At 39.5% G+C, this 67,175-nt stretch overlaps 2 protein-coding genes across 2 annotated transcripts; both read left to right on the forward strand.

Moving 5' to 3' along the window:
- The first annotated feature begins 31,840 nt into the window (after positions 1 to 31,840).
- On the forward strand, positions 31,841 to 58,694 carry LOC110870104 (GATA zinc finger domain-containing protein 15-like). The gene is made up of 4 exons (XM_022119302.1): positions 31,841 to 32,134; positions 51,795 to 51,884; positions 51,940 to 51,976; positions 58,357 to 58,694. Exons 1-4 carry the CDS (start codon positions 31,841 to 31,843, stop codon positions 58,692 to 58,694), a joined length of 759 nt encoding a protein of 252 aa, XP_021974994.1.
- A 63-nt stretch (positions 58,695 to 58,757) lies between these two features.
- LOC110870105 lies at positions 58,758 to 59,666 on the forward strand. Its single transcript, XM_022119303.1, has one exon. It carries the CDS (start codon positions 58,758 to 58,760, stop codon positions 59,664 to 59,666), a length of 909 nt encoding a protein of 302 aa, XP_021974995.1.
- The last annotated feature ends 7,509 nt before the right edge of the window (positions 59,667 to 67,175 follow it).

Consider the following 67,175-nt stretch of genomic DNA (forward strand, 5'->3'; position numbering starts at 1 on the left):
AGCTGAAACAGGTTCGTACTCTTGCCAAGTTACTTTCTGATGAACGCAAGAGTTGGAACGAAAAGTTTTCCAATGAGCGCAAGAAGTGGAATGAATCTTGGGCTAAGCAGAATGACAATCTGTTTCGTGCTCGTCAGGAGTTGACGAATGCCAAGGCAGCGAACGTTACCTTGGGCAAAGAGAAGGCTGCAGTTGAGGTGATTGCGGTTAAAGCGCAGCAGGCGGAGGCCCGGGCTGTAAAGGCGCTTGAAGAGGCCAAGGAAGCGGGGGCTCGTGCTGCAAAGGCCCTTGAGGAGGCCAAAGAGAGTGAAAGTCGCTCTTCTAAAGCTCTTGAGATGGCGAATGCTGAGCGCACCCGTTTGGATCAAGTTGTTGTCAGCCTTCAGGTATGATTCGTTATTTCTGTTTGTATTTTTCTTTCCGCCTTTTTAGAATGTTTACTGATTTTGAGTAAACTATTTTTTGCTCTTTGAAAGGCTGAAGTTCAGACCCGGGAGGTCACGGTTACAGACCTCACAGCCCGCGTGACTGCAGCGGAAGAGCGAGCTAATGCTGCTATTGAGGCTAGAGATGCTCTGACCTCTTCGTTTAACCAACTGGAGGCTGACCGTGAATGGATGCGGAGTCACGGTATCGCGCGTGTAAGTATCCCATGCCTTTATATTTGCTTGGACTAGTATCTGAGTCTTATCATCCTTTTATTGCAGATTGTTCAGGCTATCATGGATGCACCTGAGACCGCAACTGGTTTGGACTTGGTCAAGGAACGTGCCCGCAATGCCGGTTTTAAAGCTGGTTACAGCCGCTGTATCGGTCACATAAACGTCATGTCTGAAGGTGGTTTCACTGAAGAGCGATCCGGGTTTCGTGACGTGGACACCGAAGAGCGTCTTAACGCGGCTGTTGCCTCTTTTTATGATACGTCCCTATCTTGTGTGGAGAAGTTGGACGAATGTTTAGAGGCTGCGGACTACGTTGACCGGTTGCGGATGCTGTATGCTGATGCAGAAGAGGAAAATCCCGCTGGTGGCGGCCAAGATGACGCGGGTACCAGTGGTACAAAATAGGGTTTAGGTTGGCTAATGTGCCCCCCTTTTTTGCTTTCCTTTTTTAAATGTGGGAAACTCTATGTAAATCCATTAAGCATCGCGTGGGTGCTTGAACTTTTTGAATATAAAGTTTGTTGTTCAATTTGTACAAGTGTTTTTAATTCTTGCATGTTTGAACGTATATATGCGGAACTTTACCCATTTGTGAATGGGGTCAAGTATATTCCATACCTTTGTCGTATGAGTATACGTTAATTCCATTGTTTACCTTTTTAGGGTTTAGGAATTAAGTTTTGTAAAACGTGTACGTCCGGAACTCTACCCATTTGTGAATGGGGTCAAGTATACTCCATACATTTGTCGTATGAGTATGCGTCAATTTCATTATTTACCTTTTTAGGGTTTAGGAATTGTGTAAGTTTTGTAAAAACGTGTCTATCCGGCCGGATAGACACTTAATATTCTGCCTTTTGCTGGCCTATTACAATATTTGTGTGTGGTTGGCACTTTGTGTGGGTATCACGAATGAAGATTTTGCCAATCTGTTTTTGCGGATACCGCAAAGTGGAACACGCATTTGTAATAGTAGTAACAAACAATATTGCATTGAATCGTTCGTTTATTTAATTGCAAATGGCCTGCGGCTCGATAGGTTAAAAGAAAATGTAAAAACATGGCTTACATGTAACAGCGTCTAAGCTGTTGTGCATTCCATGTACGTGCGATAGGTTCGCCTTCTAACGTTTGCAACTTGTACGCGCCTTTTCCCAAGACCTCATTGATGAGGTAGGGTCCTTCCCACTTGGGGGCAAGTTTTCCTGGGCGTTCAGCGTTAGATGCTTCATTGTCACGGAGGACGTAGTCCCCCGGGTTGAAAGTACAAACGCGGACACGCGAGTTGTAGTACTTTTCCAGTTTGGATTTGTACTTAGCCTTGTAGGATCGTATGCTGACCCGAATGAGTCGTTCAGAGGTTATCTCTTGCGTTTCAGATGCGAAATAATAAGAAATACAAGTAGAAGTAGCTTGTTCTCCTTTCTAACTGCTTGTTTTATTGATATCAAACGTTTTACAGCTCGATCTTCACACCGGCAGAGCTTCGGCGTGGAATTCAACAATCACCACCGAGGATCGCTCTAAAGACCCATTTATATAGGCTGCTGGGTCCGCTCATGTGTCACATGAACATATGAGCGGTCCAGACATGTACACATAAGCGGCCCAAACTTGACAAATAAGCGGTCCAAGAACTCTATGACCCTATGAGCGATCCTAGACTATAAATCGCATACAGACTCATGTTTTCTCGTATTTTGTGCCCTATGCTATACAATACAACATAAGACCTGATCCTAGACACCTAGACGTAATCAACAGATGTAGTGCACTAACAAACTCCCCCTCAGATGTTGATGGAGTCGCCAACACACCTTGACTGTAACTGTGTCTTCACTTCTGCAGTCTAGATCAGTCTCTGAGCTTTCTCTTTCTCTCTATCTTCAGACTCCCCCTCTCGATTTACTGGTATTCTTTTGTTCTTCAGTAATATTTTCAGGATCGTTGTCTGATCTTCACAGGCTTTCAGAATCGAATAACTTGGCTCTAACAACACTATAATTCTCTTGATCAGATCTCTTGATTCCTTAAATTCATTAGCATCAACAATAAACGTGATCTTCAGGATCAAAATCTGTCTCTACTCATTCTTTCAGGATCGATCAACCTGGTTCTAACAAATCTTCAGGAATCGAAACTTGGCTACCTGTACAATCTCAATCCCGAAATAAATTTCTTTCACAAATATTTCAAACAATTTTGTACCATCACATAACTCTCATATGAATTAATCAAACATATAATTGTGTACCAACACAAACTCTCTCTCAACTATCTATGATGAACCACTTGAAGAAGGTTAGATTTAACGAAAACAGTTTGATTTACACAAATACTCCCCCTCAAATTCAGCTCATCATGTTTAGCACTTGGAATTTTGAAAATCAGTTTTCCAACGTCAGTTGTCGAAAATCTTTTTGACTTTTTCAAAAATTATGCTAAAACACACACAAAATCTTTTTGGATTTTCTGAGAGATATTATCTGACACCACTTGAAAATACAAACATATAGAAATGTAATATTTACAATCAATATTTTTGTGAGTTCGTGCAAGAGGATCATATCAGTTAATGAGACAAATCACCAACACCGTTAAGCTTGATTTCATTTTAAGCTTTAAACAATTTACCTAGATTGTCAGTATGTTTGTCCTCTTAAATTCTCAACACAAATTTCAATCGATTCGAGATATGATATTAATGTTTTAGAGACTTAAACTTAATTGTGTATCACTCCACTTGAATATACTCTTGTATCCAGATCCCAAATATTCAGTCTTACAGGTGAGTATACCACAGCTGATATCTGTAAAGGGGTTAAATGCGAAACCGTGAGAGCTCAGGTCAGAACTTCCGTTCAGCAGAGAGATGACGGCTCGACTTTTGGTGGGTCCCCTTTAGAGGATCTTTTGCATTTCAACAGCAGCGACTATCAGTTTTATTGTTTCATCAGCATGCTGAGGGCGAAGCTTATGTTTCAAAGCTTTAGCAAAAAGTATTATCCGGGGACTAGGTCAGAACTTCCATTCAGCAGAAGACCGGGGATAATACCCCAGATATCACTGAGTATAAAGACCTAGTATCTCAGAATATGGGACCTTTCAAACAAGATTTCGGGGGTTACCCATATATTCAAGAATAGTTACCCACGAATCAAGCAAGTTTGAATTTAGGTTTATATCTCGTTTCAATTTACTAAATGTGTGAAAATCTACTGACACATCCGCAGTAAGATTATTTAACACTTTTTAGACTTTTCAAATCTTTAGCATGTCGTGATAATCCACTGATGTACTATCATTTCCTCTTTTTCGCAACAAAACTCATTTTTGAAATTTATCATGTTTTTGGCTTTTTCAAATTTTCAAATGTTTTTGGATTTTCTGAAATTTCCCTATGACTCCCCCTAAAATGCAAACACATTTTAAAGAAAATTTGAAACCTTCTAGACTCTTGATCCACTAGAAACAAGAAAAGTAAAACAAACTGTACAGAAACTTGACAACCGACACTGAATCACATCAAATCACCATTCACTAGGCATAAACAATCTGAACTCCCCCTATCACAAACCATTTTCTCATTTAGATTTCAAAACACTTAAGTTTGTTTTAATCAAAATGACTTTTCCGGAAAATGAATTTGTGTTGATAACAACCACTTGTAGGTCTATCTTTTAAAAACGGGGATGTGGTTCATTATCTTGTCTATCTTTTGCCATGAATAGTAAATCAAGTACAATTTAATGTCCCTGATTTACCATTTTCATTTAAGAACCTTCTGTACCACTTGTAAATGTAACCTCTTCAAAGTATACAAACATCTCAAAATTTAACCACAAATACCACTTGTGGGATCAAGATTACCACTTGTAGATACCCAAAAAAAAAACTACCACTTGTAGGAATGTTACGTCTACATCACCATTTTACCAATCAAAATGCCGATTCCTGCTTCGCAATTACCAACCTGGAAGCTCCGGCGTAGTCCTTTCACCTGCAAAATCCAAAACACTATTTAAAATTTTTAAACAAACTTATCAAACACTAGAAAAATGCCGATTCCTGATCCACGATATAAACTTGGGATCTCCGGCGTAGTCCTTAGACTATCATGGAAAACAAACTTCCAACCAAGTCTTTTCAGACTTGATGGCCTTTAGTTCCTGAGCTGTAGGGTTGTATGTTGCCTTTTTAGTTGCATAAAAATCTTTTACCCCCTTAGCTCTCCCACTCAACATTTTCCCAAAAATCTTTTTAACATTCCTGTTGAATGTTTTCTCGACATCAAATTCATCCTTTTCTTTATAAAACTGATTTGAAATCTCAGTTTTTCCCACTTTCTTCTTTACTTCCTCAAACTTCAATGATGGAAACTCCTCATAATTCACTGAGATCTTCTTCTCAACCTGTGGCTCTTCTGGCTTTGTGGAACCAGATTCATCGCCGACATTCACTTCACCTTTCTTCGCCACCCATACCTAGTTTTCTTTTCCTTTCTTTTTGTAAAAATTCTTTTCCGAACACTCGCCAACCTCAAATTTTGAATTTTCAAAAATTTTAGATCCATTGGTTGGTGTGTCAACATCAACAACTTTCTCTTTCAACTTCTGAGAAACTCCCTGTTTTGATTGAACACTTTTTGAGCAATTCCATGCAATATGACCAGCTTCATTGCATCTATAACATGTTCTAGTCTCTCTTTGATAACATATATCAGCTCCATTCTTCTTTCTCTTAGCAAGAAACTCATTATTAGACTGTCTCCAGAACGGTTTCTGCTGTTCCTCCTCAGCACTTCCTCCTGACACAAATTCAGATTTTGTTTTAGAATTTTTCATATTTTTATCATTTTCTGGTGAAATAAAACCAAGACCTTTCTTTTTAAAGCTACGATTCTGATTAGGTTTCTTTGGAAAACCAGGACCAGAGTTGTAACCTTTTTTCTTGTTTAAACGTTGCTGAACTCTAGAAGTATATTTTTTAGATTTTTCAAAACTTTTCAAAACTTTTAATTCTGGAATATTTACCTCTATAAGTTTGAAAGTTTTGTTTATTAGCTCAGTTTTAATACTCATTATTGGGAACTCCTTATTGTAATATAATTTGTCCGAACCATTCAAAGTATACACAACTTCGAATGTTTCATCATTCAAATCTGCCTTTGACAATAAAAATTCTCTACTGTAAAACCGTTTTTCCGACGAATTTTGATTGTTGACAGACGACTTTGACTTTGCAGACCTAGATTTCAACTCAGACTCCTCATCAGTATCCAACACCTGATCGACCACCTTTTTGATTAGAACAGACTCATGATCAGTATCGAACGAGGTAAACGTGACATCGATGTTGTCTGGTAAAATGTCAGTTGTGTTGGTTTTTAACTCTATATTGACTGCTTTCTCAAGTTGCTCCTCATTTGGTTTCCTAGGAGAATACCCATCCCAAATTGGAGGCGGACACTTGTTATAACTAACAGTCGGTTTCTTACCACAGTCTTTCTTCTTCCTTGGCTTCTCGTCTTGAAAAGCTTCCAAACCTGCAACAGTTGGGTAAACACGATCAATGAGATAATCAGAAGTAGTATAGCTTAACAATAACCGCCTAATTCTCTCATTTTCAATCTTTTCAGTCTCCAACTCTTGCTTCCATTTGGCACTCTCTTCAATGTAGAAATTTATCGCTTTTTGCTTTGACATTAAAGTTGCATTCATCATTGTTAGCGCCTGTTCTCTTTCTGAGTTTGTTGTTTGGAGACCAGTTACTGTTTTGTTCAACACGTCGTACGATTCCTTCACATAATTGAGATTGAACAATAACTGCTCCTTCTTCTTTTCATACTCAGCTATGATGTCGTCTTTAGATGCACAATTCTTACAAGCTTCCAAGCACTTCTCACACGACTTGACCACTTCAACAATCTTCTCAACTTCGATTGTTTTAATAACTTCAACCACTTTTTCTTCTTCAATCACCTTTTCTTTTTCTTTCACAACCTCAGTAATCTTCTCAGCAACATTCTCAGCGTTTTGAATATCACTTTCAGATTCAGCTTGTTGTTCCCTAGCAGCTTGTTTCTCTTTCAGTTTCTCCATTTGTTCTGCAAAATAGAAATGAAAACTTTTAGGAGAAAGATGAGATTTAGCAACATTCATATGTTTTTCTTCCTCAACATCACTGCTACTATCAACTGGTGACTGATCAAACTGTACAGATTTTTTAGAATCATCATCAGAAACACCAGAATCAGACGGTGTTTTATCAAATACAACTGCTTTTTCTGAAACAATTTCATTCTGTATACTCTCATCAGAACTCGATAAACTCTCATCTAAACCCTGTAAAACTTCATCTGAACTTTCAGAAACATCCCTAGAATGTTCTGAAAGTTTATCAATACTGTCTGAACTTTCAGATGACACAGATTTTTCATCTTCACTAGACACATTCACACCAATCGATTTCATCCAAGTAGCAAACAAATCTGGCTCTCGGACGATTTTGGCAATGAAAGCTTTAAACTCTCCCTTCTTATCCACAAACATATCCCAACTGAAACCTTCTGGTAGTTTCTCATCATCTTGATCGATAATGCATGCTGTTGTGGCTTCAGATGATATGTAATCACTCCAGCTGAAATCTACCAAACATGCTCTCTTGGGATCTTCAATCTTTCTCCCATGAGCTGTCTGAGGTTCTTGGGATTGGCCGACTTGCTGATAGATAGCTTTACGGTAGTAGTCATCTTTCCCGAATGGATTCTGTGCTCCACTAGCTTCTCTTCCTTTGCACTCCCGCTTGAAATGGCCTTTCTCCCTGCATCGAAAACAAGTAACTTTAGATTTATCAAAACCTAAAGTAGAGACATGAGCATCTAGAAAGTCATTTCTCCCGGTAATGGTTTTGAATTTCTCAGCTCGTCGAAGAACACTAGCAAGACACCATTTGATATCCATGAGTTCCATCTCTTCTGCGTCTATCTGATCGTAATCCTCTTTAGTAAGCATAGGATTTCCAACCCGACCAGCAACAAGACCTTCATATGATAACAGAACTGAACCCAGAAGTGCCATGTGGTCTTTAGCAGTGTCTTCAGAGAAGCTTTGACTTTCTGGAAGGTTGAGAGCTATGTTGCATTGAATCACGTATCCGTTTCCAGTCTTTGTACTTTGAGACTGAAAGCTTGTGTTAGTCTCTTTCGGATTCACACTCGGAAACGATGAAAATCCGCTGCTGCTCTTGTTTGAACCCTGATCAACTTTTTCTGATGAATCTCCAGCACTGAAAGCGGTTTGAATCTTTGGGCTTCTTTCAGCTTCAGAAACTGGAATACTACCTTTATAGTACATTTTAACATCCTGTTGACCACTCGGGTTATTCATCCTTGCGATCTTTTGCTGCTCAAGATCCTGACTCTCAATTTTCTCAATAAACTGACCAATTGTTAGTTTGTCATAAACACCTGTGTTTTTCAGTATCATAAAATACGTTCCCCACTCTTTCTGAGGTAACGCATCAGCCAACTTATCAACCCATTCCTCACGACCTTTTTCAACTCCCAACATCGATAACGATCGCACCAAGTGACAGTATCTCTCAATTAGCTTTTTAGTATCCTCTCCCGGCAAACTACTAAACAAATCAAATTCTTTTTTAAGCAATGCCTTCTTGCTTTTGATCATACTTTCACTACCCTCGAATTTTACTTTAAGAGCATCCTAAATTGATTTAGCAGTTTTGTCGTGCTATAGCAAAATGAATATGTCTTCTTTAATTGCCTGCTGTAACAGACTGATCATCATTATCTCTGCTCTGTACATTGCACGTTCTTGTTCTGAGAATTCGGATATTTGTTTAATAACTTGCAATTCTGTTCGAGGCAATGTGTACTTTTCCAATATGCACTCCCATGATCTGAGATGATTTGCCTGAACCCAGTTTTCAAAACTATCCTTCCACCCGTAGTATTCTTCAATATTCATCAGTTTCGGGGGTTTCTGGGTGGTTCCCGTCTCGTTTTCAAGATTCATGGCTTGAGCAATCGCAGCTGGTGATGACGGTGTTGCAAACGCATTGTAGAACTCGGAATCCATACTGACTTAACACGTTTTTCAATGCAGATGACAGAAAAGCGATCCAAAAATATCCTTTGGAGCGGTCCAGTAACAATGTCCGTTCGAGCGAACCAGAGACTGTTCGTTTGAGCGGTCCAAGATTGTTTGAATGAGCGGTTCAAGATTGTTCGAATGAGCGGTTTAAGATTGTTCGTTTGAGCGGTTCAAGATACAAATTTGGAGCGAACCAGAACCAAAAATGTACGAATAAGCGGTCCAAAATGTGACCTAAGAACGGTTCACGATGACGTCACTACGAGCGGTCCACATTACGAACATGATTTGATCCATAAAAACTTCGAATTTTGACTTCAAACTTTCCAGGGTTTATCTCGATACTATTGCGTACAAGCTGTGAAAATTTGAGCGAATTCCGACCGTGAAATCTTCCCGAAACAGTAAAAGAAGGTGTAGAAGTGAGAAGAAATGATGATAAATAGCTACAATCTGCAGAAAACCTCCTCCCAAGCTCTGATACCAATTGTAGGATCGTATGCTGACCCGAATGAGTCGTTCAGAGGTTATCTCTTGCGTTTCAGATGCGGAATAATAAGAAATACAAGTAGAAGTAGCTTGTTCTCCTTTCTAACTGCTTGTTTTATTGATATCAAACGTTTTACAGCTCGATCTTCACACCGGCAGAGCTTCGGCGTGGAATTAAACAATCACCACCGAGGATCGCTCTAAAGACCCCTTTATATAGGCTGCTGGGTCCGCTCATGTGTCACATGAACATATGAGCGGTCCAGACATGTACACATAAGCGGCCTAAACTTGACAAATAAGCGGTCCAAGAACTCTATGACCCTATGAGCGATCCTAGACTATAAATCACATACAGACTCATGTTTTCTCGTATTTTGTGCCCTATGCTATACAATACGACATAAGACCTGATCCTAGACACCTAGACGTAATCAACAGATGTAGTGCACTAACAAGCCTCATTGATGGCAGCGTTTTCACGCCTCTCCTCCAAGAGGTCTAGTTCAATCCTGCGTTCCATACTGTTGTCTATTTTTTCAATAGCCAGCATTCTGGGAGAAGGGATGCCTACTTCCGCGGGGATCACCGCTTCTGAACCATAGACTAGGCTGAAGGGTGTTTCCCCATTGCTCGTTTTTGGGCTTGTGCGGTGAGCCCATAGGATACTTGAGAGTTCATCGACCCAGCCACGCCTGGCTGTTCCCAACGTTGCTTTGATGCCTTCGACTAGACTTTTGTTGATACTCTCAACTTAGCCGTTTCCTTGCGGATGTGCCACGGATGAGAATACATGTTCAATGTGTAGTTCTTCTAGCCATTTTTGAAATTCGTCAGCAGCAAAGTTGGTGCCATTATCGGTAACGATGCACATTGGTAGACCGAAACGGCAGATGATGTGTTCCCATATGAATTTTCTTGTTATCATAGCAGTGGTTGAGGCGAGCGGTTTTGCCTCTACCCATTTTGTGAAGTAATCAACCGCTACTATGATAAATTTGACTGCACCTGGTGCGTCAGGGAAAGGTCCCACAACGTCGATTGCCCATTTCTAGAAGGGCCATGCGGTGGTGACCGGGACCAGGTTGTTTTTGGGGCGCAAAGTTTTTGGAGCATGTCGTTGACAGTTGATACATTTGCGCAGCTCTTTGACGGCGTCCAGGTGCATGCCGGGCCAGTAATACCCAGCATTCATGATTTTGGCCACTACCATGCGTGGTCCTGCATGTATGCCGCACATACCCTCGTGTATCTCTCTGATGAGGTATGTGGCATCCTGGGGGTTGACGCATCGTAGTAGTGGCCCTATGTATGATTTGCGGTATAAGATACCGTCTCCCATTTGATAATGGCACGCTTTGTATTGCAGCTTGCGTGCTTCTGATTTGCTTTCGGGAGTCACACCTGATTGCAAATATGCAATAATTGGTGTCATCCACGACGTTGTCCCGTATTGGATGACGTTGACCTGGCGCAGGGGTACTGAAGGATTTTGTAGAATTTCGATACGTATTTCCTTTGCCAGGTGTTGGAAGCTGGTGGATGCAAGTTTGGAGAGTGCATCTGCGGATTTGTTTTCACTCCTGTTAATATGTCGGATATTAAACGAAGTGAACTTGGATGCTAGTTGCAGGGCTTGCTCGAGGTAGAGGATCATGATATCCCCCTTTGCGGCATAGTCGCCGCGTATCTGTCCTGCAACTAACAAAGAGTCGACGTGTGCTTCCAGATGTTGCACGCCGAGTTTGACTGCTAAACGTAGTCCCGCTAATAGAGCCTCATATTCTGCCTCTTTGTTTGTGCTTTTGAAATCGAGGCGGATTGCATATGTAAGCTCTTGACCGTCGGGGCTGACGAGTCGCAGACTTGCGCCCGCACCTTCCTCATTGGAGGCACCATCGGTAAATAGTGCCCATGTTTCTGAGGAAGATGGCGTTGGTGCAGGGTTTTGTGCTTCTTCGCATTCTTGGATGCGATTCACCGGTGCTTCGGCGGCGAAATCAGCTAAGATTTGGCCTTTAATCGCGGGGCGCGGTTTATAGGTTAGCGTGTGCGCGCCCAACTCTATCGCCCATTTTGCTAATCTCCCAGAGATGTCAGGTTTGGATAGGATCGGACCGATCCTGTAATTGGTTAGCACTGTGATGACATGATTTGCGAAGTAGCGTCGCAACCGCCTTGAAGCGTGCACCAATGCTAACACCAACTTCTCCATTATTGAGTATCTCGTCTCTGGGTCGTTGAGCATCTTGCTGATATAATAGATGGGTGTTTGAACCCCCTCCCGCTCCACTATCAATACCGCACCCACCGCGTTGTCCGCGGCCGATAGGTATAATATGAGTGGCTCATCCTTGTGTGGTGCGGTTAAAGTTGGGAGTTGTATCAAACACTCCTTCATTTCCCGAAAAGCGTTTTCAGCCTCTGCGGTCCACTGGAATTGTTCTTTCTTTAGACAGTTCCGCAGGGTCTTGATGAAAGGATAAGACTTAGCTGCATGGTTGGCTAAGAATCTGTTGAGTGCTGCTAGCCTGCCGGCCAGTCGTTGCATATCTTTCATCGTTGAAGGCGATGGCATGCGCTCGATCGCCTGAACTTTCTCCGTGTTTACCTTTTTTTTTGAACGGCCAACAAACTCAATCCCGAGCACTCTCGGGGCACCCACTGGACAAACGGAGTACTCCGAGAGTAACCCGAGTCCACCACCAATTCCGGGGAAAACCCGGTAACCCACCCGCCCGTAGGCACGACGATGAAATTACCGGTAAAACCCGTTTGGCTCAAGGATCCAACCCAGGTTTCCCTGGGTCTCCTATCATTGCCCACCAATGCCTCACTCTGCACCAAGTGGGAGTCGAACCTGCATCTCTCAAGAGAAATGCAAGCTCTCCACCACTTGATCTAGAGATTATTTCCCTGGGTCTCCTATCATTGCCCACCAATGCCTCACTCTGCACCAAGTGGGAGTCGAACCTGCATCTCTCAAGAGAAATGCAAGCTCTCCGAGTTTACCTTGAATCCATCTTTAGTCACGATGAATCCAAGGAATTTGCCTTCTTCCATTCCAAACGAGCATTTCCCTGGATTAAGCTTTATGTTGACGCTTCGCAGAGTCTGGAATGTTCTGTCAATGTCTGTGAGCATGGTATCCTCTTCCATGCTCATGACGACTAGGTCGTCCATGTAGATTTCGACACTTTTGCTTATTTGCCCGCGGAAAGTGTCATTCATCAGTTTTTGATAAGTTGCGCAACCCAAACGGCATTTTTGTATAACAGTAATTCCCGGTAGGAGTCCGGAATGCCGTTTTGTCTTCATCCTTGATTGCCATTTGTACCTGATGGTACCCTTTGTAGCAATCGAGGAAAAACTTCTATCTGAATGGTGCGAGATTATCGACCTTTTCGTCGATTTCTGGAAGTGCGTAACAATCCTTGGGGCAGGCTTTGTTGAGGTCCTTGTAATCGAAGCACATGCGCCAGCCCCCGGATGGTTTCTCTACCATGACTGGGTTGGATAACCAAGTCTGGTATTTAACTTCCCGCAGGATGCCTGCGGAGAGCAGTTCTTCGACCTGCTCTTGCATCGCCTGATTTTTAGCGGACCCAAGGTGGCGTTGGCCTTGGATCACCGGCTTGATACCTGTAAGGTATTCAAGTGATGTTGCGCGATATCACGTGGGACCCCTGTCATGTCTGCGGGTGTCCACGCGAAAATGTCTTGGTTCCTGAAGAGAAGTTGCTTCAGGTGCGCTTTGGTGGTTGGAGACAAGGCGTGACCCAATGTAACCTTTTGTTCTGGGTATCTCGCGTTGAGAACCCATTTTTCTGGTTGGTTGTTGGGGGTGGGTCTTGCGACCTTGGTCGGACGTAGCTCGTCCGACATCATGACGTCTCTTCGAGCGTAGATTATCGCGACCTCCGATTCGGTTGGGAAACCGACAGCAGAGTGGGGGACGGATGTAATCATATTGAAATCTCCCTGGGATTCTCTCCCTAGGAGTACGTCATATCTGGAGGTATGCGGTAAAACCATGAAGTTTACCTCTTCTGTTCTTGTGTGTCGTCCGCTAGTAAGACGCACAGGAAAGGTGATCTGGCCCAGGGGAAAGACAGTTTCCCCTGCGAACCCGGCCAATGTACTGCTTGCAACCGATCTTTGTCCTCCTGGTCAAACTGGTTGAAGCATTGTTCGTAGATTATGTCAGAAGTACTGCCCGGGTCGATGAATAGACGCTCGGTGCAGTAGTGTGCCAGTTGGCCTGTAATAACGACGGCGCGCCTATCGTGCGGTCCGCCTCGGACTTTTGGAAAGACGACTTGCTCGTCTTTCCAGTCATTGTCCGGCCTTCTCGCCACTTTGCGCGGCTCCGTTGATCATATGGGTGGAGGCCACGTACATGGTTTTCTTCCCGGAGGAGGTACCTTCGCCATGAGGGGTGATGCGCTTGGTGGGTTTTTGCCCACCTGGCAAAAGGTGTTGCAGTTTCCCCTCTTTTAAGGCTCGCTCAATCTCCAGCCGGAGACTGATGCAGTTGTTGGTGGTGTGGCCCGAGTCCTTGTGGTACTCACAATAGAGTGTGAGATCCTGATTTTTCTTGGACTTCATTGGTTGGGCTGGTCGCAAGAATTGCGGGTCCGCAAGAAGGACCTCGCTTGGCGACATAGTGATCTCGGTCCAGTTGCGGTCCCGAGAATCTTTCTTTGACGCCCGGTTGTCCCGTTGGCCTTTGTGGTTTCTTGGGTCAAACGGGTTGGTTCGCGGGAAGTATGGTTTGGAAATACTGTCGCGATTTCCCGCGTCCCTGTTGCGTTTGTTGTTACGCTTGGACCCTTGGTGGGAGGTTTCGGCTTGGGGCTGTGCCTTTGCCAGATGTGGTTCAAGAGACCGCTGTGTCTGGGCATATGTCTTGACCGCGGTCATGACATCTTCCCATTTTTTAGGCAAGCCCTCCTTGCCAGAGATGGTCATGACCATCTGCTTGTCCCTGACGGCCTTGATGAAGTGGTTCCGTGCCATTTGGTCTGCCACGTCACCTATCTCCAGGCACTCTTTGTTGTAACGGACGACGAATGCTTCGATAGATTCGTCGTCCCTACGCCAGATATTCATGACGTCCATCGAATCACGTTCGTGGCGTCGTTGCTGGCTAAAATGGGCGAGGAACTTGGCGTGCAAGTCCTCGAATGATTCCAGTGATCCTACTGGCAAAGAATCGAACCATGCCCTGGCCAGGCCCGTGAGGGTCTGGGGGAAAAAATTACACCAAGTGGGTTCATCCCACTGGCCATTGCACCCCGCACCCATGAAAATGTTCATGTGGTCGTCCGGGTCGGTCGAACCACTGTATTTCCCAACATTGAATGGGAACTTTGTTGTAGTGACATGGGCGCAGGCAATCCGCGGGGCGAATTTGGAGTTTTCGGCCGCAGCCTTTGGTCTGTAGGGTTTATTCTCAGGGCGCTTTGCAGCCCTGAGGTATGTATTGCGGGGGTGAGTGGGAGGAACATAGTTGCGTCCTCCCGGTCTGCTGCAGGTGTCATGCGAATCCCCGCGATATGTATGGTCGTCCGGGTCGGTACGACCATAACCTTCGGTGTATGGTTGTGGGCCCAACCGACTCTGAATTCCAGAGCCATGTCGGGATGCGGATCGTTGTCTGTCCTCAACGTAAGGACCTAGGCGGGTATGCACTGGTCCCCTGGTATGGGACCCGTACACGGAATCATCCTCGTTGATTGTGTGGACCGAACAGTAAGATGATCCGCGGTCTTCACGTCTGCTTCTCGAAGCTGGACGTGAATGTGCCCTGCCTTCGTATTGTAAAATACGATCGGCAGGGGTGTGCGGTGCTGGGGTGGGCCCAGCTTGTATCTGCGCTTCCGCACAAGCGCGGTTGTATGTTGCTGTCAGCAAGGCTGCCTGCTGGTCGTACCAGGCATGAACGTCCATGCCTGGTGGGATCACAGATGCGTACTGTGATAAGTCATGTCCAAACGTAAGGGAGGGACCCCTTTATGTGGACGTGCCGATGTGTCCGGGTTGCGATGTTGAGGGATTGACCCCTACCGGACTTAGATTTGTGGGGTTTTGGTTATCCCAAGTGTTGTTTTGGTGATCAGTCATGATCGTGAGAGAGGGAAAAGGATGGTTTAAAAAGTGCTAAGAGTAGCGGTGGGCGCCAATGATGAAACAATGGTTAACCGGGTAGGGTTAACTCACTGGTCTCGCCAAGAAGGGTTAATCCCTTCCTCTCGAGGATCGCTGGCTGGATCACCGGTGGGTTGATCTCCTGCACAAGGAAACAAACCGTGACTCGTAACAAGGAGGATGGGGTGGGGGGTGCTCCTTGTTACCACTCTCCGGCGTGAGAATCAGTAATTTGCTTGGGAAGCAAAGTAAGATAGTAGTAATAGTGAGAGAGTTGTGAAGAGATACCTCAAACCTTGTTTGGGGTTGATATTTATAGCCGAGGAGTGAAGGAGGAGGATGGACGGACTGACGACGTGCTGCCCCTTTGCAGGTGTGTCAGGCTTGTTGGTTGTGGATGTTACGCCACGTCAGTCCGTTGCTTACGTAGCCCTGACAGGTGACTGCCATTGGTGCCACTTGCACTGTGGTGTCAGTCCCACTTGTTGAGCGTATAGGATGCGGTGCGAGCCGCATCGCCGCCTGCGGTAACATCTGGTGTTATCGCGTCTCTTGCTTGTGATCAAGAAATACGCGAGATGCGGTGCTGGCCGCATCGTCGCCTGTGGTGACTGTTGCTGTTATCCAGCTTCCTTGTATTGATAGAAGTGTTCACTGGACGCGGTGCAAGGCCGCATCGCTGTGAATACTTCCGTTTTCATACACCAGATGTGATGCTATGTCGCATCACTATACCGTTCTCACGTTCCAGGTAAGTCCTCCTCCATCACTAGACAAATTGGATTCAACCCTTTTGTCGATGCGTTCCCGTATGGGCACAAGTAGGTTGTTGGCTAGTGGGGGTTTTGATAAGGGTAATGGTCACACGCGGTCGATGCTGACGCGAGATCTGGGACCATACCCCTTCAAATATATATACCGAAATGGTTCGGGCTACACTCCGTTGCGAGTTCCGATTCCGGCCACGTATCCGGCGCTACAGGTTATCGTCTTCATTAATTAATCGCGAAACAAAAAGGTTCTAGCGCGGTTCAGACGGCTCCGGTGACTAGGAAGGATTCCGGTGATGTGATATAAAAGATAGGGAGACGAGAGGGTGGTATCGAGATGTGTGGGATTGTCGAGATGGATGAATCAGGGTTTGTTTCAAGAAGATAAAGAAGGTAAAGCTCAGAGTCTTGTTTGTGTGTGTGTTTTGGATTGAAAGGAAGGTGAAAGGTTTAGACAAGAACCAGTATAAAGGAAGATGGGAGGGAACAGAAGTAGGTATCGATTGATCAAAATGAATGGGGATTAGGGTTGGATAACTTTTTATAATTAGGTTTGGTTAGTGTGTAATTAATAGGGTTGGTTGGAAAAAAAAAGAGTCAAAAAATTGGACTCATATGTGGGTTGCTCGAGTTGGGCAGCGAGCCTTTATCAGCCGCACATTTCCCCCACATGAGCCACTTTATGTTGGATTCTAGGCATTTAAAATAGGTGTATTATATAAAATATTAGGGTGCACGGGGCGTTCAGTGGGGAGGTCATCGGTGACCCTAGTCACCGATCGGGAACACCGCCGCCATCCAAGCGGGGCCCCGAATCGGTGAAGGGGAGCGGTGTAGAGTCACCGCGTTGGTTTGGGACGATCTTCGAAAATGGACCGTTTGACAACGGTCAAATTTATAAAAAAAAATCAATTTTTTAGCAATATAAATATAAACCAACCTAAATCAAATTTTTTACCACACCCACCACTCTCAAACTCACACCACCACTCTCAAACTCACAAATCTTTCAAATACAACACAAAATGGATTCCAAGTTTCCGTTTCTTTCTACCCTACCCGACTTTCCCGACGATGGAGATGCATCGTCAAGCGATGGTAGCTTAATTTTCTTCCAAAATCTCATCCAACAAGCGGAGCTACTAGACACGGCATCGTCTAGTAAAAAAAAAGTTGTCCGTCGAGATCGTGAGGGAGGCCATGAGACACTCATGGCCGATTATTTTGTTGAAAATCCAAAATTTAATGACAATACTTTTCGTCACAGATTTCGTATGTCCAAGTCTTTGTTCCTAAAAATTGTTAGTGACGTGGAAGCGTATGACGAGTGGTTTAAAGAAGGCTTAGACGGGAGAATGAAGAAAAGTTTCATGCCGTTGCAAAAGGTTACTTCGGCGATTAAACAACTTGCAACCGGTAACCCACCAGACGAAAACGACGAGTATTTAAATATGTCTGAAAGGACCTCTCGTGAGTGCCTTGAATATTTCTGCGAGACGGTCTGTAAAAGGTATGCCGGTGAATTCGTACGTAGACCAACGAGCCACGACGTTGCGCTATTGTATCAGGCTCATGAGGAGAGGCATCACCTACCTGGTATGTTGGGTAGTCTGGATTGTACACACTTCGTCTGGAGAATGTGCCCCACAGAATTGCGTGGACAATAGATGAGAGGCGATCATCAATACCCGACCGTTATGTTAGAAGCGGTGGCGTCTCAAGATTTGTGGATTTGGCATGCTTTTTGTGGCCCGGCGGGTTCACAAAACGACATCAACGTGCTGCAACAATCTCCATTATTTCTTGCTCAACGAAACAGAACGGCGCCAAATTGTCCATTTCAAGTGAACAACTACTTATACAAACGCGGGTATTATCTTACTGATGGGATCTACCCTACCTGGTCCGTGTTTGTGAAGTCTTTTCCATATCCTCACGACCCGAATGAAAAAAAGTTCAAGAGGCAACACGAGGCCGCAAGAAAAGATGTGGAACGGGCGTTTGGTGTGTTAAAGGCGAAGTGGGGAATACTAAATCGTCCAATGCGTTCGAAAATGGTGAGAAAGATAAGGTCCATCGTGTATACGTGCCTTATTTTACACAACATGATTATAAAAGACGACGGAAGGGCGATAGCACCGTTACATATTCAAGATCCTCCAATCGAACCCGTCTTCGATGATACAGCTTATACGGAGCTCATTGACGAAGACACGCATTGGAGACTAAAACACGATCTCGTTGAGCATCTCGAATGTAATTTGTTTTTATATTTTTCTAGTTTGAATGTAATTTTTATATTTCTAGTTTGAATGTATTTTTTATTTTTCTAGGTTGTTTTTTTTTAATTTAATGAAATGTCTTTTATTTAATTTTTATTTTTATTAATATTTTTTTAATTTATAAACATGCATAATTTTACAAAAAAAAATAATAAAAAATAAAAACCCAAGTCCCCTAAGAGGGGAGTGCCGCCATCAAAATTGGGTGTTAGGGAGTTTAAAAGGGGAGTTGACGTGGCACTAGCTGATTGGTGGTGCGTAAGAGAGGGGACTCCCCTCTTAGGGAGTGCCCCTTACACCCTTAGGATAAGGTTAGGAAATTTCCTAAGCATAAGATTATGGTTCACATATGTGGTAATAAAATAAAAGGATTCAAAGTTGAATCCAGCCATGCTTTGGCTGTGTAAGGTGATCGGCCATAAGGCCATTTTTTTTTATCTTCTTTTTTTTTCCCTAGGTAATTCTAGTCCTTTGGTTTAGCATAATGGGTGAAATAATGTATAGTTTTCATATAAGATATGATATTAGGTAGTAAACTTGTATTGAAATCAAATAAGACGTAGGCTATGTATTGTGATATGTAAATCAAGTATTGGTATGTTTAAAGTGTATAACAAAACTCGTAGTTACGATTGTTTGTACACGAATTATGCATGTGTATACGAGAATAACGGAAACAGAAGCGAACAACGAATACGATATGGATGTATGTTTCAAAAAAAAATAGGTATACGAAAAATTTTCTAAATAAAGTAAGTTTCAAAAAGCGAGGCCTTACAGGTTATGCTAATTATGCTGGCAAGCAAGTTAAATATGCTGATAGAGAAATTATAAATTTGCTGGTAGAGTAGATATAATTATGCTGACTTTTTAAATTCGCTGGAACAAATTCGCTGATTAATTCCTCTGATCACTTAAATTCGCTGGGTAATTCCTCTGTTCAATTAAACTCGCTGGGTAATTATGCTAGCTGATCAAATTCGCTGGTAAATAATTTCGCTAGCACGACGTCTAGTAACTTCGCCGATCACCGTAATAATGTCGCTGAGGACAATTAAAACGGTCACCAAAGTCGCCTTTGGATTTTAATTTCGCCGGTCACCGATGTTAAATTTGCTGGATCAGATAATTCCTCTGATTTGTCAGCGGAATTGTTAATTTTGCTAGAAAATTTTGGAAACTCAATATGATTGAATTTCTAAAGATTTTCCAGATTCTTTTAACAATTTCCTGCAAAATCAAACAACCAAAATCAGTAAAATTTTGATAAAAATATGAAGAACACAATGAAGAACACGAAGAACAAATCTTCAAATCTTCAAGTTTTTCTTCAAATATTCAAGTTTTTCTTCAAAATCTTCAACTTTCCTGCAACCAAAACACTAAAAACAACAAAATTAAATACGCAATAAGATCAAAATACCCAAAATTTCGAAAATTCCAAGAACAAAGCTCAAGAATTTCGAAATTTTCCAAAACCCTAGTTTTCAGGTTTCCAAATTTCGAAAATTTTTAACCACTTTCACCCGAATCTGCAGCCTGCAATTCTGAACCGAGCTTCTTCAAGAGCCTAAAGCTCTGATACCAATTGTAGGTCCCCTTGTTCGTATGGATCTTTCACAGAATTGTCAATCCAATCAAGAGTGCGGAATCCTCTTGATCAGAATATCACAGAAACAAGTAGAAAACAGAATTCACAATCAAACGGGTCTTCTATTGATTATCCAACTTGCAGTTTACAATCAATTCAAGACCCCACAACCTCACAGCCACTATCTGTGATCTTGCTACTAACCCTAAATTCGAAATTCTCTTCTCTCACTAGACTTTCTCTCTCTAGAATTCTCTAACCCCTAAAACCCTAATCAGAAAACATGTTTATATACCACATGTCTGTGAACTGGGCTTCCTACTTGGACTAGGCCATTCTCCAAGCCCATTACAACAAATAAACTCCCTAACCAATAAGCTAAGCCCAATACAAAATATCCAAAGACTAAATAATCAAACTATTAAGCTGTTGTCACCGAATATGCACCAACAACGGTCGACCAATGCTTCTTCCACCTCCGTCATTTCATCAATGGCATCTCTTAAGGCGTAAACATAGTTCACAAGAGAATCTTCAACCGTTGATGACCTCCTCCCTTGTCGGTTGTTCTTGGAGTGCGATGAAGATGTTCCGCTAGTTCTGCTCGCCATTATGAGAAAACAGACCGAAAAGAGTTCAATCTATATGGAACAGTACCTCGGACACGGCCCCGTGCTCATTGAGCACGACCCGTGTTCAGATGTATGCAGATTTTTGGAACAAGGAATCTTGGAGTTTTAAATTATTTTTCCAACTTTTTAAGCATTTTTAGCAGAAATAACTTAAAACAATGTTGCAAAACTTATTTTTAACAAGATTCCTTGAGTAAAAATCTATCAAACATCACCTTAAAGCTTGGAACCATGGTGATTTCAAGCTCTAATGGAGGTATTGAGTGAAAAATCGAAGAAGAAGGTAATGAAAAAAATGGAAAAGACAAGATGGTTGTTGAGAACCTTCCTTAGAATATACCTAGGATGATATGTGTGAAGATCCCAACAAATCTTTGTCTTTTGAGTGGTCCAAATGAGCAGGAATCTTGCTGCCTTTATAGAAAACGACAGCACGCTACACATGGCCCCGTGTCGGTTGGACACGACCCCGTGTGCAGGCAAGGTCCTGACACATTTTGTCCGTATTCTGACAAAAAGTCAGAAAGGAATCTTTTGGTGGACACGGGGGCGTGTTGACCTGGACACGGCCCCGTGTCTAGAGGCTGTTTATGAAGTTTCGTTTATTTCTATGGAACTTATCCAGATCGGGTGGTTCCTTACTGGATGGAACAACCCCAAAGTGCCTGAGATACCTTAATTGCTCTAGATTAAGACGAGAACACAAGAGGTTATCAGTGAGGGTGATTCCTATGCTAAATGTAGGTGGACAAGTCAACCCTTTCCCGGGCTCTTGTTAAAAAAGGTGTATGCTGAATCGTCAGGTCTATGTATGCACCGAACGAAGTCGATGGAGAGTCTTTCACGGCACGATCGACACAGGGATGATTATCGCCCAAGTCATCGCTAGAGTTAGAGGTAATATCGGGAACAACGGAGTTGTTTTTATTTGAATGCGATCCCAACAATTCTTCTTGGGTATCGTCTTGAGATGAATTATTGTTATCCATCTTAAGTTCTTTTAACCAATTAAGAATTAGATCTTCCATTTGAAATAGTTCATCAAGAAGCATTTCTTCTAGAAGGTCCGGTTGAGAGCATTCGAGGGAGAGATAGGGATTATTTTTACTTTCACCTCTGTTAAGGCTACAGGAAAACAATGAGTCTATATAATGGGGCTTATAATTTAGAAAATAACATTCTAAATCTTTATGAGAGCCACCACATATTTGACACCACGTACCATAAGAGTGTCGAAAGTAAAAAATATCAGTATCACTCATGTTTGTGTCAAAAATTACCAACCGTCAGGATCTTACGGTTCTGTTTTCAGGAACTGAAACTTGGGCACGGGGCGTGTTGAGTGGGCACGACCCCTTGTTCAGCTTACTGTCTAACTTAAAAACAGGATTGCCAGTTCCAAAGATTGGGCACGGGGCGTGTTCAGCGGGCATGGCCCGTGCTGAGTTCTGCAGAAGCTGAAAAATTAAGAAAATCCTAAAAAAAAAGAAAAAAATAGAAAAAATGATTAGGCCGTTGATTCCTAACTTTCTTAAAATCCTTGTGTCCCCGGCAACGGCGCCAAAAACTTGATGTGCCTGAAGTGTCGTATAGTTTTTAATGTATACTTTAAGCCCTTTAACACTTTTTAGCCAAGTTTTAAATTTATAAAACACGATATTTACTAACACTAAACACACATATGGGCAAGTGCACCCATCATAAGCGTAGTATAGTGTTGGTAAGATACCGAGGTCATCTAAGGACACAATAGCTTTTAATACCGGTTTATCCTCAATGTCTAATCAAATCAAAAGTTTAGAAAAAGATGTTAAACTAGAAATTAAAAACTAAAATGCTGAAAAATAAAATAAAAATAAACAGATAGACAAGATGAATCACTTGGATCCGACTCGTGTTTAGTGTAACCTTTGATTATTTCCGCACTTTTGCACTTTTTAAGAGATTATCTTAGTTATTGTAGTAGGCCCCTCTTTTGAAGGTGACGTTACCCTCAACCCAGTAGTTTGAATCAGCAAGGATACAATCCTAAAAGGGTTGGATTATTAAAAGATAATTAATTAAGTTATTAATGCATAATGTGGTAGGCCCCTCTTTTAAAGGTGACGTTACCCTCGGCTAAGTAGTCTAAGTCAGCAGGGATACAGTCCTATGTAGCCGGGTCAAAGTTTTAATAGTAGCTTACATATGAGGGGATCAAAAAGTTTGGACCCCCGCCATCCAATACTGGTGGGTATTGAAGGAGGTCCTACTAAATTTGACCTAGGTCCTTGCAGGATCTAAACACTGAATAAGGCAAGACTCTTACCAAACCATTACCTTAACCCCCGACCAGGTAGCCAACGTATCTCCATATAGACCGTGGAGACATGAATGGTGAAAATCTTTTATTTTATATAGACAGTAAAATAATGCCAAAACACCACGGACAAATGATAGGGAAGATTCACCTTCAACATAAGAAACTAGTTATTAAAGTCATTAATACATAACCAAATAAAAAGTGCGAAAAGATTAAAAATAAAAAGTAATACACTAGACACTTGTCTTCACCAAGTGATGTAAGAGACTTAGGCAAACATGGCTTTTGATTGTTAAGAACTCTTACGATCAATCTTGGATCCCGAGACGACTCACACACTCTATGATGGATGATGGATGATGGTGGTGGATGATGGTGTTGTGATGGTGGTGGAGTGTGGGTGAAGTGTGAGAGAGTCAGAGAGGTGGTGTCCCAAGGGATGATTTGCAAATGAGCCAAGCACCCCTATTTATAGCCTGAACAGAAGCTCGGGCATGGCCCCGTGTCCATCCTCCTTCTCTTTCTTCATTAATTGCAATTTGTCTGTATTAGTTGACCACGCCCACGTGTCCGCTAGGCACGACCCCGTGTGCAGAAGCGTATCTGTACTATCAAGATTTCCTCAGATGTAACATCCGCCAAAAACGGAAATCCAAAATCCGACCCGTTTAGAATTTTGGATCCTAACCTTTGAACCAACGAAAATTTTTCGCGAAATGAATAATCGTTGAAAGATTTTTTCCTAATTTAATGCGGTTATAAATATGGTTAGTTATTTATTTGTTTAAATAATTAAACTAATTAATTTTACCAAAAAAATTATTTAATTCTTTAATTAATTAATTTAAAGATTTATATATATTAACCAAGTTAGTTTATTTGATAATAGAAATAAGTTTTTAAGGTTATATGATCAACCAAGTTAACCTACCAAGTTAATTAAGTCCTTAAGCTTAAGGGACCATTTGTGTAATTATTAAGAATATAATATGATCATCAAACAAAACAAAATAATCACCCTAAATTAAATTACATGCACAGCTTTTTTTTTTAGTTTGCCACCAAGAAAGGAAAAAAAATAAAAAACAGCTAATCATAAGCTTTCATGGCTTCTCTTTGGTTTTGGTTTGATTTTTTTTGTTAATACATTCTAGTTACATTCATCTTCTCCTTTTAGTATGATATGCATAACAGTTCAGGTGTTAATGAAGACGATAACTTGTTGATTTCATTTAAAAACAATAATATTCCTAAGTCAAATGTAACATGTAGATGGATATGATCGGGTGGTTCTGCTGGTGGCACGATGATACTCCAGTGGTCCGTCAGTGATCCAAATTTGCCGTTCAAAAAAAAATGTAACATGTAGATCTGTTGGTTGGTAGCTGTGAAACAAGCCGAGGGGTCACGGGTTCGATCCCGGTGCCCCGCTTTGTCACTGCTTACGTACTATTTTATTTCTTCTTCTTCTTAAAACTGATAAATGAGATAACGACCAACTGTATAAACCTAATACATTTCTTAAATCATCACAAACACATTTAACCTTCATGGATTTTTTTGAGCGGATGTTATATAACTGTTTGCTTCCTTAGTTAATTTTATTTACTATAACTTAATAAACAACAACTTCATTTTTTTTTTGCAAATTCCTTTTTCTTAAATTAACCATTAAAAATTTATAATAACTTTAATAACTAGTAATTCGTTATATAATTCCTTTAATACAAGAAAATCATATTTAACTTATAAATAATAATGCGATCGTTACGTGTTATTTTAAATATCCAGGATAACCATTACGCTCGTTTTCTTGGATTCTCCATCTTTACTCGTGAAGTATTACAACAAATCGCAACGCAATCAAAGTGAGTATATATGATCCCATTTTCATTCTTTAAACACTTTTTGGGTGCAACTTGTATTCCTATTCAAATTCACAAACACGTTAAACTTTATTTATTCACACTCTATCCAAATTACACATGAAATGTTTGATACTTGTTATACATGTGATGCTAATGTAAACACTTCATGACTATATGCTCATTAACTTGTTCGCAAGCCTACCTTAACAATTATGGTACTATGCATATGCTATAGGTTGTAACGCCCCGCCCGCTATTCTTTTGGGTATTGTTAAGTTGAACATATTAACCTCCCGCTAAACTTTTGGGATAGGCAACATTAATTGCGTTGTATTCTTGGGTTTGAGTATATAGAGTAACATCGTTTCGGCATAACTGTTAACTTGTATCATTTTATTCATGTTGGATATGAGCACGTTAAACTATTTTATTCTATTATGCTATGTATCAAACCTGCATATTCGCCAACATTTTTGTTGATGTTATTTTAATACATGTTGCAGGTTGATAGACGAGATGATGAAGAAATCAAGTTAGGATGGACTAGATACCCATTTTAATAATAAACGATGTTTGTTGCAATTTGTCTTTATTTGAAACATTGTATTTGAATTTAGTCATTTATGAATTCTGATTTAATCTATATTGTCACAATTAGCGTTATGATGCCTTTGAGTGATTTGTTCGACTCATCCCGATGTTTCCGCCATCGGTTGGGGTGTGACATCAGATTCTGCGAATCTTAGAGTTGACCACGGCCCCGTGTCCGCTGGGCACGCCCCCGTGGTAGGTGATAGAAGCTTCTACAACTTTGTCTTTTCTGCAGACACTTGGGCACGCCCCCGTGCTCACTGAGCACGGGGCGTGTTCAGCCTTCTGTTCTCTTGTTTTTGCTTGAGAAGATGCTGTCGGGGGATCGGGCATGCCACGTTTGTTCATTTTCTTGTATTTATGTTAGATTTAGCTGCCTTTTTGCTTCTTTTGTTTACTTGAGCTTATTTAATCTTGAAAATACAAAACGAAGACAAAAACACACTTTTTCCAACATTAGTACTAAAAAGGGTTAGTTTTATGCCACATTTGATGTAATTTATATGTTTCATTTTGAGCACATCAGTAGCTTACTACGCATGACGCATAAAATAAAAAGAGAATGGATCCGACATGCCAACTACCGAGCGTATGCTGGAAAGTCGGTAGGCAAATGTGCATTTCGACCAACATAAGAGGCAAATCAGGTATAATTGTTGTAGAGTTTATACTATTATTTGTTTTATTTTATTTTCTTAGTTAAATGAACGTTGTGGGTATGTTCCCTATATAACCTTCACGAGACCTCTCGTCCCCCCGAGCTAGCGGGAGGTTTAAAAGGGCTTGTTGCATATGCTAAATGCAACCGTAATTCCTACGAAAGTGAGTTAGGTTTGTTGTTGTAAATTATTTTTCCACATAAATCCAAGTAAATTAATGTATGACTTGGTACTATTTTCATAAAAGTGGTAGAACTAGGTAGCTAATAAGTTTTAATGGTTGTGAGAAGTATGCTTCTACACAAGGGTTGAGATTTGTAGGTACATTATGTTCGTGAGACGACCGCTTTGTTGAAAAGATGAAGAGCACACGAGAACTAGCGAAAACCAGGTGCATACGTTTCTTTTAATCTTTGGTTTTTAGTTAGCAAATAAGTGGAATGTAATTTGTATATTATTTTCCGGGGTGAAATTTTGGGGAAGTTAGCCGTGTCACATCCCTTGTGCGTTTTAAAAACTCTAGTTCTTACACATTGAGGACAATGTTTGCCTCAAGTGTGGAGATGGGGGAGTAAAAGTTTTTCGATTTTTGACTCGTTCATTTAAACACTACACATTGAGGACAATGTTTACCTCAAGTGTGGGGAGGGAGACAAATTTCAAAAATTTTTCAAAATGTCTTTGTTTGAAGCGATCTTAAAAGCACAGGTAACTAGGTTAACGAGGGATGACACAACCCATTTGGTCTTTTGTCATGGTCAAGTTCGAATTAATAGCATGACGCATATTTAGCGGATGGTTAATTGGGAATAATCTGCCTAAGAAACTAACATATCATGCATGTCACATATCATACCCTTTATATGTGAGGTTTTGAGCCACTTTTACATCCTAGAACTATATTTTATGTTTCTTTGTTTGAGTGGACCATTAGTCACGTATTGTAGAACTTGCGACTTTTGATACGTTTGAGACCATAGACCGAATACAAGAACGAGAATGATTAAGGCATTAGGTGAACCTTTTCCTTTAAAACCATTTATCCATCCTTACCCAAATAAATCCCCTAGTCGCCCACTTTGAGCCTAAACCTTTCGTTTGACCAACCCATTTAGCCGCATCCGTTAAACCTTTTATTTTTAAACCCGTGTGATGAAAATTCGATTATAGGTCTATTTGTTTGTATAGCTGTGTTTGCAAAAAAAATAAAAGCAAAAATTCTGAAAATGTTACGAAAAAGAATGAAAAGTCATTGAGAAAAACACAAAAAGAAGTGTTAGTAGTTGTTGAATAAAAGGCGAAAGTTTTTGCCTCATAGTTGATGTTTATATTTAGTTTTGTTTAGTTTAGTAAGTTGAAATAAAAATCGAATTTTCATCACCTTAGCCACTTTAAATATCCTACTCCGTACCCTTAGCCTAGCCCCGTTACAACCCTTACAAAGACCTTTTGACTTGTGCTTAGTATTCGTGTTCGGTGGTGGAGAATGATTGAGTTACAAGCCTATGCGGGTACGTGTTCTAATCGGTTTTGAGCGATTACTTTTTAAAACTGCTAATACATCATGAAAATTAGCCAACTTGTAAACCGAGGGGAGTGAACATTGTGAGGGATATGCATGAGATGTGAGTTTCACGGGTGGGTTAATCTTGGATAACCACTTTTACATGATTAATCATTTATTGCTAAATATGTGAAAATTGTAAAAAGTTTGAACTTGTGCATGACAATTGACCTTAACCTTCGTTTCGGGAATGGGGAGTGTATTTCTCATTCGACCCACGTGAAAGTGAAAAACAAATTTGCTTGAGGGCGAGCAAAAGACAAGTGTGGGGATGTGATCGGTACATTTTAAGTACACTCTATTTCATTTTTATTATAATAAAACTGTATCGATTTTGTTACAAAAGATACCACTTTGATCAGTTTCTATATTTTGTTGGTTAAATAAAAAAAGAGCTATATCTATAATAAGTGATAATTAAAATATAAAACAATTAAAGAAAAAAAAGAGTTTTTTCCTAAATTGGTGTTAAGGGAAAAACTATTTACCATTTTGGTGTTCCCTACAAACTATTTACCAAAATAGTGTTTTCATTGCTTTTTATTAACCTTTTCATTGTTAGATGAGTTACATAATGATCGGTCAACTGGGTGATTTTTATTAACTTTTTCAACTAAACTCGTTATATTTCATGTTCTTTTTCGATCAACTGGGTGATTTTTATTGATCTCAAATGCCAAAAAATTAAACGAAAACATGTAAACAAATCAGACCACTTAGTGACCCCCCAGCACGGTTAGCTAAAGGTTTTAGTTGTGGCTTGCGAAACTTATTATTAAAGTTGTTGATAAAATGCCTAAAGCAATACCTAGAAGAATAAATAATGATCATCAAGCGGGTTGATTTTTTTTGACATATTTTCTTTTAATTTTTTGGCATTGATATCAATAGTGACTCGACTTTATTGACATTTTTATTTTCGTTTGTATTTGACATTTTTAATATTCGATTATCTTTGTTTTGATTCGTATTTCATTCTTCAAATTTATTTGAGATGATTTATATTTGATATCAGTTGATCGAAAAAAGTTGAAATATAGTGAGTTGCTAAGTAAATAAAAGAAAAATAAAAAGCACTAAGTTTATTAAAGAAATGAAATATAATGAGTTTAGTAGATAGAAAAATGAAATTGAAATATAATAAATTTGTAAGAAAAAAAATAACGATAAAAACAGTACATAAATAAATAAATATATGAATTGTTAGTGCACTATGTCTATTGACTTCGTCTTGTATCGAGTCATGTAATGAGATAGGATAGGATAACCAGTGCTCAGGGTGCTAGAAACTGATTTTCACCTAATTGGTAGTGATTCCGCTTGAAAGTGCCAGAGACCATTTCAATCGAAATCATATTGATCTGATTCCGCTTGAAAGTGCCTTTGGCCATTTCAAGCGAAATCACAACAATATATATAGGGGCACTTGGTTTTTCATTTGTAACTTTCGGATCTGAGTAGCGAAGCTCTGCCAAATTGCCTCCAGGTTGTAACTCAGTGTTAAATCAATAATAGAGACATTATAGTTACATCAAGCGTCCGTTTCATTGATTCCGCCTTTGATTCGGATAAACAACTCTTCTGATAGACTCATTCGGGTCATACAACGATCCTACAAGTGGTATCAGAGCTCAGGAAGAAGAGTTCAGCTTGATTGCATCTGTTTTCTGACTTCTACACCTTCTTTTTCAAATTGGACAAGATTTTATGGACAAAATGGATTAAATTTTTCACAGTACATGCGAAACAGTGTTTTAACAAAGTCTTGAGAGTTTCAGACCTAAATTCGGCTTAAAAGTGACTAAATTGGACCAAAAACCTAATTCCGCTTGAACGAACATCATGATTTCGCTTGAAAAGTTTGGGTGATTTCGCTTCAAATTGTAATTTCGCTTGAAATTAGCACCTGATTCCGCTTGAATCAGCTATTTCGCTTGAAAAATTCATCTGATTCCGCTTCAAAGTCTTATTCCGCTTGAAGATTTCGTTTGAATCAGTTATTTCGCTTGAAAGTCCTGATTTCGCTTAAAGTCCTGATTTCGCTTGAAGTGTCATTTAGTGATTCCGTTTGAAAGTTGCTATTCCGCTTGAACAAGTGATTTCGCTTCAAGAGTGATTCCGCTTGAAATCACTATTCCGCTTGAAAGTGAAATTTTTATGTTGAGATCATTTCACGTCAACCGAGTGTCAGTCTGTTTCAGATTATTTGATATTATTGATACTGATTGTGTTTGTTTGTTTGTCTCCAGGATCACATCATGGCTGAAGAATTTTTCAATACGTTCTACAATGCATTTACCTCGGATACAGTGGATGCTTCAGAGGTTACACCCAAAGCGATAACAAAAACCATCAAAGACAATATTAAACATGACAACTTTTATGGAACCTATTCAAAACCACCAAAGCTTGATAACATTGAGGACTATGTCTGGTGGAAAGAAAGGTTTATCAACTGGACGAAAGCTTATGCACATGAGAGTTGGTTTTGTTTAGAGTTTGGCTATGAAACACCTGTGAATGACAAACGAGAAGAAATTCATATCAAAGATTATGCAGAGGAAGACAAAAGGAAATTCTCATACGAGCAGAAAATGATTGCCTTGATCCAACAATCAGTTCGAGATGATATTTTTTCATTATTAATTCATGATGGGTCATCAAAATCTGTATGGGAAGCTTTGAGGGTAAAAGCTGAGGGGGGTAAACAGATAAAGAAAAACAAAATAGCGTTATTAAAAAAGGAATTTGATTTGTTTGATAGCTTAAAGGGAGAGTCAGTGAGACAAATGATTGAGAGGTTTTGCCATTTAAAAATTGAACTTGAGAGATATAAAATAGTGAAAATGAGAGAAGAAATTATTGACAAAGTGATTGAAGCGTTACCACGAGCTGATCAGTGGCAAACGTTTGTTTTTATCTTGAAAAATGATGCTTTGTATGATACAATTTCTCTTGATGTGTTGTTAGAAAAGATTGAGAGTCATGATCTGGAGCTACAAAAGCAAAACAAGATGAGTGGTTCATCACATCATCAGAATGTTGGTCTATACTACAAAGGCAATGTACCTTCGGAGAAAGTTGTCAGTTCACCAAAGACAACATTCAGTGGTGAGAAGATGAAGGAACCACAAACAACCTCATCAAGTTATCATTCTGGATATCATTCATCTTCAAAATCAAGTTCTGATGAAGCAGAGGTAATACTGTGCAACATTGCTCTCAAAATGCAGAATTCTCCTGCAACGAGCATCAATGCAGCAAAGCAGCAAATGAGTTTCCTTGCATCTGTTCTGGAATCGTATGAAGGTCTTGTAGCTGGTAAAATTGGAAACTCTGAGTTAACCAAGGAAGACTACGACCAGATTGATCCGGAAGAGATGGAACCCATTGACATCCGTTGGTGTTTGGCAAGCTGCATTCGCAGAGCTCAAGGATACATGGAGATCACTGGGAAACAATCGTTAGGCGGTGCATCAACAAAACTTGGATTTGACAAATCCAAAGTGACCTGCTTCAAATGTAAGCAGAAAGGTCATTTCAAGAGAGATTGCACTAATTCTGCAGTTGGTGGAAATGAACATCCGTTCAATGATGATTATTACCGAAAGGCAATCTACCACCGTAGCAGAGAAGAGCCAAAGATGATTGAAGATAAACACAGAGAAAAATCAAGAGCTTATGCAGTAATCCATGACGATGAAGGTTTTGAGTGGAGTCAGATTCTTCCAGATGAAGATCGTCCTGTAATAGCTCATGGCAGAAAAGCATCAAAAGCCCAGCATCATGTTCTTGTTGCTGAAATTTGTGAAGAAAACAAAGAAAAAGATTCTGAGATAAAAGAGAAAACTCGAGAAGAGATTTTGAAAGAGAAGACTGAAAGAGAAAGATTCATTGTGGGGTGCAGAATGGAGAAAAAGTAGGAAGAATATGAGAATGCTGTTGCGAACAAAAGATGGGATAAGAAACAGGAATGTTATGTCAACAAACAAGGTGAACCGGTCGTTCCCAGAAGTGACATAATTCATGATGATGTTCTTCTTGTAATTCCTCGATCCGGCGAATATTATTCTAATGTTGCAAAAGACAAAACATATGTAAAAAGGCTGGATAAAATCATCAGGGATGCTATGACAACATAACTGAGCAAGAGGAATGAAGAAAGAATGAAGAAGAACATTGAGAATCTGGTTGACGATTTGAAGAAAGCTGCTGAGGAGGTCAAGGTTGAAGAAAAAGTGAAAGATGGAGTAGAGAAAGTTGAAGAGAAGGTAGTTGAGAAAGAAAAGGCTATTACTGAAGAACAACAAGTTGAAGAAGCCAAGAAGGAGAAGGAAAGTTCGATAGAAGTGAAGGTTGAAAGTTCAACAGATGTTGCTGGTAATGTTGTTGATGAGAAGCAGCAGAAAGAAGCTGATCAGATAGAAACGGAAGCAAACACCAAGGTGCCAATCACTGAGGTAAGTTCTGATTCTAACATCTTGACTGAAACTGTTGAACAGTGCAAGAAATGCATGGAAACGTGCAGTGCTTGTACTGAAAAAGACGAAAAGATCAGAACAATAGATCTTGATTTCACCAAACTTGAAGAAGTTTTCAAAAACAAGTGCAAAGAAATGTTTGAAAATGAAAAGGTTTTAAAAGAAAATAATGAAACGCTTTCAGCAAAATGTAAAAAGATAGAAAAAGAAAACGAAGTTTTGAAAGAAAATGTTTCTAAAATGACAGAAGAATGTTCACAAAAAGAAAATATTTGCCAAGAAATGAAAAAGGAATATGATTCAATAAAATTGGCTTATCACATTACAAAAGAATCATATGAAAAAGTAAAAAGTGAAATGAAACTTGCTCAATCCAGATTGAAATATTGTTCTGAAACATCAAAGGAACTAAAACGAATGTATGAAATTAAACAAGGTGTTGTAAATTCATATATTGAAGATGTTGCTAAGTTGAAACGTCAGATTGCTGATTTAGAACAGGATAAAAACAAATTAAAAAGTTATCATGCGTCGTCATATGTGCTTGAACGTATTTTCAACATAAAACCGGATGGAAAAGATTCTGAGCAAAACAAGAAAGGTATTGGCTCAGAGTTTCATCAAGTTCCACCACCGGAAAAGTTTGTGTTTTATGATGATGAAAAGGTCGAAAAAGCTTTCAACATGGTAGATCAATTGCTAGATAACATTGACATAACCTATTCCAAATCTGATGATTCTAGTGATTCAGAGGTGGTAGGTAAGGTCGTTGAAAGTGTGTTGAAAGAAGAGTCGATTGAAACAGGTAAATCTGAATCACAGGATAAAAATGAAGGTAATTTTCATGATAGATAACTAAAAAACTCAAAATTTGAGAAAAAATTGAATGATGATTCAAAAGGATTGGTTTATACCATGATTGGATCAGAGAAATTGTTCTTAGATGTTGTATTCCCGATTCAGAATGTGATTTCAGAAAAGGTTGATAAAGTTTTCAAATGTGATGACAGTCTAATGATGATGTTCATGCTCAAGAAAAGCAACAACATCAGGTCAAAGATGTATCCAAGAGAACATGTTTCAAATGTGATCAAATAGGACATCTTGCATGAAAGTGTCCAAATCTGAAACCTGTTGATGTTGAGATGAAAAAGTCTGATGATGTTCAAAAACAGAAATCCGAGGATGTGAAACAAAGGTCAACCAGATTTGATTCAAAACAAACTTGGAGGTACAACACAAACAAGTTTGCTTCGAATCAAAATTGGAAATCAAACCCGAACAGGTTCGATTCGAGACAGACCTGGAACTCTCACACACCCAGATTAAGAACAACACAAAGTTGGAAAACATCAGTTGATATGACAAAACCCCAACAGTTTTGGAAACCAATTGTTGTTGTTCAAAATCAAAATGTTCAAAAAGACTCACATTTTTACAAAAGAGATACTCCAAAAGGACAGACATGGAGTGTTAAGAAACAGATGACTTATGTAAAAGAAGAAAATGTTGAAGTGAAAATTAATAAAGTCATTGTGAATGATGACAAAGAGTTTCCAGCAATGAATGAAAATTATTGTGTTGAAATGCCTAAGGTCAAACAGACCTGGGCTAAATTGTTCAAGTAATTGAATGCTTTGAATGTGCAGGTGCTCAATAAAACCAAAGATTGTGAGAATGGAAGTTGGAGCAGCCTGACACAACGAGGAAAGGAGGCTGCTGAATCCTGTGTTGGGTGAAACAGGGAGTTTATTTTCTTTCTGTATATAAATAAACAATATTTTCAAAACCCTAAAAATTTGAAAAAATTGAAAACAAAAATATGTTTTTAGTTTGATTAAAATTTGAAAAACCAAAAAATATGTTTGTTTTTAATTTTTTTTTGTCAAAAATAGAAAATTTCAAAAATTTGTGTTGATTGAATATGCCGAAACCCTCACGGAGGAACAAACATGATTAATTTCACAAGATTGAAAAATGGTTTTAAAATTGTAAAAGATCAATGTGTTGTAAATCATGGGGGTATTTACTGCCTTTTGTGCAATATGGTTCACAGTTAGCAGAAAATGGATGGCGAGACAAAGCTATCAGTATCGGTTTGTCATATTTTCTTTTAATGGTTTTGCATTTTAGGGGGAGAAAAATTGTCAAAAAATCCAAAAACATTAGAAAATTTGAAAATGCCAAAAACATGATAAAAATTCGAAAAATGAGTTTTTGTGTAAAAAGAGGAAATGATAGTACATCAGTAGACAATTACAGTATGCTAAAGAAATGTAATGATTAAATAGCATTAAACAGTCTCACTGATGATATGCCGATAGGTTTTTATACATTTAGTAAACTTTTCAGGACACAAACCTAAATTCAAACTTGCTTATTTCGTGGGGAACACTACTTGGATATATAGGTAACCCCTGATATCTCGTTTGAAGGACCCCTCTTTCTAAGATACTAGGTCTTTATACTCAGTGATATCTTGGGTATTATCCCGGGACTTCTGATTTTGCGGAAGCAATGGCCTAGTCCCCGTATAATACTTTCTGTTTGCTTGAAACATAGGATCGCCCTCAGCATAAAAATGATGAAACATTGAAAAGTGCTAATCATGTACTGTTGAAGAAAAGATTCACTAAAGGGAACACACCGAAAGTCGAACCGTCATCTCTATGCTGAACGGAAGTTCTGACCTGAGCTCTCACGGTTTCGCATCTAACCACTTTCAGATATCATCTAGGTATACTCACCTGTAAGACTGAATATTGGGATCTGGATACGGGAGTATATTCAAGAGGTGGGACACATGAATGAGTTTAAGTTCTTAAAACACCTAATTCGTATCCTGAATCAGTTGAAGTTTGTGTGAAAATTTAAGTGGATCAGTATATTGACAATCTAAGTGAATTGTTTAATTCTTAATGTGTAATTAAGCTCAACGGTACTTGTGACTTGTCAAAAACTGATATGATCCTCTACTTAAACAAAAATATTGTTTGTAAATATGTTTGTAAATATTTCTTTATTGCTTTATATTTTCAGAAAAATACAAAAAGATTTTTGATTCTGCTTTATTTTGAAATGCCGAGTTTCAAAATCTATGTAAGCTAATTGTGTTTCTGAAAATAAACAAGTTCATTAATTGGAAACTTGAATTTTTTTCAAAACAAAAATAAAAAACAGTTTGTGATATCTCCAAGGTCATTAGTTTGGACTTGGATGATTAACTGTGGGGGATTTGGATACTTAACACTGCCAAATCTGTAAAGATTGTTGATAGGGGAAGTGATTTAGAAAGTTTGAAAGAGCCAGATTATGATTTCTGGAAATTTAAAATGTTGTTACTTGTAAATGTATGAGTGTAGCAGATATTGTACCAGACTACGATCCTGATAGCATAGTCTAAGGGGGAGTCTGAAGACGAGCTCAAAGCAAGGGGGAGCTTGTAACCGGAAAGCGAGGTGTCAATCCCTAAAGCACGGAAGCTTGATGAAAGGGGGAGCCTGAAGAAGCTGATATAGCAAGAGTCAGAGTCAGATTCTGGTAAAATGATAAAGATAGAGCCAGGATGGGATTCTGATCCTGTGAAGAAAAGAAAAAGATTGATAGATGCTTACAGTGTTAGACAATTTGGGAAGAGCATGAAGACTGATCAAGACTGTAGATGTGTCATGATAAAGACTCGACACTAAAGACTTCGTCAACATCCAAGGGGGAGTCTGTTAGTGCACTATGTCTATTGACTTCGTCTTGTATCGAGTCATGTAATGAGATAGGATAGGATAACCAGTGCTCAGGGTGCTAGAAACTGATTTTCACCTAATTGGTAGTGATTCCGCTTGAAAGTGCCAGAGACCATTTCAAGCGAAATCATATTAATCTGATTCCGCTTGAAAGTGCATTTGGCCATTTCAAGCGAAATCATAACAATATATATAGGGGCACTTGGTTTTTCATTTGTAACTTTCGGATCTGAGTAGCGAAGCTCTGCCGAATTGTCTCCAGGTTGTAACTCAGTGTTAAATCAATAATAGAGACATTATAATTACATCGAGCGTCCGTTTCATTGATTCGGATAAACAACTCTTCTGATCGACTCATTCGGGTCATACAATGATCCTACATGAATAATTGAATAAAAAGTAAAAAAATTTGAACCCACTGAAACCTGAAACGTGATAGAGAATATGCTTTTGTTTAATTCATTAATTCTAAAAAGTTAATAAAAAGTAATGAAAACACTATTTTGGTAAATAATTTGTAGTAAACACCAAAATGGTAAATAGTTTTTCCCTTAACACTGCTTTAGGAAAAAACTCGAAAAAAACAAATAACGTTAGTTTAGTCAACACACAAATTAATTAAATAGTAATTAGTGTGAATCATTTTTTTATGCTAATGTAATTTGAGAAGTGTTATTATATGAATTAATGTCATTTAATGGTTGCAGTTAAGTAAAAGTAAATTGAAATGGCAAACCGCAAAAGTCTTGAAGAAAATCATGGCCTAAATAGAAATAAATATAAATTATAATGATGGGCTATGGATTACAACTTACCGGGCTCGTGCCACATTACTTAGACTAATGGACGTGCAATTAATAAGAAGAAACATTGGTTGACTGTCATGACATTCGAAAAAAGAAGAAAAAAAAAATAAGGGGCATTATTTTTTAGAGGAACGCATAAGAGGCAGTAGCCTTTTGGCTGCTTTGCACGAGCACAAGATTTTGTGATTGGTATTATTGCGAGACGTCATGAATATATGCGACTAATCTCCTAAGGGTTTCACCCCGGTGTAGACTTTGTAAGAATTCTAGGGTTTCAATATTTTGTTTATGATTTAATTTGTGACTAGTTGTATTTAACCATTTGAAACTTATATCAATTGTCTTGCATTTGTATTGAATTCATGAATTGTCGAATGAGTTATTAAATTTGACTTTGTGAAATGAATATGTGCAATTATGCCTTGCTATAGGTTAAGATTTACATGTTCTTGGTAACGAAGTGCAGTGCGGTCCGTTGTCTATGACGTTCATAGCTCTTGGCACCTAAGTCACGTAATACTAAATCCGTTAATAATCAAATGCAACTAAATTAAGTCTAACATGTAGAAACCCTTGGTCTTGCAGTTGTCGAACCGGGTGTGACCCTTGTTTCTAACTTATTATTTTTACTCATTCTAATTAGTTGTTTTTAATATTTTTTTCTAAACACTAAAACTTATAAAAATAAGCAAACTTCATAATCACATTGTACATTTTTGTATATAGTATAACTAATCGAACAGGTCGTGCGATACTGACCACATGTTCTTCGTGGATATGATACCCGACTTACCCTAGCTACCTAGGTTTAATTGGGTTTTTGACTGATCGGGACGACACAATCACGTCAAAACGCCGCTTAAATCTCAGTTATGTCTCATTGCATTATGACAATACTGACAGGGGTGCTGGTCTTTTCTCCCACTGTGCAAACTTGAAAAATCTCACCATAACACATTGTCTAGAGAAGCGGTTTTATCATGTGTCATATAACGCAAACAAGTTCTCCACAGTTTGTGCAAATCAAATCCTGAAATACACTTCATCAATAATCGAGAGAAACTTCTTCAAGCTAATTGGCGATATCTCATACTTCTTATCTATTTCACAATCAAATTAACTCATAAACAACCAAAACACTACCATAGGTGAACCCTCCAGAAAAAATCGTAGGATTATACATAAATGTGCATATAATGCATAGAAAAGAGCTCAGCAATTTGCATCCACTAACCATACTGTTATTACATCCGAGACGATTCAAGTGAGTCATATGAAGCAAGTGTCTGCCTATTCAATTGAGAGGAATCATTGCATTATATCCCCGTTAAAAACAAGCTTGAAAAGGTTTAGCACCAGCAAGGAGCATGTTAAAGGAAGGCTGGTGAAGGTTAGCTGACACTCGCCATTCTCTTGCACCTTCTGCAGAGATGCATCTCTGAGCAGTCACCGAGAGTGAAAAGACGCTCGTGAAGGTTAGCTGAAGCTCCATGGGCTATGATGTCACACCCCCAAAATCCCACCTGCGGAGTACTACCGCTTGGAGGCGTGACTGACCAGGATCCAGCCACCAATCATACTGAACAGGCATATAAGTAGTTATAAAAGTTTAACCATCACGATTGGTGTTCCAAAACAATTAAGTTTAAGTTGCAAGCGGAAGCATAAGTTTAAAGTTGTAACATAAGTTCAAAAGTTTCAAGTTTAACATAACACGTAGCAATCCGTGTCCCACAACGATCCTCCTCCATGCAAGCTCCCACTGAGTACCTATGGTCCTGCAAAGCATGTAGTAACGAGTCAACAACTAGTTGAGTGAGTTCACGGGTGGGCGTTCGTTTTAGTTATTTCGAAAACAGTTTACTTTATCTGGCATCCTGCCGTGGGGGTTACCCCATATTTTAAAAACGTGACATGTTCGTTCCCAGTTACTCCGGCACTCCGGCCGTGGGGGCTACCCCATGTAGTTATCAGGCATTTCGGCCGTGGGGGCTACCCCATGTACATCATCTGGCTCTCCAGCCGTGGGGGCTACCCCATGTGTATACTAGACTCGTTACCGTATCGATTGCTGACTGTAGTCATGTTTATGTGCCCTGAAAAACATCAATGTCTATCATCATTGACGTGCCCCAGATCCATTAGTTCACGCCCGTCCTCTGCGGCACGGTGTGAGGCTTGTCAGACCTAAATAGCGCTATCTAACTAATGACCCGCTCGCCATTGGCCCGGCGATTAGTCGATACAAAAAGGAGGGACTTCGTGATAGAGTTTTAGTCTAGTACGTTTATCCGTCCATCCGGACGAGGAATCACATTCCTGAACCACTGACGTCCTACCCAAGGTAGACGAGGAACCACGTTCCTTAACCCCGTTCCCAACCCAGGGAATCCCATGCTTTGTAAAGGGTGTGAACTCACCTTGGTTTGCTCGGCAGTTAATCACAGAAAGTCAATCAAGTCGCAAGTAGTCAATAACGTCCTAACACGGATATCACGTATAATCAGATTCGAACCAAGTAGTGCACAAATGTTCAACACGTTTGGCAAGCACGTTTAGCAGTAACAGTTAACAGTCAACAGTAGCACATACGGTTCACAAGTTCAGCCCAACTACTTAGGCCCAAACACGTAAAAGCAGTTAACACAGAAGCCCATCAGTCTGGCCCATTAACTAAGGCCCAAAGTGTGGTCTCGAGTCGCAACCGGACTCGCAAGCATGGTCTCGAGTCATGCTGTGTGTTGATCATGGATGGTTGCGAGTCGCAACCGGTGTCGCAACCATGGTTTCGGTTCATCATGCTGAGGTCTCGAGTCGCAACGGGACTCGTAACCTGTGGTTTCGGCTTGTCCTGCTATGGTTGCGAGTCGCAACCGCGTGGTCTCGAGTCATCACGCTGTGGTTGCGAGTCGCAACGGGTGATTGCGAGTCGGTAAGCTGTCGTTTTCAAGTTCACGTGTTGATGCAGGTGTATCAGTCCCATTAGTACAATATAATCAGGCCCAAATCAGGAAACTACCAATAGCATTCCACTAACAGTTTTCCTAATCAGGTTACTAGTCAAAGATGGATCAAAATCACAAGGGTTTTCACATTCTTAACTATCATTCAAAGTGTTCTTCACATATTCAAACATATATTCAACAAGTTCATAACATATTAACCACTTATTCACCCAAAATTATGAACAACTATCAAGATACAATTTTACTAGCATGCATCCTACTTGACAAACATATTCATTAGCCGATTTTCATAGTATAAACACCCAAACTTTTCGGATCTAATCCAAGTGCAACCAATATCATCATTCACCCTTTTTAACATACAATGAACCCATTTTCAACATCAAGTATTTATGCAAATTTCAACTCATAATAAGAACATTCATGAACCGATTTCTATGTATAACTCAACAACTTAACATATTGTCACATAATCTCATACAAACATAACATGAACACACTAACATTCAACAAAACATCAAGAATACTAACCGGTTATGGGTTTCGAGGGTGTGTGTGAAAAGCTTCCAACCGGGTGTGTGTGTGAGCCGATCCAAGTCCAAAGATCCAAGAATGATGGAGTGTGTTTGTGTTCTAGAGTTTAGGTGAGAGAGAGAAGTAGGAGAGTGTGTGTTGTATAATGTTCAACAAATGGCAAAACTAACTAATGTATGGTATATATATAGTCAAGTTCCAAGTGTGCACCCTTAGTGGGTTTCGAGTGGGGTTCACGGCCCAAAGGCCCAACCGGCCAAAGGTTCTCGGCCCAAAGGCCCAAACCGATTTCTATGCACTCGAGACCTCATGGTCTCGAGTCGGGTTCCTTGTTGTTTCGTGTCGGGTTCTTGGTTCTCGGGTTGGGTTCTCGGTTCACATAAAACACGTACACATATACATACAATGCACACATAATAAAGCACATATCACATAAAGGTTCACATTATCATTTTAACTAGTCACATAACGTACAAGCAAGTTACAACGAAAGGTTCTAAATTTCGAGTTGTCACATCATCCCCAAGTTGAAAGAAATTTCGTCCCGAAATTTGATGGCACTCACTGAGGAAGCTAGTTAAGTTGTAAGGTTTTCCCGGTTTTCCTGGGGTGTCACATCCACCCCCCGTTGATCTGGAATTTCGTCCCGAAATTCCGTAGCTTCAGCCTCAGTAGCGTTTGTACTGTTCTCAAACAGTTGGGGATACTTTTGTTTCATCCGATCTTCGCGCTCCCAGGTAAACTCTGGGCCGCGACGTGAGTTCCAACGAACTCGAACGAGAGGTATTCTAGTGCTCTTGAGGACCTTAACATCCCGGTCCGTGATTTCGACAGGTTCTTCGACGAATTTCAACTGTTCGTCGATCGTAAGTTCCTTCAGAGGAACTACGTGCGTCTCATCTGACAGACACTTCTTCAGATTCGACACATGGAAAACGTTGTGAACTGCCCCGAGTTCTGCTGGTAATTTCAGTCTGTAGGCCACCTTGCCTATTTTCTCGATGATTTCAAAAGGTCCAACGTATCGTGGGTTGAGTTTGCCTCGTTTACCAAAACGAACCACACCCTTCCAGGGTGAAACTTTGAGTAATACCCGCTCCCCAACCTGGAGCTCAAGTGGTTTCCTGCCCTTATCGGCGTAGGCCTTCTGACGGTCACGAGCGGCCGCCATGCGTTGTCGTATTTGAGCAATCCGCTCAGTAGTGTCTACCACATGTTCTGGACCAGTGATTTGACTATCCCCCACCTCTGCCCAACAGAGGGGTGACCGGCATTTACGTCCGTACAATGCCTCAAACGGAGCAGCTTTAATGCTGGTGTGGTAGCTGTTATTATACGAAAATTCTACGAGTGGCAGATGCCTTTCCCAGCTGTTGCCAAAGTCGATTACACAAGCGCGAAGCATGTCTTCTAAAGTCTGAATAGTTCGCTCGGACTGCCCGTCCGTCTGTGGGTGATACGCTGTGCTCATATCAAGACGTGAGCCAAAAGACTTGTGCATTGCCTGCCACAGTTCCGAAGTAAAGCGTGCATCTCGATCAGAGATAATAGAGGTGGGCACCCCGTGCCTCGAAACAACTTCCTTGAGGTATATTTCCGCTAGAGTGGAGAACTTATCCGTCTCCTTGATTGCCAAAAAGTGTGCGGATTTCGTGAGTCGATCCACGATCACCCAGATAGTATCGTTCCCGCGCTGTGATCTAGGTAAGCCAGTAACGAAATCCATGGAAATTTGCTCCCATTTCCATTGTGGTATCTCTGGTTGCTGAAGTAGGCCTGAAGGTTTCTGATATTCCGTCTTGACTCGCGCACAAGTCAAACACTTGCTGACGTAAGTTGCTATGTGGGCCTTCATGCTAGGCCACCAATACGTAGTTTTAATATCGTGGTACATCTTGTCCGAACCAGGGTGTACCGAGTAGCGAGATTTGTGCGCTTCATCCATCACAAGTTCTCGTAAGTCGCCGTAGAGTGGGACCCAAATGCGTCCTGTTACATAATAAGCACCGTCTTCCTTCTGTTCTAAGCGTTGCCTTGACCCGCGTAGAGCTTCAGCTCTAACGTTTTCTGGTTTCAGTGCTTCTATCTGAGCAGCTCGTATTTGCGAAGGTAGACTAGAATGGATCGTGAGTTGTAAAGCTCTTACACGCTTAGGCGTAGTGTCCTTTCGACTCAGGGCGTCCGCCACTATATTGGCCTTGCCCGGGTGATACCTGATAGAGCACTCGTAATCATTCAGCAGCTCGACCCATCGTCGCTGCCGCATATTCAGTTCCTTCTGCTTGAATATGTGCTCTAGACTCCTGTGGTCAGTGTAGATGGCGCACTTGGTTCCGTAAAGGTAATGCCGCCATAACTTAAGTGCGAAAACAACAGCTCCCAGCTCTAAATCATGCGTCGTGTAGTTCTTCTCGTGCACTTTTGAGTTGTCGTGAGGCGTAGGCTATGACTTTATCTCGTTGCATCAATACACAACCAAGACCTTGAATTGATGCATCACAGTAAACCACAAAATCTTCTGTGCCCTCTGGCAGTGAAAGGATAGGTGCACTACAAAGTCTATCCTTTAGATGCTGAAAAGCTAACTCTTGTGCATTTCCCCAATGATAAATAACGCCTTTCTGTGTTAGTAAGGTGAGAGGCTGCGCGATCTTAGAAAAATCCTTAATGAATCTCCTGTAGTAACCTGCCAATCCCAAAAATTGGCGAATTTCCTTTGGTGTACGAGGTGCAGGCCAGTTCTTAATTGATTCCACTTTGGATGGATCAACGTGAATCCCATCCTTGTTCACCACATGCCCTAGGAAATGGACTTCACGAAGCCAGAAGTCGCATTTCGAGAATTTTGCGTAAAGCTGTTCCTTCCGAAGGAGTTCCAAAATAAGTCGTAGATGTTGTTCGTGCTCTTCTTTGCTCTTAGAATAGATCAGGATGTCGTCGATGAAGACTATAACAAACTTGTCCAGATACGGTTTGCACACTCGATTCATCAAATCCATAAAAACTGCCGGTGCGTTCGTCAGCCCAAACGGCATGACCAGAAACTCATAGTGCCCATATCGAGTCCTAAAGGCCGTCTTAGAGACATCCTCTTCCCGAACTCTCAGCTGGTGATATCCCGATCTCAGATCGATCTTTGAATAGTAGCTCGACCCCTGCAACTGGTCGAACAAGTCGTCAATACGCGGTAGAGGATAACGATTCTTCACAGTCACCTTGTTGAGTTCGCGATAGTCGATACACATTCTGAAGGTACCATCCTTCTTCTTCACAAATAACACTGGAGCTCCCCAAGGCGATGAGCTAGGACGAATAAAACCCTTATCCAAGAGTTCTTGTAGTTGCGTGGAGAGTTCTTCCAACTCTGATGGCGCTAAACGATAAGGTGCACGGGCTACAGGCGCGGCTCCAGGAGCTAGATCAATCTGAAACTCGACTTGGCGATGGGGCGGAAGACCAGGTAATTCCTCAGGGAATACCTCAGGATAGTCGCGTACAACCGGAAAATCTTCTAGCTTCTTCTCCTTCTCTGTGGTATCAGTAACTAGAGCCAAAATCGCAGTGTGGCCCTTTCGTAAGCATTTCTGGGCCTTAAGAAGAGAGATGATGTTCTCGACAGCACTTCTCTTGTCGCCACGAATCATGAGAGGTTCACTACCTAAACCAGGAATACGAACGATCTTCTCGTTACAAAGAATCTCTGCTCGGTGCTGGGATAACCAATCCATCCCAATGACAACGTCGAAACTACCCAAGACAATAGGAATAAGATCGATAGAGAAAGTCTGGTTAGCGAGAATAAGCTGGCAACCCTTGACTACGTGTGAGGCTTCCAAACTCTTACCATTAGCTAGCTCTACTGTGTGCTTGTCGCTCAGGGGTGTAGGAATACGCTTAAGCATCTTACTAACTTCTAGTGACACATAGCTAGTATCGGCACCCGAATCAAATAAGATTGTAACATAAAAGTCGTCGAGAAGGAACTTACCCGTCACCACGTTGGGATCATTCCTTGCTTCACCTTGACCAATCACGAACACTCGTCCCCTAGCACCATTGTTGTTGTTCCCATTGTTACCATTCCCCTGATTGTTGTTGTTGTTGTTCTGGTTCAGTTGGGGACAATCTTTCTTGAAGTGGCCTTCAGCTCCACACTGAAAGCACCCTTTGTTGTTACCCTGCTGCTGTCGCTGGTTCTGCTGAGGTTGCTGACGATTCTGATTGACGGGGTATGCGCTTCTGCAATCCTTTGCAACATGACCAGGCTTGTTGCATCGATGACAGTTGCCCCTGGTGCATGGCCCACTGTGGTGTAGGCTACAACGATTGCACTTGGGGTGATTCCCCTTGTATCCACCATGACTTTGACCACTAGATGACTGCTGACCGGGGCTCTTGTGATCATCCGTCTTTCTCTGCTGAGACTGGGTTTGCACTGAAGTTGAACCCCTGCTTGAAGTTCCATCCCATTTCCGTTTATCCCCACTAGAAGCACCAGAAGTAGTTGCAGCGCCTATGCGCTTCGGTAACTTGTTCTGCTCCACCGCCTGATCAGTGAGACGGTGAGCCAACTGTACAACCTGCTGGATAGTAGTCAACCTCGCCGAAGTCACATGACTTTGGATCTCTGGCACCAAGCCCTTGAGATAGAGTTCAATTCGCTTATACGGAGGATCCACCATAGTAGGACACAACAAGGCAAGCTCATGCGATCTCTTAGTGTATGCCTCGATTTCTGATCCCGACATCTTAAGATTGTAGAACTCATCTTCCAGTTTGTGAATGTCGTCACGACTGCAGTATTCCTCCCTGATCATTTCCTTGAAGTTTTCCCATGGGGTGGCGTTGGCAGCAACCAACCCTAACATCTGCACTTGAGCATTCCACCACGTGAGGGCCAAACCCTCGAGAGTACCAGTAGCATACTTCACCCTGCGCGCTTCAGGGCATTCGCACATTTCGAACACAGACTCCAGTTTCTCAAACCAGTGTAGGAGACCTACTGCTCCTTCAGTGCCGCTAAAAGTTGTGGGTCGACAGTCCATAAAGGTCTTAAAAGTGCACACCGGTGCCTGACCTAAGGTAGGTGAAAGAAAAGACAGAGTTTAACACAAAGGTTGGTTCACGAGAGTAGGATCCAAATGATCCTAGAACAATTTCGGACTGCAGGATATACCTCCTGCGTGTGCAGCTGCGAGCGCTGCGGCAACTCGTTCGTTGATCAAAGCCGTCAACTGGGCTTGTGTCATGTTAACGCGTCCAGACATGTTTCTTCATAATAAGAGTAATACGTGTGAGAGAGGTTCGCGAAAGTACGATAGTAGGACAGAGTAAGCACGCACGTGATCAAACAACAGTAGTTATACTAATCAAGCATACCATGAGCAATGTACTACGTAACTAGCAAGTAGGCAATATACATACATCATATTACCTAGAACGTCGAGCCTTGCATGAGGAGCGAAGTGTCGTTGTGGACCGTTGAGCACTAAACCGGTTATAGTCTGGTTTTAACAAAAACGTTTCTCCTTTATTAAAACCAAGTTCACTATAACCAATGGCTCTGATACCAATCTGTCACACCCCCAAAATCCCACCTGCGGAGTACTACCGCTTGGAGGCGTGACTGACCAGGATCCAGCCACCAATCATACTGAACAGGCATATAAGTAGTTATAAAAGTTTAACCATCACGATTGGTGTTCCAAAACAATTAAGTTTAAGTTGCAAGCGGAAGCATAAGTTTAAAGTTGTAACATAAGTTCAAAAGTTTCAAGTTTAACATAACACGTAGCAATCCGTGTCCCACAACGATCCTCCTCCATGCAAGCTCCCACTGAGTACCTATGGTCCTGCAAAGCATGTAGTAACGAGTCAACAACTAGTTGAGTGAGTTCACGGGTGGGCGTTCGTTTTAGTTATTTCGAAAACAGTTTACTTTATCTGGCATCCTGCCGTGGGGGTTACCCCATATTTTAAAAACGTGACATGTTCGTTCCCAGTTACTCCGGCACTCCGGCCGTGGGGGCTACCCCATGTAGTTATCAGGCATTTCGGCCGTGGGGGCTACCCCATGTACATCATCTGGCTCTCCAGCCGTGGGGGCTACCCCATGTGTATACTAGACTCGTTACCGTATCGATTGCTGACTGTAGTCATGTTTATGTGCCCTGAAAAACATCAATGTCTATCATCATTGACGTGCCCCAGATCCATTAGTTCACGCCCGTCCTCTGCGGCACGGTGTGAGGCTTGTCAGACCTAAATAGCGCTATCTAACTAATGACCCGCTCGCCATTGGCCCGGCGATTAGTCGATACAAAAAGGAGGGACTTCGTGATAGAGTTTTAGTCTAGTACGTTTATCCGTCCATCCGGACGAGGAATCACATTCCTGAACCACTGACGTCCTACCCAAGGTAGACGAGGAACCACGTTCCTTAACCCCGTTCCCAACCCAGGGAATCCCATGCTTTGTAAAGGGTGTGAACTCACCTTGGTTTGCTCGGCAGTTAATCACAGAAAGTCAATCAAGTCGCAAGTAGTCAATAACGTCCTAACACGGATATCACGTATAATCAGATTCGAACCAAGTAGTGCACAAATGTTCAACACGTTTGGCAAGCACGTTTAGCAGTAACAGTTAACAGTCAACAGTAGCACATACGGTTCACAAGTTCAGCCCAACTACTTAGGCCCAAACACGTAAAAGCAGTTAACACAGAAGCCCATCAGTCTGGCCCATTAACTAAGGCCCAAAGTGTGGTCTCGAGTCGCAACCGGACTCGCAAGCATGGTCTCGAGTCATGCTGTGTGTTGATCATGGATGGTTGCGAGTCGCAACCGGTGTCGCAACCATGGTTTCGGTTCATCATGCTGAGGTCTCGAGTCGCAACGGGACTCGTAACCTGTGGTTTCGGCTTGTCCTGCTATGGTTGCGAGTCGCAACCGCGTGGTCTCGAGTCATCACGCTGTGGTTGCGAGTCGCAACGGGTGATTGCGAGTCGGTAAGCTGTCGTTTTCAAGTTCACGTGTTGATGCAGGTGTATCAGTCCCATTAGTACAATATAATCAGGCCCAAATCAGGAAACTACCAATAGCATTCCACTAACAGTTTTCCTAATCAGGTTACTAGTCAAAGATGGATCAAAATCACAAGGGTTTTCACATTCTTAACTATCATTCAAAGTGTTCTTCACATATTCAAACATATATTCAACAAGTTCATAACATATTAACCACTTATTCACCCAAAATTATGAACAACTATCAAGATACAATTTTACTAGCATGCATCCTACTTGACAAACATATTCATTAGCCGATTTTCATAGTATAAACACCCAAACTTTTCGGATCTAATCCAAGTGCAACCAATATCATCATTCACCCTTTTTAACATACAATGAACCCATTTTCAACATCAAGTATTTATGCAAATTTCAACTCATAATAAGAACATTCATGAACCGATTTCTATGTATAACTCAACAACTTAACATATTGTCACATAATCTCATACAAACATAACATGAACACACTAACATTCAACAAAACATCAAGAATACTAACCGGTTATGGGTTTCGAGGGTGTGTGTGAAAAGCTTCCAACCGGGTGTGTGTGTGAGCCGATCCAAGTCCAAAGATCCAAGAATGATGGAGTGTGTTTGTGTTCTAGAGTTTAGGTGAGAGAGAGAAGTAGGAGAGTGTGTGTTGTATAATGTTCAACAAATGGCAAAACTAACTAATGTATGGTATATATATAGTCAAGTTCCAAGTGTGCACCCTTAGTGGGTTTCGAGTGGGGTTCACGGCCCAAAGGCCCAACCGGCCAAAGGTTCTCGGCCCAAAGGCCCAAACCGATTTCTATGCACTCGAGACCTCATGGTCTCGAGTCGGGTTCCTTGTTGTTTCGTGTCGGGTTCTTGGTTCTCGGGTTGGGTTCTCGGTTCACATAAAACACGTACACATATACATACAATGCACACATAATAAAGCACATATCACATAAAGGTTCACATTATCATTTTAACTAGTCACATAACGTACAAGCAAGTTACAACGAAAGGTTCTAAATTTCGAGTTGTCACATATGAGGCAGTCGCGATCCAAATCGATCGTTGTTAAGCCAAAGCCGGTTGAGGATTACGAGTGTTCTAGACTCGTTCAAGGCATGCTTGTTTGTGCGATTTACAGAAATCAGGATGAAGCTCTGTATTTTGATGCCGTAGGGAAACATGAAAGAAGACCACCTCACGAAACGAGGTTTCATAATCATGGGAAACGAAGAAATTTGATCTTGGAAGATATCCAATATTTAGATACAATTTCAGGTCACGAAGATCACTCTGCAGTTGTTGATCATGACGACCGGTTGAGTCGTCGGGAAAACTTTTCCTCACGGGAGGGTGGGTAGTATGAGTCTGAGTATATTGTGGTTCGTGAAGGGGTAGGGATAATGTTTTATGGGTGGTGAGTTGTGGTTGATTTATAGGAGGAGGTTATGAAACGAATATATGTTTATGCGAATTTAAAGGACTTGCAACGAATGCTACCATCTATGCGGGCTTTCCATCCATAAAGGACTTGGAAGAAATGCTACCGAATAGAGATCTGAATATCTCCGTCGTAGTTTTTACCACATGACACATGATAAAAGCGCTTATTTAGACAATTTGGGACTATGTTCCGTATTGTATACTGGTGGGCTTGAATGGTTTTAATATATTTCATCTTGGACTATCTAGTCTAATACTTGAAAATGGATATGATCGTGTCAAGATCTTTATCTATCATGTCATCGACCAATTGCTCGAATTCCATTCCGTTTCTCGGGATCACATTCGACAGAAGACACCAACTTCCAAAAATCAGGGTTGAAACGCCCCGCTTTGTCCAAAGCGGGGTGTTTAGGGTTCACACATTCCACCTGTATAACATAACATCAAGTCTCATCACCCATTGTCGGAAGAAAAAACCCCAAACGCCCCGCTTTGGCCAAAGCGGCGGTTCAACAGACATCGTACACCATCACATCACTGTTTGTCTGGAAAACAGGCTAAAACGCCTCGCTTTGGCCAAAGCGGGGCGCTTCGAAAGGGTGTGGAAATAAGGTTTGGGTGTGTGAATAGCATGACCCTTTTTTTTTTGCTATACATAACATTAACACAAACAAAATGATATTTTTATATAAATACCGTTGATAACATAAAAATTAACAACTATCCTCAATGCGTATAAAAGCATTACCGCTATTACATATACTTTACCTAACACGGGTTGGGTGTTACAATTATGCTATATGTCAAAACTCAAGCTCTTTCTTGTTGATTTTTTAAAACAAAACCTGTGAGGTAACGGATAGACACCGAATTAAGATATTTGTGTTTCAACTATAGAAAAAAAGTTTTAAGTCTTATTTTTATATTTAGCAACCTCCGAATGACTAGGTTATGCTTTCATTTATGGGACAAGTTTATTATTATGGTTTACTCAGTAACTTCGAAGATGAATTTTTTTAAAGGGTTAGTACTGTATGATTTTTTTTTAAAGGGGTAGTATTATAACAACCTGTGTATTTTAAATAGAGATTTACGTTAAAAAATATTTTTATTTTTGAAATAATAATAATAACAATAGATAAATATAGTTATAATTTGGTACTTTGACTCTTTTGAAGTAACAAATATGAAGGAGATTTTTTTTATGGAAATAAAACATGTCAATTTTATTTGATGTTTCAAAAAAGAGATTCACGGTATGTATAAAAAATATATATTTTTTAAATAATAATAATAATAATAGATAGATATAGTTATGATTTGGTACTTTGAATCTTTTGGAGTGATAAATATGAAGGAGATTTTTTACGGAAATAAAACATGTCAATTTTATTTGATGTTTCAAAAAAAAAGATTTACGGTATGTATAAAAAATATACATTTTTGAAATAATAATAATAATAATAATAATAATAATAATAATAATAATAGATAAATATAGTTATGATTTGGTACCTTAAATCTTTTGGGGTGACAAATATGAAGGAGATTTTTTTACGGAAATAAAATATGCCAATTTTATTTGATGTTTTAGAAAAGAGATTTACATAAGACCATGCGTAGTGGTAAGGGTGAATAATGCCCCTACCCTTGGGCGTTTTCCGTCATGTGGCAGTATAGTCAGCAAGGGGCATTATTGGGCGTTTTTCTAAAATGGATGTAGTGGGGATGTGGGCATTATGTTAAAAGGGTGTGGAGAATTAAATAAAAATAAAAAGCCCCACAAAAAAACCTATTGGCCAAGAAAAAGAAAGATTAAATGTGATTGGTGGTTGAAATTTGGAGAAGGCGTTTTTCAAACAACACAGATCGATTTTTTTCAAAAAAAAAAAAAACGTCCGAAAACGCCTATGCGTAATGGGATCGGGGCGTTTTTCGACGTTATCTTTGAAATAAAAAAAAACGTCCCACTACGGGGTCTAAGTATATTACTTTTGTAGGTAAGTTAACTTTATTTATTATTTATTAAAATTTAATTGATATTCACTTTCTTTTTAAAGGAGGAAAAGAAAATAATAGGAAAGTGAATTTCAACAAGGAAAGGAAAGAGAACCACTTAAATATTTTAAGAACAAATTTTATTGGACCTCATAGTCAAACTACATCTATACTATATTATAATGCATAAGGGAGGAGCATTTTAAGATACCCAAAAAAATAAGAACTTTTCCCCTCTTTATTTATAGAAAGACTCCTAAAATGAGGGTAGTTTGGTCTTTTAAACATTATTTATTTTTTAGCCCCTAAAATTATTACACTTAAATCCCTAAGATTTTAACAAAATTATAGATAATTAGTTACAATTCACCCCTCCATAACAAACTTATAATTTTTTTACGTATCTTGACATATCTTATACACTATACTGTTTAAAAAAATCCAAAGATAGCATGACGACCTACACATTTTTGTCGACGTTTCGGTAGTTGTCTTATTCAATATCGACGCACGGATTAAAAGGTACAAGTCGATTATGCGTTAATGTACAAGTAATTAATATTTGTGATCTAATGTGCCCAATCTACAAAAATGGGCTCCATCCATGCAAACAAAAAAGAAAAGAAATTAAAAGTACCGTAACATAAAATGAAGATATTATGTGTCACATTTTATTTTATTATATCTTATAAAAACTTAAAACTAACCACAACAAACTTCCTAAATAAAGGGGTGGCAAATCTAAAATTAAACCCTAATTTACTTCTATAGTTACTACCATAAATATAGCAGGACACTCCTATATCTATTGCTAAACAAAGTTAAAAAAATGAATCTAGTTTTGAATTCAATTGTTGCGAAATGTCAGTTTTGTTATATCGCAGCAGTGAATATTTTTTCTTTTATTTACCTTTATGTGAATGTTAACTTATTTGATTTTTCAGATTCAGTTGCATGATGAACATGCCAATTTAAACAACACATTTGTCGAACAAGCTTCTAAGGTATTGATTTTGCTGGTTTTAAGTATTATTTTTGCGTATATCTTTTATATTAACATGTTCGTTATGTTATTATGTGTGTGTTTTATTGCAGGATGATGGTGATAAAAGTATTGATATTATTTTTTATGGTGCAACGTTTAGTCCATACAAGTCTAATCTTCAATGTGAATTTAGTGAAGATGTAATTTTAAGGTTTATTTAATCTTTTTTTAACTTTTGTATTCAATTTTTGTCAGTTATTCATTTATAGGGATCAGAAGTTTGAGACTCAAAGTAAGAGATCCAAGAGACTCTCTTAATGGAAACGAAGTGAGGTTATTAATTTAGACGATTCTGAGAACAATGACAAAGAAGAGGAATTAGAAGATACTGTCGATTCAAGCACAAACCAGAAAAGCCGATTAAAAATACGTCGAGTGTCAATTCAGAAACGGACAGATTTCCTGCAGTCTAATATGAAATCTATCAAGTGTTTATATATATATATATATATATATATATTTTTTTTTTTTCGTTTTTTCAGTTGTTATGTTTGACCTAGACGTATGAATAAAGTTTATTTTATATTTGAACTTTCTCTTTGGTGTTAATATAATGCAGTTATTAACCATATTAATAAAGTTCAAAATAAAGTTAATATCCTAAATTTATAACTCAACTGAACTTATATAAGTTAATATCCTAAAGTTGCAATAAATAGATATTGTAGTTAGATATAGTAAAGCTGAAACTATAAAATATTGCAGTTATTCTTAGATATTAATCTAATAATTTGCATTTTTTAATTAAAAAGTAATAAAGTAATAAACTTTAAAGCTAAACTAAAAAACTGAACTTACTATGATATAAAGTTAATAAAAAAATAATTATTTTATAGACATTTTTATAATAAGTAATATAAATAAAATACTCCAGAAATTTACAATCTTTATTAGATAAATTCTAAACTGAGTTGCAAATTTTAGGAATTATAAGTTCAACTATATTGTTATAGATAATATTAGTCAGTTCTAAAATAATTATTTACCAACTTGACTAGATACATAGTAGTAGATTGTGTTGCATATTTTTAGAGATTATTAGTTAAAAGTAGACTCATATAGATAAGATTAGTTAGGAACAAAAAATTTGAACTTAGTATGATATAAAGTTAATAAAGATATAAACATTTATCATCCTATTTTTTATAAAAACAGTTATTGAAATCTTATAAAAATATAAATTTTTTTATATTTGTAGAAAAACCGAAATTTAACAATTTAAGTTAAAGCTCTAAAACGTACTTACGAGTCAAATACTATTTTTATTTTTATAAAAACGAAAATTTTAAACTTAAAGTTTATTGGATGGGTACTATGTGGATATTTAGAAAAAGTTATGAATTTTAAAGAATAAAATTATACTTTATAATTTAACCAATAAAATAAACAAACTTTACATTTATAACAACTTATCTTTTATTTTTTGTCTTTTGATTATTAATTTTTATACAAAAAAATATTTTTTATCTTTTGATTATTAATTTTTATAAAAGAACAAAACTTTTACATATATGTAAACTTATGACATATATCCACCACAATAATGTTATCATAAATATTATACGAATAAGAAAACTACCAGAAACGAGTGTTGCAATGCAAAGTGTCGCCCCCGCCGCATCGCGCGGGCACCCTGCTAGTTTAATTAAAGTAGATAAAGGTGTTGTAAGAAAATAGATTAGGCTATAGGGTGTGGTTGGAGCCTTATAGGGCTTTATCAAGTCAATTTAGGATCCACCTCACCTATGGAGACCCCATTAATTTACATGTTATGGATGGAGCCCCTATTAAAGAAATTAAAAAAAAAAACATTTGATTGGTTTAAAACAAGCCCCACCTGAATGCTTCAACTTTGGCGTTACCACCATGGAGCCCAAGCCATGACGCCCCCCCTTTTCACTTGGAGGGTGTGGTGATGGAGCCCATATGGGCGCTATACATGGTGAGGTGGCGGGGGTGGCGCCCCCACACCCTCAGCCTTAGGGTGTTGAGAGAAAAACCCTTGGCAGGTAAGACTAAACGGTATTGGGGCCGGCCTTTGCCCGACGAGGCCCGGCGCCGCACCCCCACACCGCCCCCCTTTGGAGCGTCCTGGCTTCTCCATCTCCACAGCGATGTTGGCGACGGGCCAACTTTCTCTCTCTCTCTTCTTTCTCTCTCCTCTCTTTCTAAAAAATCAAATCATTTATATTTTTTAATTTTAATTGTTTTTATAAATAGTATAGGGCCTCATTCTCACTCCCGATAACGTGGCAGGTGACGTGACGGCCCATACTTTTGGGGATGAACCCCACCATAGCTTCTAGACTAATGAAACTGACACTTCAACTTTTTTTTTTGAAAAGTCATATAATATTTATTCACTCCGCCATCCAAGTGAGAACATTGGCATAATTCATTTATTATTGCCGTTCGAAAAAAAATTCATTTATTATTATTATAATATATATATATATATATATATATATATATATATATATATATATATATAAGGGACCGCTAGAATGAGAACCACCTCGAGTTGTAAGAACCGCGAGAACCACACCGTACGGGGCGAGGTGGACCAATTTTTTTTTTCAAAAACGTAGATGCATGTATTATAAACACATTCTTTAAAAAAATGCCGTGCGTGTAGTTTTTTACACCACAAGTTTGTGGTTTACGAGTTCCGTACGGAACTCGTAAACCACAAACTTGTGGTGTAAAAAACTACACGCACGGCATTTTAAAAATTTTTTTTTTTTTACGAATGTGTTTATAATACATGCATCTACGTTTTTGAAAAAAAAAATTTGGTCCACCTCGCCCCGGATCAAGTAGTTCTCGCGGTTCTTACAACTCGAGGTGTTTCTCATTCTAGCGGCCCCTACATATATATATATATATATATATAGGGTAAGGATATATAGAAAACCACTTTTATTGAGAAAACCCGGGAAACTCAAAGCTCCCGACATTTTTTTTAAAAAAAATTACACATGTAATATACATGTTTTTAAGACTTTTGGGCAAAAAAAAAAAAAAAAACAAAAAAGCGCCGAAGGGATTTTTTTTTAAAAAAATAAACAAGTTTCAGCATTTTTTGCCTAACACGTGTTACACAGCAAAATTGCTGAAATTTGTTTATTTTTTTTTTAAATAAATCTTCGGCGCTTTTTTGATTTTTTTGCCCAAAACTCTTAAAAAACATGTATATTACGTGTGGTAATTTTTTCAAAAAAAAAAAAAAGTCGGGAGCTTAGAGTTTCCCGGGGTTTCTCAATAAAAGTGGTTTTCTATTTATCTTTAGCCTATATATATAGGACAAAGATCCGTTAGGAACCACCCTTTATTGCGAGAACCGCGAGAACCAGTGTGAACACAAACAGTAATACCTAAAAAATATAAAAAACACCCAATTTTTTTTTTAATTTTTTTAATATTTTTTTAATATTTTTTTTTTTGTAAAATCCGCTATATTTAGTTTACAATAAAAAATAAAAAAATTTTCAAAAAAAAAAAAAATCCGAGTCACAGTTATCTATGCACATGTGTATTTGTATCTTTTCTTTGACAAATTCCGTAATTCATTACAAATATTAGACAATTGCACTTTCATTTACACTACCACGTGTAATACACTACTTTTTACGTTAACAATATTAGAAATGCACATGTGTATCTATATGTATCAACATCAAATAAGGTGTTTCGGTACACTAATTTTCTCTTTCATCTATCATTCCATCCATAATACACAAACATGCACATGTGCATTTTTGTCATTTCTTTGACAAATTCCGTAATTCATTACAACTATTAGATAATTGCACTTTCATTTACACTACCATATGTAATACAGTACTTTTTACATTACCAATATTAGAAATGCACATGTGCATCTATATGTATCAATATGAAATAAGGTGTTTTGGTACACTACTTTGAATACACTTTCCCTTTCATCTATCATACCCTCCATAATACACTACCATTACCTCCTACCATCCATAATACAATACCATTACCTCCTACCATCCATAATACAATACCATTACCAATATTTTCACTTTATTACATGTATGTAAACACCATTTATACCATCCAATCAACATATTACATCATAAATTGACAACTATAACCAAACTATCAACCACTAGATATAACTAACCAAAAAACATGTATATGGGCCTACTTCTCCATTCAAAATCACAAACTTTTTGTATCAAAACACGTTATATCATGGTTATACCTAATGATGCACATGTGCATTTTGAATATTGGTAATGTAAAAAGTAGTGTATTATGAATGGTATTGTAAATTAAAGTGCAATTGTCTATTCCTGATAACGTATTACCGAATTTGTCGAAGTAATGATACATATGCACATGTGCATGGATAACTGTTAACCGAAAAAAAAAACGTTTTTTATGGTAACGAAATATAACGATTTTTTTAGGAAAAATATTAAAAAAAAAATAAAAAATTTTTTTAGTGTTTTTTTGATTTTTTTTAGATTTTATATTGTGTTCACATTGGTTCTCGCAATAAGGGTGATTCTCGCATGAACCTTACCCTATATATATATGAGTAAACTGCAATTTTACACACTGGGGTTATATACGATTGTCACTCTTACCCCCTCCCAGGAAAATTTTTCTGTCTTACCCCTCAACTATTGAAAAACGCTGCAATATTACCCCCTGAGCAGTAAAACTGTAACATTACCAAAATGGTTTTTTTTGTAATCTTACCCATAATTTATAGTAAACTTCAATATTACCCCTTGTGCTTTACCTAAGACGACACGTTTAAACACTCTTTTATTAAAGTGTCTTCTCCGGCGATATTCCAACCACTGGAGAAGCGTATTCCGACACTCTAGTGATATTCCGACCATCGAAAAAGCCTCAAAATCTTCTGGTGAATCCACATACTCACCAGCTCAAACAAAAACATGTCGAATCTGATACGTGGTTGAAAACCGGTGATCGTTTATGCTTAAGTTGATGTTTTTACGTAGCTTTTAATATTGAATAGCCTACTTTTAATGGGATTTGTGTTTTACAGGTCTAAAAGAGTTTAAGGAGCTAATCGGGATCTAAACGGAGCACCGGGAAGCGAAACGGATTAACCGGGGATGTGAAATCAAGAAAACCGGGTTAATCACTAAGATTGGATGTATTTTAGGGAATGTTGATGGAGTTAAAATGAATATATTGGAAGATAGCATGATAGAGGGCTGAATTACGAGAACGTGGGCGAAAACGGTGAGTAAAACGGAGCTATAACGGAGAAGTTATGAAGAAAACAGTTTTGCACGAAATGGACAAAACCAGGCAGCGTCGGGGACGCCCCAATAGGCCCGCGGCGACGCCATCCAGAACCTTCCGTTGCTGAAAAACCTCCGTAGGTAGTGGGTTAAGCCGTCAGACGAATTGGGAACAACCAGAGGCCGCCGGGGACGCCCTAAATGGCCGTCGGCGATGCCACCTGCATTCTCACTTCGCGGAAAACTTGATTTTTGAGTTGGGGGACGAGTTATAACATCAATTTTGACCAAAAAATGGGGGTTACACATTGTTGGGAGTTAGAAACACCTCTTGGAGCCAATATACATCACCAATTCATCCTCTAATCCATCCATTCGATTGACAATCATTCGATTCGATCATCATCATCACTTCCATAACCCTAATCATCATTCACCTTTCCATCCATTCATCACCATCAATCATTCCAAACCCTAATCACTATTTCCACCACTTCAAGGCTTCAAGATGATGATGTTCAAGCTCTCCTCATCCGGTGATCAAGTCCTTTCGATCATGCACGACTAATTTCTTGGAGGTTTCACCCCGGTGTAGGTTATTGTAAGTCTAGGGTTTGAACAATGTTTTAGTTTTATTTTGTGTTTAGATACTGTTTGAATTTGCATGATTATCTGTTTAATTTGCATAGTTCTTTTCTTGTACTTTGTCTTTTTCCTTGTTACGCGGGGTGTGTTACTTGTGCAGGTTACAGGTAGTGTATGCATACGTGGAACTCCGGGAGGACTTCACCCTTGGTTTACGAACCGGAAATCGAAAGAGTAGCAAGAAGAAACTTAGCAAGCCGGTTAGAAGCAACTCTTGCTTCTAATCAAACCACCCAAACACCACAATTCACACCATCCATTGAAACCGATTCAATGGCAAACCAAAATTCAGATCAAAACCTCAATCAAAACCAAAATCCGAACCAATTCCAATACCGAGGCAACTTCAATCCCGCTCAAAATATCCAACCTATACCTCAAGAGCAACCGGGTGGTAATAACAACTCTAGACCACCCACACCACCTTTTCGAAACCAAAACACCAACAATACCCAAAGAACACCCCAACAACAAAACCTTCACCGACATAACTCCTTACCCAACAACCTTGATGATCGGAATGTTAATTCCGACCGTAGAGGCAACCGAGATCGCGGCAATCCCGCGAATGAAGACCCGTTCTTTAATTTAGACAATTTGAGAAATGTTATCCCCGATGACAAACCATATAGCGTTCCCGGTTATCAATCACCAGAACACGTGAGTATTCACTCGTAATACTCGGATGACGGGGGTAATTATAATGAACGGGTAGATGATGACGAATGGGGTTATGTGAATCGGGACAACATCTACAATGATAGAGGTTTTGAAGATGATGAGTTTGGCTACCAAAATGCCAACTTTGTGGGTAACGATAACTATGGGTACGGGAATGTGCGAAATGACGGTTACGAAAACAACCGTCAACCACGAAACAATAATCAATGGAACCGGAATGATGGGTTTTACAACAACAATAACAACAACAATATTAACCCTAATCGGATTCCTCGTTTCGTGGGAGGAGGTAATCAAAGAGGTAATCAAGGTGGAAACCGAAAAGGTGATAGGGGAGGTGAGAGAAGAGATAATCGAAGGCCGGTGGATTAAGAAGTTAACGGTCCATACCATCGTCAACAACCCCCATGGGGAGTAAATGACCGTTTTAGGCCGATGGTCACCGACAATGACTCTCCAATAGTTTGTGAAAGAAGGATGTTCGATTGCAAGCCCCACTACATCAACATACTTCCCCACTTTAATGGGAAGTCTAATGATGAACCATACACTCATTTGGCGGAGTTTTCGTCTATATGTAGTACTATTGGAGGGCATCATTTTGCATTGGAAGAGGTCAAGCTTCGGTTATTTCAATTTTCGTTAAAGGATAAGGCGAAACAATGGTTCCTCACACTTCCGGCGAATAGTATTCGTACATGGGGCGAAATGCAACAAGTTTTTCTTGATGAGTATTATTCGATGGCGAAGACCGATGATGCTAGAGATGAAATTAGGTCTTTTCGCCAACTTTCGAGCGAACCATTGCACGAAGCATTCACCCAATACAAGGAACTAATTCAGAAGTGCCCACATCATCAAATTGAAAAGTGGGAGTTGGTTAAATGTTTTGTGCGAGGGTTGGATGATGAGACATGGAACCACCTTGAATCGACGAGTAATGGAACTTTGTTGAGTAATCACGAGGACAATGATTGGGAGTTCCTCGAGAGGATGAGCAAAAGGTCAAAGGTGAAAGAATCGGCCGACCGAGCCAAAAAGCACTCTACCTCAAGGTCTTGGCCCGATTGCGATGCGAGTTCTAAGGATCGGATTGAAACGTTGGAACGGGAGTTGGCCCGCATGAAGAAAAAAGAAGTGGGTGCGGTGCAATACACCGTATGTGAAGAATGCGGCGACATCGGTCACCGGACCGAGAATTGTCAAGCCACTGTGGCTGTGAATCAAGTGTATGGAGACCGGAGGAAATACGATATGAACTCCAACACTTACCACCCCGGATTGAGGAACCATCCTAACTTTAGGTATGGTAATGCCTCCAACCAAATGAACCCGAATTTCTAATCGGGAAATCAAGGTGGTTATTCGCACCAAACTCGCCAAGGAGGTAAGCAAGGGTATCAAAACCGTGAAAGCAATTATCAACGTGGTTACAACCAAAGTGGAAATGGGGGTGGTGCTTCAAACTCTCAAGGTGATGATTCATTAAACTCTAAACTTGATGCCATTATGAATGCTATCAACCATTCAAATCAAGAGATGAAGAAAGAGTTTGAGGGACGTGATAAATCCCATTAGGCGCTGGAGAAGCAAGTGGGGCAACTTGCACAAGATATGGCTCAGATTCGTGGAAGCGGAGGAGGACTTCCAAGTGACACTACAGTGAACCTGAAGCATCAAGGTTCTAGCACAAGCAACGTAAGGAATGCACGCGTTAGCGCGGTAAGTATTCTTTCAAATGATGAAGTTTGTAGTGTTGAAAGCATTCCACCACCACAATTCGTTGATTGTGTAGTGGAAGATATAAGTGATGAGCAAGAAAATGAAAATAAACAAGAAACGATTTCACAAAGTACAATTGAAAATGTAACTAAAAAGGCTTTTTGTGAAAATTGTTTAAATCAACTTATCCCGCTTAATACATCGAAAAGGGAAGAACGGTGCCCACCAAAGGACGAGGAGTGGGAAAATTTTAAACAAGCTAAAATTAATTTGCCGTTACTTGATGACATTAAAAAGGTTCTGGCTCATGTGGAATGCTTGAAAGAGTTGAGCATTGAAAAACGACACAATATATTACCCGAACCGATTGATTTGGTATCAAATGTTAGTGCCGTTTTATCAAGTGCGCTCCCCCCAAAAGCTCAAGATCCACGAGATCCTCTTATTCCAATTCAAATTGGATCATTTAAAATTGAGAGGGCGCTCCTCGATCTTGGAGCTTGTGTGAGCATTTTACCCGGGAGTTTGTATGACCAATACGATTTTGGTCCATTAAAAAAATCTGATACTCCAGTGGTATTGGCCGATCAGACTCCCATGCATCCAAGGGGGATGGTGGAAGATGTGATTGTTAAGGTGGATGATTGCTACTACCCAGTTGACTTTTTGGTAGTAGACTATGTTGGGTGTGTTGAGGACACCCAATCGATAGTTATACTAGGTAGACCGTTCCTGGAAACTGCTAATGCCATAATAAATTGTGCAACGGGAACGGTAAGCATGAAATTTGGGGACCGAGAATTAAATTTAAATGTTTTTCCAAATTTCACTAACCCGCTCGGTGAGGATAAGTGTCCTAAAAAGGACATGAATCCAAACAAAAAGGTATGTGCTATGGTTGGTAGGTTTGGAGAAACAAAGAAGAAGATGGTCAAGAAAAAGAAGGCGAAGAAGTCACCTCTAGAAAAGAAGAAGGAAGAGGAGGTGAGGAAGTTTGGACCGTTTGGCAACAAATGGTATGAATCACCGGTGGGTGATTTCGTAGGCGGCAAGCACGCCATTCGACCACCATGAGGTGGTAAGTCAATTGTTGTTGTGTATTTTCTTTCGCAGTTAGTTTTAGTTTTTCTTTGTAGTTTTGTTGTTGTTGTTGTATGACGTTGTTATTTCGTTTTAGTAGTTAAATGAACGTTGTGGGTGTGTTCCCTATATAACCCTCACGAGACCTACTCGTCCTCCCAAGCTATTGGGGGGTTTAAAAGGGCTTGTTGCATACGCTAAATGCAACCGTGATTCCTATGAAAGTGAGTTAGGATTTGTTATTGTTGTACATTATTTTTCCACAAAAATCAAGGTAATTTAACGCATGATTTGGTAACACTTTCATAAAAATGGTTGAACTAAGTAGCTAACAAATTTCAATGGTTGTGAGAAGCATGCTTCTACACAAGGGTTAAAATTTGTAGGTACATCATGTTCGAGGGACGACCGTTTTTGTGAAGAGAAGAAGAAGACAAGAGCATCTAGCGAGAAAAAAAATCAGGTGCATGCGTTTCCTTTTTACCTTGATTTTTTAGATTAGTAATAAGTGGATTGTAATTGTATATTATTTTTCGGGGTGGAATTTTTGGGAAGTTAGCCGTGTCACATTCCTTGTGCGTTTTAAAACTCTAGTTCTTACATATTGAGGACAATGTTTACCTCAAGTGTGGGGATGGGGGAGTAGTAAAAGTTTTCGATTTTGACCCGTTCATTTAAACACTACACATTGAGGACAATGTTTACCTCAAGTGTGGGATGGGGTAAAATTTCAAAAAAAATTTCAAAAATGTCTTGTTTTGAAAGCAATCTTAAAGCACAAGTAACTAAGTAAACAAGGGATGGCACAACCCATTTGGTCTTTTGTTATAGTCAAGTTCAAATTAATAGCATGACGGGTATTTAGCGGGTGGTTATTTAGGAATAATCCGTCTAAGAAACTAGCATTTTATGCATGTCACATATCATACCCTTTACATATGTGAGGTTTTGAGCCACTTTTACATTAGATAGCACATGCTTATTTTTCTTTGTTTGTGTGGGCCATTAGTCATGTGTTGTAGAACTTGCAACTTTCGATACGTTTGAGACCATAGACCGAATACAAGCACGAGAATGATTAAGGCATTAGGTAAACCTTTTCCATTTTACATCATTTTTATATCCTTACCAAAAAATTATCCCCTAGTAGACAATTTTGAGCCTAATCCTTTCGTTTGACCACCCTATAGCCCATAACCTTAAACCTTTTGCTTTTAAACCCGTGTGATGGAAATTCGATTATAGGAGTCGAGTTTGTATAGTTGTATTTGATTGTTTGCATAAAAAAAGAGAGAGAAAAATCAGAAAATGTTATGGAAAAGAATTGAAAATCATTGAGAAAAGAACAAAAATATAAAATTAGTAGTTGTTGAATAAAAGGCTCAAGTTGTTGCTTTGTAGTGATGTTTATAGTTTAGTTTTGTTTAGAGTAGTCATTTGTAATAAAAATCGAATTTTCATCACCTTAGCCACTTTAAAATATCCTATTTCCTACCCTTAGCCTAGCCCCGTTACAACCCTTACAAAGACCTTATGACTTGTGCTTAGTATTTGTGTTCGGTGATGGAGAATGATTGAGTTGCAAGCCTATGCGGGTACGTGTTCTAATCGGTTTTGAGCGATCATTCTTTGAAGTGCTAATACATTATAAAAATTAGCCAATTTATAAACCGAGTTGAGAGAACATTGTGAGGGATGTGTATGAATTGTTGATTTCACGGGCGGGTTAATCTTGGATAACCATTTTATATATGTGAATACACTTTAGTGTTAAATATGTTGAAAATTGTAAAGAGTTTGAACTTTAGTATGAGAATTGACCTTAACCTTCGTCTCAGGAATGGGGAGTGTATTCTTTGTTCGACCCACGTGAAAGTGAAAAATAGATTTGCTTGAGGGCAAGCAAACGGCAACTGTGGGGATGTGATACGTGGTTGAAAACCGCTGATTGTTTTTGCTTAAGTTGATGCTTTTACGTAGCTTTTAATCTTGAATAGCCCACTTTTAATGGGATTTGTGTTTTACAGGTCTAAAAGAGTTTAAGGAGCTAATCGGGAGCTAATTGGAGCACCGGGACGCGAAACGGATTAACCGGGGATGTGAAATGAAGAAATCCGGGTTAATCACTAAGATTGGATGTATTTTGGGGAATGTTGATGGAGTTAAAATGAACATATTGGAAGATGGCATGATAGAGGGCTGAATTACGAGAACGTGGGCGAAAACGGTGAGTAAAACGGAGCTATAACGGAGAAGTTAGGAAGAAAACAGTTTTAGACGAAACCGACAAAACCAGGCAGCGTCGGGGACCCCCCAATAGGCCGTCGGCGACGCCATCCAGAACCTTCCGTCGCTGAAAAACCTCCGTAGGTAGTGGGTTAAGCCGTCGGACAAATTGGGAACAACCAGAGGCCGTCGGGGATGCCCTAAATGGCCGTCGGCGACGCCACCTGCATTCTCACTTCGCGAAAAACTTGATTTTTTGAGTTGGGGGACGAGTTATAACATCAATTTTGACCAAAAAATGGGGGTTACGCATTGTTGGGAGTTAGAAACACCTCTTGGAGCCAAGATACATCACCAATTCATCCTCTAATCCATCCATTCGATTGACAATCATTCGATTCGATCATCATCATCACTTCCATAACCCCAATCATCATTCACCTTTCCATCCATTCATCACCATCAATCATTCCAAACCCTAATCACTATTTCCACCACTTCAAGGCTTCAAGATGATGATGTTCAAGCTCTCCTCATCCGGTGATCAAGTCCTTTCGATCATGCATGGCTAATTCCTTGGAGGTTTCACTCCGGTGTAGGTTATTGTAAGTCAAGGGTTTGAACAATGTTTTAGTTTTATTTTGTGACAACTTGAATTGTATTTGAATTTATTGACAATTGTCTTACATTTGAACTATATTTGTGAATTGTCGAATGAGTTATGAAATTTGACTTTGCGAAACAAGTTTGTGCAATTATGCCTTGTCATTCAAAAGGTTTTACTTGTCCGAAGTAACGAAGTGCATTGTGGTCTGTGATATGCACTGATAGCAATTGGAACCTAAGCTTTGATGATAGAAATCCATTAATAACATATTCAAGTGAATCAAATTTAAAACGTGTAAGAACCCAAGGATTGCAATTACCGAACCGGGTGTGAGCCTTGTTTTCTCTATCTTGTTTAAACCTTTATTTACATTCTTGCAATTGTTAATCATTAGTAATTATCAAGCCAATTACTTTAGTAATTTTAATTCACATCTTTGCAATCAAACAAAAATACACACAGAAACAAGATAGCAAGCTTTATAATTGTGACATATTTTAAGAATTCATCCAAATCCATTCGCAAACCACATACTCTTCATGGTTCGACCCCTTGCTACCACTAACTATTTGTTAAGGGTAATTAGGGCTTATAAATATTATCTTTGACCGGAGCGCGACACTCCGATCAGAACCAAAAGCACCACCGTTGTCGCAGCGGCGGCGCTGCCGTCACTCCTCGCCGGAGTTTGATGTCGGCTCCGCCGTCGCTGTTCCTCTCACTCCCGTTATCTCTCTTTATCTCGTCTCTTTCTCTGTCTCTCTATCTAGTCGCTGCCGCCGGGAGCTCATCAGGAGGCAGTCTTGTCAGAGTTAAGTGCTCCAGTGGAGTTAAGTGTAGATGTGCTGTGAATGACTATGTTCAGGTCATTTTTTTCTTCACTGTTCTATACTGGTTCATATACACAATGCTAGGGCTTGGTGTAACCTTGTGTGTGATCACATGTTCAGGTTATATTGCAGCAGCGACAACTAATGGTTGCTGCGTCTATTATGTATCCTTCATTTAGATAAACGTAAAATTACTTAACTGTCCCTTGCTTTAAGCAACTTATGATACATCCTTTATTCTTTAATTTTTGAGGGACTTAACAAGGATGTAGTACTTGGTGTTTGTTGTTTTTCTCTTAATGCTGGAAGGTGCAGTTACAATGGATGTGTTTCCGAACCGCAACTGGGAAGAGGTACTTGTTAATGCTGAAAGTGTCAATCCAGAACTACTATCGCGCGGAGTTAAGTGCTCAGGTGGTCGGAACATTGCCGGAGAAGGCCGGAGTTAAGTGCTCCGGTGGTCGGAACATCGTCGGAGAAGAAACTATAATTAACAGGGTGTAAACGTGTTTGTGAAGGTAAAACACAAGGTGTATATGTGTTATTTACTTCTATTTTCTTATTATTATCAGGGACAAAAAAGTCTTTTCACGTTTCAGGGGGTAATATTGCAGCGTTTTTCAATAGTTGAGGGGTAAGACAACAAAATTTTCCTGGGAGGGGGTAAGAGTGCCAATCGCATATAACCCTAGGGGATAAAATTGCAGTTTACTCTATATATATAGGGTCAGGATTTAGAGAAAACGGTGAAAAGTGTGAGAACGGTTATGCATCATCCGATCAAAACAATCTATGGACTAAATTGGCGCGATGATATTTTCGTAAATAACACCAATTCTATTAAGTGGACGCATTTCGTTAAGGGTAAAAGTGTCTTTAGACTTCTTTACCAAAAAGCCAAACTCATGAATAAAACGCCATTACTGGCCAAAACACATCCTATATAAACAAAAAACATTTCAGATATTCATTAAACACACCCCGAACCGGAAACGCCATATTTACTACTATATACCATTCATCTTAGAAACGCCAAAAAACCCAAAACATCAAACACACCACACTCAAAAACGCCATATTTTACTATATACCAATCATCTTAGAAAATGCCAAAAAAACTCAAACATCAAAGATTCCAAATCGACGTTTCATTTAGATACACAATTTCCTCAGTAAACGCCAAAATGGCAAACATCTTTCTTGTATATTCAATATTGTTCTACGCGAAGTTTCGTAGAGTGCATTCTTAGCTGAGGGGGTGTAACTCAATAACATTTTGCTGCATGAGATGGACAAATCTTCAACAAAAAGATGCTGGTGTTAGACTTATGTCATTTTTTGTGTTTTGTTATTGATGAATTTTTGAATGGCATGAAGAGATGGATAACACTGATGAGTGGTTAAAGATAAACATGAAGATAAAGATAAACTTCAAACAACAAACTCACGTCATTTTGTCCTTCCAAACGGCCACAAAAAAGCTACTTCAACAACTAAAAAACAAAATGAAGCATACCAAAGTTAAACCGCCAGTGAACATGTTTCAAAGAAGAAAGAGACTGATGACAGTGATGTTGGTCCATATATTCAAACCCAGAAGAACAGATGATAAGGCAAGCCAAAACTGGTTCAGAACAGTTGATCATCATAAGCAGAGCTTGTACAAGACTTTCCCCTTGACAATGGTTTTCTAGCTTCTGATAGACTCCAAAGCACTGATCAGTACAACAACTGTTAGCCAAAGACTTGATCTGATATAAAGACTGAAGCCTAACTACTAATGTCTTACAAGTACTGATGAAGACCAAAGCACTGCCCATTCAAGGACTGATCAACCTTTGAAGAAAGCACTGATTCTCAACATCAGTGCTTATGATACAACAGTGGATACCGCATCAGTGTTTTATGTAATCAGTGTCTATTGTAATCAGTGTTTATATAGAACAGTGTTTAGAGTTTATTAGGAGGTTAGATGTCACTTTCATGGTGATGTCAGCAAAGATGCTCAGTGGTTTCGTATGTACTATAAATAGAACAGTACTCTGTAATGTTCTATTAGCTTTTTCTTCACAAGTCATCTTGTGCGAACAATCACTGAGCTCAGGCTGAGGGGGAGTCTAGTGAATGCATGCATAAGTTGAATCTTGTAACATATACAATCGTTTGACTTAATGAAATCATGTTTGCTTAAAACTATTCTTCCTTGATTGTGTGATTAAAGTTTATTTCCATTTCCGCTGCACTTCAATTCTATGTTCATCTTTCATTTCTAATTAAACAACACAATCTAAGAAACTCAGATCCTAACAATTGGTATCAGAGCTAGGACAATCAAAATTTGATTTAACAATCAATTTGACGTAAAAGTTCAGCTCAAATTTATTGATA

The sequence above is a fragment of the Helianthus annuus genome, chromosome 8, assembly GCF_002127325.2.
Source record: "Helianthus annuus cultivar XRQ/B chromosome 8, HanXRQr2.0-SUNRISE, whole genome shotgun sequence".
Taxonomy (NCBI): Eukaryota; Viridiplantae; Streptophyta; class Magnoliopsida; order Asterales; family Asteraceae; genus Helianthus; species Helianthus annuus.

Excerpts from the sequence above, each read along its gene's own strand:
- LOC110870104 (XM_022119302.1), top strand. The coding sequence starts at position 31,841 with ATGAAGAAGAACATTGAGAATCTGGTTGACGATTTGAAGAAAGCTGCT. Across the intron at positions 51,885-51,939 it reads AATGTGAATTTAGTGAAGAT|TTATTCATTTATAGGGATCA; the intron begins GTAATTTTAAGG and ends AATTTTTGTCAG. Across the intron at positions 51,977-58,356 it reads TCAGAAGTTTGAGACTCAAA|ATGATGACGAATGGGGTTAT; the intron begins GTAAGAGATCCA and ends ATGAACGGGTAG.
- LOC110870105 (XM_022119303.1), top strand. The coding sequence starts at position 58,758 with ATGGTCACCGACAATGACTCTCCAATAGTTTGTGAAAGAAGGATGTTC.